The sequence below is a fragment of the Prionailurus bengalensis genome, chromosome A1 (genome assembly GCF_016509475.1).
Source record: "Prionailurus bengalensis isolate Pbe53 chromosome A1, Fcat_Pben_1.1_paternal_pri, whole genome shotgun sequence".
NCBI lineage: Eukaryota > Metazoa > Chordata > Mammalia > Carnivora > Felidae > Prionailurus > Prionailurus bengalensis.
In genome coordinates this window covers 207,715,333-207,787,421 of record NC_057343.1, presented here as the reverse complement: position 1 = coordinate 207,787,421, position 72,089 = coordinate 207,715,333, and the positions used below count along the sequence as shown (strand labels likewise).

Below are 72,089 nucleotides of genomic sequence, written 5' to 3'. Positions count from 1 at the left end.
GCAGGCAGCACAGAGCCTGCTTGGGATTCTCTCTCTGTCCCTCTCTCTCTGTCCCTCCCCCACTCATGCTAGCTGTCTCTCTCAAAATAAATAAATTTTAAAAATAAAAAAAAGAAATTCCCTAAAAAAAAAAAAAAAGATTCTCTCCCTCCCCCTCTGCCCCTCCCTTGCTGGCACTTTCTTTCTCTCTCTCTCTCTCTCTCTCAAAACAAAAACAAAAAACCACAATGAGAATATCACCTCACACCAGTCAGAATGGCTATCATCAAAAAGACAAGGGGGTACATCATCAAAAAGACAAGGGGGTACGTGGGTGGCTCAGTGTGTTGAGTGTCCAACTTTGGCTCAGGTCATGATCTCATGGTTCAGGGTTCAAGCCCCATGTTGGGCTTTGTACTGCCCATGCGGAGCCTACTTTAGATTTTTCTGTCTCCTTCAGTCAGCTCCTTCCCCATGTACATGGGTGCACATGCTCTCTCTCTCTCTCTTGCTCACACTCTCTCTCTCTCTCTCAAAAATAAATATTTAAAAAAAGACAAAAATAACAAGCGTGGTCAAGGATGTGCAGAGAACCCTTGTGCACTACTGGTGGGAATGTAAATAGGTGCAGCTACTGTGGAAAACAGTATGGAGGTTCCTCAAAAAATTAAAAATAGAACTACCACATGATCTAGCAATTACACTTCTGCATATTACTCAAAGAAAATGAAAACAATAACTCAAATGGATATACGGCTTCATTACATTGTAGCATTATTTACAATAGCCAAGATATGGAAGCAGCCTAAGTGTCCACTGATGAATGAATGGATGACGAAAATGTATATACATGCACACACACATACACATGCACACACGAGATAGAGTACTAGTCAGCCACTAAAAGAATGAAATCTTGCCATTTACCACAACATGGACAGGCACTGAGGGCATTATGCTAGTGAAACTAGTCAAAGAGAGAAAGACAAATACTAGACGATCTCACTCACATGTAGAATCTAAAAAAAAAAAAAATTGAACTTATAGATACAGACAACAAATTGGTGGTTGCCAGAGGCTGAGGGTGTGGGTAGACAAAACGGGTGAAAGGCATCAAAAGGTACAAACTTCCAGTTATAAATAAATAAGTCATGGGGATATAATGTACAGCATGGTGACTACAGTAAGAATACAGTATTGCATATCGAGCAATCTTAAAAGTTCTCATTGGAAATAAATATAACTATGATGACAGATACTAATTAGACTTACTGTGGTGGTCATTTCACAACATATACAAATATCAAATCATGTGTACATCTGAAACTAATATACTGTTACATGTCAATTATACTTTGATAAAAAATAAATTACTTTTTTCAGTTAAAAAAAAAAGAATTTCCCATAGAACTGACAGGTGAGCTCATCTGTATGTTTACATTATTTGGCATTCAGAGGTCAATATCTAAAGCTACAGGTAGAATCCCCAGGGCTCTACAGAAATCCTGATGTGTCATAGACAGTGCTCATCGAATGAATATTCCATGAACTCCCCTATATTTCACAGTACATTTGGGATCATGTAACTAATTCTAGCCCAAGGACTCTGAGCGGATGCGTGTCACTTCCAGGCCAAGGCAGGCGAGAGCCAATGCACCTCAACTGTCTCCATTTTCCCACCCACAACCACCCCAGAAAACCACACGTTCCAAATTCCATACCAGCAAAATAGGAAATAAGTAAGAACTAAGCATTTATTTGGTAAGCCCGGGAGATTTCAAGGTTTTATTTGTTGTGGCAACTAAGAGTAGTTACCATAATATATCTTGGAACTCTGATTCTGCAGAAGATTTTGGGACTTCAATGCTATTTGAAACTTGAACATAGACTTAAACCTACCTGTCAAGTTGCGACAGACCATAAGCAATTGAACATGGAGGTAACTGGGGAGATGAAGCATCAGTGTCTCCATAGGAACCACTTATTAAACTTCTTCTATGTTCCTTGATCTGAGCTACATGATGTGGAGTGAAAAGAAAGAAAAAGACATGGTTTAGGCTCTCACAACACTCCCAGTTTTATTACCAGCAAGGTTTTAGACTCCTGCCTCTCCTAAGCAGGGTATTACTAATGTGCTGGAGCTCCTTTGCTTAAGGAATTACATAATTATGTCACATGGAGATTTTATACATACCTAGAATGATGATCACATGAACCAAGTAAATAAGAAATGAGGATTTAATTGATGCCATGGGTTTCAACTGCAATTATAGCAATAAAATTCATAATTTGGTTTATAGTAACTTTCTCTACTGCATCCCTGCCAAAATGCTTAGGGCTTATAAGGGTAATTAAATATAATCAAAGAAAATAGTGCTAATTAAAACCGTAAGCTAGACTATGGTGATGGTTAGATTAAATGGACATCCTAGCTAATGGTACATTCCCTTATCTTATTCCAAAAGACCCAGCAAAAAACCTTTTGTCATCCATCTTGTTTTTACTAATGGAGAAATCGAAGGACATGGAGGCCACCTGGCTGGAAAGCATGGCAGAAAGACCAGACAGAAACCCATGTGGAACACTGACTTTACTTATGGGCCTGTGCTCCCTCACAACCCCCATGCTCTGTCCCTTTGTCCCTCTTCTCTACCATTCTCAGATGTCACTTTCCAGTTTTCAGAAGATACAAAGTTTATTTTTGTTGTTTTGATTCTGTCTTTTTTGCTTTCATAGTATCTACTCGATGCCTTTATGTTCTTAGAAAACCAGGACACTGCCTGGTTCTCATATGACCCTCCTCCACCGGCTTCCTCCAGTGTCCACTTTTGAAAGGAAAAGAGAGAAAGAAAGAGAATGATTTACTTCATGGATTGGCTCCCTCTAAGGCCCAGTAGAATCCTAATTATCAAAGCCTGACATGGCAACCTGTCAAGAGTATGAACTGACTGGTGTATATTAGGTCAACTGTCTCTTCTGGAACCTCCCTTTGCCTAAAATAACCTCTTTTAAATTGTCAACTGCTTCTTCTAGCTACCATAAAAAAGCTTCTCAGGGCTTCTTCTGAATGTCTCAGGACAGAAAAAAAATCTGGTTAAAGAATATTACATTAAAGATACAGAACAAATGAACACAAGGGAAGGGAAGCAAAAATAATATAAAAACAGGGAGGGGGACAAAACATAAGAGACTTAAATATGGAGAACAAACAAAGGGTTACTGGAGGGATTATGGGAGGGGGGATGGGCTAAATGGGTAGGGGCATTAAGGAATCTACTCCTAAAATCATTGTTGCACTATATGCTAACTAACTTGGATGTAAATTTAAAAATTAAATTAATTAAATTAAATTAAATTAAATTAAATTAAATTAAATTAAATTTAAAAAAGAAAGAACTACAGATAAGCTTGGAAATATGTTTAAAAAAAAAACATGTTATATTAAGAAAAAGAAGAAGGGCACCTGGGTGGCTCATTTGGGTAAGTGTCCAACTTCGGCTCTGTTCATGACCTCACAGTTCGTGAGGTCGAGCCCCGAATCGGGCTCTCTGCTGTCAGCGAAGAGCCTGCTTCAGATCCTCTGTCTCTCTCTCTCTCTGCCCCTCCCCAACTTATGCACGCTCTCTCCCTCATTCTCTCTCTCTCAAAAATAAAGCAAAAGAAGAACAAAAATATTGAGCACTTGCTGCACTAGGGGCCAAACACAGTTTTATTTGTATTATGTAAGTTTACTCAACTATTCAACTCACAAAAAGTTATGAAGTATAAATACAGGTATGACAATTACTCAAATATAAAGCTTAGTTAGAAGTCATCAGTATGTGACTAACACTAAAACATGAAAATTTTTAAAAAATGTTTTAATGTTTATTTCTTTTGAGAGACAGAGAGAGACAGAGCATGAGCAGGGGAGGGCCAGAGAGAGAGAGACACACACACAGAATCCGAAACAGGCTCCAGGCTCTGAGCTGTCAGCACAGAGCCCGATGCAGGGCTCGAACTCATGAGCCCTGAGATCATGACCTGAGCCAAAGTCAGACGCTCAACCAACTGAGCCACTGAGGCACCCCTACAATTTTTATAAATTCTTCCACTGAGAAGATTCAGTTCTTTAATCTTCTTTATGAAGTCCAAAAATACCATGAACCTTATGTTGACTAAGAGTGTTCCTCCATTTGCATTAGTCTCAAATACACCAGAAGGAATCAACTTGCACCATAATGAAGGAAGCTTATTTTGCTGGATGTTTTCCTCCATATAATCAGAAAATAACTTCTATTCATCCACTGTTTGAAAGTGAATTACACTGAGATAGACTGAAAAGAACATGGAACTGAGAACTGGAACATCTGCATGTTGAACCTGGCTTTGTGTCTCAGTCAGCTGTGCCACTTGAGAAAGTCACTTCACCTCTCCTATGACCCACTTCCTCATCTATAAACTGAAGAGCACATTTCCATTTTGTCTGTTTTGACTGAAAGAAGCTAATTTAAGATACATGCTGTTTAGGATACATCCATTTAAGAATAGTTTGCATTTCTTCCTACATCTCCATGTTTCCATCATCCACTAACCAATGATCATATGTCAGACCCATATGTCAGACCCTGTGAGGTACTACATGGGTCTATAATGTTTTAGGGATACAATATGTAAAACATTATCTTTGCCTTCTACAAGACCATAATTGGGTAGAGGGGAATAGTCATGTAAACAAGTAACTCTAATTCAGTGTTACTGCTACAACAGAGGTACGGTCCCAGTGCTATAAGAGAGCAAACGAGTTAGGGTGTTCAGGTAACACTTCAGAGAAGATGTGACATTTGATTAGTACCTTGAAAAATGAATATTTCATATTTTTCTATAAAATCTCTCTCTCCATGTAGCACCATTTTAATAGACTTTAGTAGACTTTGGTCTACTTTCATGACACGTTAAAAACCAGTGCTCCAGGGGTACCTGGTTGACTCAGTTAAGTGTTTGACTTTGGCACAAATAATGATCCTCATGGGTCGTGGGTTCGAGCCCTACATCAGGCTCTGCACTGATAGTGCGGAGCCTGCTTCGGATCCTCTGTCTCCCCCTCTCTCTGCCCCTCCCCTGCTCATGTGCTCTCTCTCTTTCAAAAATAAAAATAAACATTAAAAAAGAAGACACAGTGCTCCAGCCAACTTGAACATGGTCCTAAATAAAATTTCCTTCTGACAAGGGGGGATGGGCAACCCCATTGCCAAAATAAAGACCACATTTCATCTCTTTTGGTGTGATAATGGACCCAAAAAATTACAATAAAATATGGAAGTGGCCTGAGGATATAGACGGAGTCAACTGAAGCCTTCCAAAGAGCCCACATTGCCTTTTATCATTACAAAACATTCAACTCCATTTTTAGAGGTCTGTAGATGCCCTGTGACTGTATCATAGCTTTCTCTAGCTTAAATACCCAAACTCATGTATCAAGAATTCCAGCCAAAGAATTAAGCTTCAGTTTCTCTTTGGGGATATCCTCAACCTACAAAGACATATATTATCACACATGACATGCTGGCTCATGCACACATCTCTATTAGGACATCCACAGCTGCACACTCCAACCAGCCTCTATCACACACACAGAGCAGCTCTTTCAAACCAACCCAAGTAACCTGTTTCTTCCTATCAGCAACTGCATCAGGACAGTATTGGTGTGGAAAGATTCACACATAGGTGAGGCAATATACCATAGTGAATGGAGTAAAATCATAAAGACATGTGCACAGTGGGACTCTGTAGGGGGATCTTAAATATAATAAAAATTATCATTTTTATATTAAAAATAAGTCCTCAAGGGGCGCCTTGGGTGGCTCAGTAGGTTAAGCATTCAACTTTGGCTCAGGTCACGATCTCACAGTTTGTGAGTCTGAGCCCCATGTCGGGCTCTGTGCTGACAGCTCAGAGCCTGGAGCTTGCTTCAGAGTCTGTGTCTCCCTCTCTCTCTCCACCTCCTATGCATTCTCTCTCTCTCTCTCTCTCTCTCTCTCTCTCTCTCAGAAACATTAATAAAAAAATTTTTTGGGGGCGCCTGGGTGGCGCAGTCGGTTAAGCGTCCGACTTCAGCCAGGTCACGATCTCGCGGCCCGTGAGTTCGAGCCCCGCGTCAGGCTCTGGGCTGATGGCTCAGAGCCTGGAGCCTGTTTCCGATTCTGTGTCTCCCTCTCTCTCTGCCCCTCCCCCGTTCATGCTCTGTCTCTCTCTGTCCCAAAAATAAATAAATGTTGAAAAAAAAATTAAAAAAAAAATTTTTTTTTAACAAAAATAAAAATAGGTCCTCAAGTCTGACAAGAGTTCATTAAAAAGGGAAATATTGATGCACTATAGTCAAGGCTGTGGGAGATTATAATCTTTTGGGAAGCAATTTATTCGCCTGTATCAAGAACTTGAAAATGTTCATATCTTTGGACCCAGCTTCTAGAACATAATGCTATTTAGAGAAAATTCTTTATGTATGAAGGTGGTCATCACAGGATTATTTACAGTAATTAAAAAACGGTACAATCCAAAAGTTCAACAAGACAATGATTTTTTTAAAGGATTATACATCTATGTATTAGTATAAAATAGATCCATTAAGTAGAACTTAACAAAAAGTTTATAAACCCTTGAAAATCACTTAATTTAAAATATTAAGAAATAAACCAAAATATAAAATCAAGTAAACAGTTGGAGTTTAGATCACAACCCTGCTTTAAAAAGGCACAGACACAAGAAATATATCAAAAGATCCTCAATGATGGTCTTTGAGTGAAATAACTGACTGACATATTATTTTACTTTTCATATTTTCCCTGTTTTCTCTAATAAGCTTCAAGAAATAAATTAAGTGCATTAAATGCAATAACTCAGAATAGCCCTGTTTAGGTATGGTATTACATATTCATAGATCCACAGACAGCCAGACAGACCAATGACCAACATGAACAAACACAAAATCCGAAAGAATGTCAGCAAACTGAAAAGCTAAAGGAGACACAGTAATATAAAACAGGAAAGTTAGATTCCCAGAACTTATGAGTAATAAGAGGATAAATACAGAGAAAAATTGCTATTAGAAATGCATCTGATTTTCCAAATAATCTGCAAGACAAATGAATTCAGAACGTCTCTGGTAATGAAGTTAAATTTGACCAAAAAACTAATTCAATTAATTCATCAAATCTTTACTGAGAACCTGATGTATGCCGGGCACTTGTCCATGTGTCTGGGACACAAAGATAAATATGACATGGTCCCTGCATTCAAGACGCTTAGCAGAACATAGTTCAATGCTATAGCTTTTATTATATTTGGACTTAATTAATGCAGGTAGCTTCCCAAAAACTGACAAAAGATAAGAAATTTTTGAATACTTTATTTCCACTGGTGGGAAAGAAGGAAGATTAAATTCCAAAGAACTGACTGATGAAAGACATTAAAATTTGGAGTTAGAAAATCAAGTTAAAAGTCCAATAATTCATGTTGTGATTCCACAGCTGCTAACACCAAAATAGGCTGGAGGAAGAAGTCAGCTTACCAGAAGTGAGTCAGTTGGCCAAAACCATTTGTTGAGTGCCACAGCAGCCTCAAGCAGTGTAAAGATACTGTGAAACAGTGTCCAAAAAATAGAACATTCTATCTCTTCCACAAGAAGCTTCTATGCTGACCTGGGAAACAAAACACAAAAGAAATAGTCAAAGAAAACTTTTATAAATTTCATTTGTCAATATATCCAAAAGGGAAAAATAGTGCATAGAAGTAAAGAGGGCACCACAGGAACAGGGACCATAATCTAGGGTGAAAATTGTAGTACAAAGTATTTGAAGTTGTTTTTTGGGTTTTGGGGGTTTTTTTAGTTCAAGTTAGTTAACATACAATGTAGTCTTGGCTTCAGGAGTAGAACCCAGTGACTTGGCTCTTACATATGACGCCCAGTGCTCACCCCAAAGGTGCCCTCCTTAATGCCCATTACCCATTTAACCTACCCTCTACCCAACACCTCTTGAGTGACCCTCAGTTTATTCTCTGTATTTAAGAGTCTCTTATGGTTTGCCTCCCTCTCTGTTTTTATCTTATTTTTCCTTCCCTTCCCCTACGTTCATTTGTCGAGTTTCCCAAATACCACATATGAGTGAAATCATATGGTATCTGTCTTTCTCTGACTGACTTGTTTCCCTTAGTATAATACCCTCTAGTTTCATCCACATTGTTGCAAATGGCAAGATTTCTTATTTTTCATCTCTGAGTAGTATTCCAGTGTGTGTGTGTGTGTGTGTGTGTGTGTGTGTGTGTGTGTGTGTGTATCTTTCCATAATTTGACTATTGTTGATAGTCAAACATTGGGGTACATGTCCCCTTTGAATCAGCATTTTTGTATCCTTTGGATAAATTCCTAGCAGTGCAATTGCTCACTGAAGTTGTATTCTGAAGGTCATGGGGACACTGACAGAGAAAAGGCGCACTCAACGGAAGGGGAACAAAAGAGTGTTATGCAGAATAAGGCCTGGAGGTCAAGTTTGGCTTGGGCTATCAATGATTTCCGTCTTTAATTGCACCGGCAAACTTTTTAAACACACCCACACCCAGAGTTCTAACTTCACTGATCCATGTAGTGCCCAGGCATGAGTATTTTTAAGAGAATTCCCCACGTGGTTCTGGTGTTCAGCCAATGTTGAGAATCCCTGAGTAAAAGGACCATGTAACTCAGTAAGGAAAGATGATGTACTTGAAATGGGAAACAGATATTTGCAACTTAGTTAAAAGACAGCTTTAAATTCTGGAATTAATTTGGTGTGTTAGACTGTGAACTTCTTAGAAGCAGAAATCATGTTTTTGTTCATTTTAAAATAAACATAATATCAAATTTGTATTTTTGAATGAAACGTTGAATAAATGAATGAATAATTACCTTAGGCAATTCAGTCAATAGAGATGATGATAATGGTTAAGGGAGATTGCTTCAATATTATAACAGAAGAAAGAAGAGATAGACAACAGCTAACATCCACTGAGTGTTCCCTATGTATCAGGCTGGTTCATACTTAGAACCAGCCTATTAAGTGGACATTGTTATCCCAAATTAGGGAATGGAGGCCTACGGTGATTCAGTGTTGATGAACAGCAAAGCTGGAATCTGGTTTTACAAAAATGACATAGTAGTTCTTCCTGGTGGATGCCTACATGTATATGAGCAGTATACAAACAGTATACAGTATACAAACCAACACAAGCTCAAATTTCTGAACAGAGCTTCAGCTTTTGACTTATTCTAATGATGCAGAAATGGCATGTGATTTAATTAAGGTATTTACCTAACTACAAGATTAGACCTCTTAACAGTAATCAGACAGGTGGGTCAACATCTGGTGTTTCTGGAAAATAATTTCTATTGCTCTGTCTCTTCTCACATAGGACTTTATTAGAAATATAATAAGAAAGAAACCATGCCCCAGTGCAGTCTGTTTTGAAATAGGAAATATAATTGCTTTATAATTTAGGGGAAATTGTTCACCATCTATTGTTTCTCTGTTCAATTTAAGGAAAATTTTTCCTTTCATCCTTTCAAAGCTTGTCTGAAAAGAAATGTTTCCACTCTACCTGATGCCATGTATTATGTAGAACAGCAGGATTATATGTCAGTAGAAATAAGAAATTAGTAAACTGAGGAGGGTTTCTCACACTCATGTGTTAAAGATTGTGATTGACATTAAAACACTGCTTTGGATGACTTTACACTGGGAACTACAAGAGAACCAGCCACTCAAAACAGTAAATTTGTTAAAAAAAAAAAAAAAAGTAAAATTGAGGACATTTTAGGTAGTATCTCTCTGCTTAAGGGTAAGTAGAAGCCCTCAATTGCTAAAAGAAAAACTTAGCTTTCTTAAGAAGGAAAATGGGAAACCATCATATTAGCATACAGTAATATCAATATAAACTTAAGCACATTAACCGCTCTGTGATTTCTTGGGGAAACCAGAAACTAGATCTTTTGAGAAGCTCTGTGTTTGGGTATAACCAAAGTCAATTTACCCGAACAACAATTTGCAATATATCGCCAACTGGAAACACAGTTGAATTTTTCTTCTGTCCCTAAAACATTTTAACTTTGTAAACTCAAAAATCATAACCTTTACACATTTCTCATTCTATCTCCTTTTTACATTAATGATCTTCTCCCTTGAAAACCTTGAATTCCCTATTAGCATTTTAGGCTCAAGCTCAGCAACTATACTCTCTGAAATATTCATTCATTTATTAATGAAGTTTGCTCATATTTTTAAATATCAAGCTTTTAATGTCCCTCTCTGTGGTTTGTTCCTCCTCCCTCAGATCCATGTATGACTCTTTCATAAACAGCATCATTTATTTTTAATTGGCATCAAAACTTCAAGGTTCTAATTGGAGGTTTCATTTGGCTTCATTTTGGCTCTTGTGACAGTGTCTGAATTGCTCTGGAAGTAAGAAAATAGCATTATCTAGAAACTTCCATGAGCTATCTTTAGGACTAACCTACTACCCTCTCGCAAGAAAGCTTACTCTCTGGATCTCCTGAATTACCTGGAAGGACCCTTTTGGAAGGTGGAAGGGCCTTTCTAATTCATCAGATGTAAGATTGGAGCTTCTCCATAGGCCAGCTTATGAGGGCTGCTCTGAAAAAGATAAAGACCTTCCTTGGGCAGGGATGTCTAGAGGAGACACAGAGGTCTTCCCTGTTGGGGACACAGGCTGTCACATCACACAGTAGCTGTAAATTCCACTTCTTCCCATTTTCACTCTCTACACTTCTCATCACTATATACTCTGTGTCATATTCTGCATTTCAAAGTGAAAGAAAAAGGGAAGTGAAGGATGATAAAATAGTTCAAAGATTACATAATCAAAGGCGGAACTCAAACCATAAAACAAGTTGCTACAGTAAAACCACCAAACCCCCCATCGGACAAAAACACTACCAAGAGAGGAGAAGTCTTCTAAGTTCGGTTCATTGAAAGGAAAGTATTTTTGGAACGGAGGCCAGGCCAGAAGGCATCTCACATGAGGGTATCAATGGCCATACACCTATTACTACCCAGAAGAGGCAGAGCAGAGCTCCTGCCATCAGCATTCCATAGCATACAAAAGCTCTTTGCCCAGCAGACAAGGCAGATCTTCCTGTCTGTTGTACACACATGGTGTTCTTCCTTTCCCATTTTCCTTCCTTAAATTACTGCTTTGCAGAGACTGGGGCTTTAGTCATCTTCTTTTCCCAGCAATACAATGCTCTGCAATAAATTCTTGTTGAATTAAAAAATTCCAAATTGAGGCTGTGCTATTAATACAGGTCTTTTAATTACAAGTGCACCAATGGGAAGATCTATTTCTATACATACAGACCAGTTCTCCATGACTACTATGAAGGATTTCCTGTGTCAAATTGATCATCAGGATGCCATGTCTTAAGCATAACGTTTTGTATATAGCATTCAAATACCAGTTGTCAATATTTTGAATATTAGTCTTTAAGCTTGTATTTTATGGGGTATCTGGGTGGCTCAGTCGATTGAGCGGTCGACTTCGGCTCAGGTCATAATCTCACAGTTCATGGGTTCAAGGCCTGCATCAGGCTGCTGACAGCTCAGAGCCTGGAGCCTGCTTTAGATTCTGTGTCTCCCTCTTTCTCTCCCCCACCCCTGCTTATTCTCTGTCTCTCAAAAAGGAATAAACGTTCAAAAAAAAGTTTAAACTTGTTATATTCTATGCGGTGACATTTAACTGTCACAGCCTTTCTTTCCTTTTTATCCTAATACAAGAAAAAACAAAACAAAATAAAAAACAAGGGACAAGAGGGAATTTAGGCCTCTTCTACACACACACACACACACACACAAAATTAAATTAGATACATAGAAATATTAACATGTTTCATATTTGAAAACCCTGGTTATATTTTCTCTTTTTAATTTTTTTAGTGTTTATTTTTTTGAGAGACAGAAAGATAGAGCGTGAGCAGGGGAGGGGCAGAGAGAGAGGGAGACACAGAATCCAAAGCAGGTTCCAGGCTCCGAGCTGTTAGCACAGAGCCCGATGCAGGGCTTGACCCCACGAACCGCGAGATCATGACCTGAGCTGAAGTCAAATGTTTAACTGACTGAGCCAACCGGGTGCCCCAAAACCGTGGTTATATTTTCTATTCTACCACTGAATGACAGAAAAAGGTTTTCCTTACAGTTTAACCAAACCAGATTGAGAAAAAAATGAACATATCTCCTACAGCATCTTCAGTCAATCATCTTCATGGCCACTGAATTTTCTCTAAAGTCATTTCCCCACTCTCAAAACAGAAAGCAAGGGAGTTAGAATTTCTCAGGTCAGAAATATCATACCTTAAGTTCTCTGTTCATCTAGGTTAAGTACAAGAAGGGGAAAATATTTCCACATACAGGCTTCTGTCCCCACTTCCCTTTGCATGTGAAAAAAAAAAACTATCTGAAAACAGTAGTGATAATAACAACAATCTGGAATTCTGACTTTGTTCACAGCTTTACACACACTATCTCCACCCAACTTCCATCGCAGCCTTATGAGATCAGTATGGTTGTTATCTGCACTTTACAGATAAAGAAACTAAGGCTTAGAGAAGAAAAGCAACTTGCTAAAATTTCTTTGGGTAACTTTTTTCTTTCTTACAGGAAAAGGGAAAAGGGGAACTTGTCCAAGGTCTAATACCGTAAGAATACCCATAAGGGACTAGAACTCTTTAAAATTTTAAAGAAAATGAGGCTGACAATATAAATTTACATGGAAGCATGGGTGATATCAGATTCCTTTCTCATATCCCAGTTCAAAAGTACTGGCTTGTTTTCTCAAATCCAAACAGAAAGAAATTTCCCATGTGATGGTAAAGGGAGCCCAAGTTTCACTGACTAGCTGTGTGGCCTTAGGCAAGATCCTCAGCCTTCTTAGGATGGACTGAGAAATGGAAATGAGAAAAACTTGCCTCTTGTGGTAGCTGTATGGGTTAAATGAGGTGACCTATGAAAAGCCCCTGGTATGTAGTAATCACTCAAGAAAGAAACTTACACTAAGTTCTCACTGGAAGACATAAAGACCCAGGGTTCAGGAACTGGAGTTCAGAAGTTGGTAGACTTGGAGTAAGTGTCTCCACATTCAGAAAATACTGGCCTCTGTCAGCATCAGAAGGGGATCATATGTGGAAGCCACTATCTCCTACCGCTACCCTGCCCTCAGGAACACTGGCCTCCACCTGGCTCTTAGGACAGGTCACCTGATTCCAAGGAGGTCTTCCTTTCACTCCATTCACAGCCACAAGGACATCTGTGAAATACAGTTTATTATACAAAGCAAGTTGTATCTGTTGGTGGGAATGCAAACTGGTGCAGCTGATCTGGAAAATGGTGTGGAGGTTCCTCAAAAAATTAAAAATAGAATTACCCTATGACCCAGCAAAAAAACTACTAGTAATTTATCCAAAGGATACAGGAGTGCTGATTCAAAGGGGCATGTGCACCGCAATGTTTACAGCAGCGCTATCAACAATAGTCAAATTACGGAAAGAGCCCAAATGTCCATCAATTGATGAATGGATTAAGAAGATGCAGTATACACACACACACACACACACACACACACACACACACACACACAATGGAATACTACTCAGAGATGAAAAAGAATGAAATCTTGTCATCTTGGCTTTAGGAGTGGAACCAGTGATTCATCTCTTACATATAACACACAGTGCTCATCTCAACAAGTGCCCTACTTAATGCTCATCACCCATTCCCCCCATCAACCCTCAGTTTGTTCTCTGTATTTAAGAGTCTCTTATGGTTTGCCTCCCTCATAGCATACACTGTATGTTATCTAACTTGAGAATAAATAAAAAATAAAATATAAAAAAACAAAGCAAGGTGCATGAAAACTTCAGTGTCAGAATAGTCTATGTCCCAAGGCTAGGGTCTAGACCTTCTCCCTTAAAACCTCCTCACCCCAACCACTGCTAAGCTTGAGTTTATAACCACAAAGCAATAAGCAGACATGCTAACCCATCTCCCCTTATCTAACTTTATAAAGTAGGCACATGGGGAATGGTTCAGTTTATGTCAATACAAATCCCTTTATTACTGAGGAAAGCCTACAGAATCACTTATGCACATTTTCTAAGCCTATAAAAAAATTAATCTGCACCTCAACAAGGTTCCCTCACATTACCAGGTATTATATATATCTCAGTATCTAACGATTCCTATCTTTAGGGCTTGGTTCTAACATTTCCTCTAAATAATATAGTTTAGTTCTGTACTAGAGTTCTTTCTCAGTGATGAAATCCAATGTCTTTGGAACACATGATTTAATGTTTATTTATTTTTAAGAGAGAGAGACAGACAGAGGATGAGCGGGGAAGGGGCACAGAGAAAGGAAGACACAGAATCTGAAGCAGGCTCCAGGCTCTGAGCTGTCAGCACAGAGCCCAACACGGGGCTTGAATCTACGAACAGTGACATCATGACCTGAGCCAAAGTTGGACACTTAACCGACTGAGCCACCCAGGTGCCAAGGGACACATGATTTAAAATAATTACTATAAATATTTCCAATTCTTTGATTCACACTGCATAGAGATATTACAAGAACCCAAACATGAACTTTTTGGATACATCAGCATAAACAAGATCAACAACCAGGAACACCATGAAATCTCTCATTCAGTTTGTATAGTTTCTAACATCAACTCCACAAGGAAGGTAGTTAGGAATGCCATTTGTGATACAACCATACATAAGGGGAAATGGAAAAGACTAAAGGAGGAAAATATCTAACATTTTTAAATGATTATTTTTGTGTGGTGCAAATATAAGTAATTGCTCCCTCTTTCTGTTTTTGTTATCTTCTATATCTTAAATATTGTCTTAAAGAAAAATCCATATTTCATAAAATCTAAGATACCATCAACTTTTTGTTTGCTGAATTAACTGCCCAAAAGTAGTTATTGTAAAATATCATCAATTATAAGATACACCCCACTTTTAGAGATGTAAGAAGATATAAATAGGTGCATCTAGGAAACACGAAATACGGTATAAAGTAAACATACTTTTTAAAAGTGGTCTTCTTTATCTTAGATTTGTGTATTTCAATACAGAAAATATACAAATAAAAGCTGAATGTCTATCATTCTTAAACTACATCATGCAATTTAGCAACCAATTAATCACTGTCTTAAAATATACTCCAATGGCAGTAATTTCTCTGACATTGGCCATAGCAACATTTTTCTAGATATGTCTCCTGGGGCAAGGGAAATAAAAGCAACAATAAACTTTTGGGACTATATAAAAATAAAAAGCTTCTGCACAGTGAAGGAAACAACAAAACTAAAAGGCAACCTACTGAATGGAAGAAGATACTTGCAAATGACTTGTCTGATAAAGGGTTAGTATCCAAAATATATAAAGAACTGATACAACTTGGGGCGCCTGGGTGGCGCAGTCGGTTAAGCATCTGGCTTCAGCCAGGTCACGATCTCGCGGTCCGTGAGTTCGAGCCCCGCGTCGGGCTCTGGGCTGATGGCCCGGAGCCTGAAGCCTGTTTCCGACTCTGTGTCTCCCTCTCTCTGCCCCTCGCCCGTTCATGCTCTGTCTCTCTCTGTCCCAAAAATAAATAAACGTTGAAAAAAAAAATTAAAAAAAAAAAGAACTGATACAACTCAACACCAAAAAAATAAATAATCCAATTAAATAGGGCAGAAGATATGAGCAGACACTTCTCCAAAGAAGACATACAGATGGCCAAGAGACACATGAGAAGATGCTCAACATCACTCATTATCAGAGAAATGCAAACAAAAACTACAATGAGGTATCACCTCATACCCATCAGAATGGCTAAAATAAAAAAACACAAGAAACAAGTGTTAGCAAGGATATGGAGGAAAAGGAACCCTCGTGCACTATTGGTGGGAATGCAAACTGGTGCAGCCACTCTGGAAAGTAATACAGAGGTTCTTCAAAAAATTAATTTTGTCCGTCAACTGATGAATGGATAAAGAAATTGTGGTTTATATACACAATGGAATATTACGTGGCAATGAGAAAAAATGAAATATGGCCTTTTGTAGCAACGTGGATGGAACTGGAGAGTGTGATGCTAAGTGAAATAAGCCATACAGAGAAAGACAGATACCATATGGTTTCACTCTTATGTGGATCCTGAGAAACTTAACGGGAACCCATAGGGGAGGGGAAGGAAAAAAAAAAAGGAGGTTAGAGTGGGAGAGAGCCAAAGCATAAGAGACTTAAAAACTGAGAACAAACTGAGGGTTGATGGGGGTGGGAGGGAGGGAAAAGTGGGTGATGGGTATTGAGGAGGGCACCTTTTGGGATGAGCACTGGGTGTTGTATGGAAACCAATTTGTCAATAAATTTCATAAAAAAATAAAATAAAATAAAATAAAATAAAATAAAATAAAATAAGTTATAAAGATGAAAAGTACAGCATAGGGAATATAGTCAATAATATTGTAATAACTTTGCATGATAACAGACATACTACACTTATGGTGAGCATTGCACAATGCATAGAATTGTTGAATCACTATTATAACATTTATGTCAACTACAATTTAAAAAATGACTTTAGATGTTAACTAGACTCACTGGGATGATCATTTTGGAATATGTACATATACCAAATGTTGTACACCTGAAACTAATGTAATGTTGTATATTGATTATACCGCAAATTTTTTTTTTAATTTTTAACGTTTATTTATTATTGAGAGACAGAGAGACACACAGCATGAGCAGGGGAGGGGCAGAAAGAGGAGGAGACCTAGAATCTGAAGCAGGCTCCGGGCTCCGAGCTGTCAGCACAGAGTCTGACGTGGGGCTCGAACTCACAAACTGTGAGATCATGACCTGAGCTGAAGTCAGACGCTTAACTGACTGAGCCACTCAGATGCCCCTATACTGCAATTTTTAAAAAGACTGTTATTTCTTGTACTGACCACCAAAACAAAACAATAAAAAAGAAAACTGTGCTGTATGTTGAATGGGGGTGATTTCTCCTTTGCCATCAGTAATTGAGATGTCAATAAAGTAAGGAATTTCATACAAAAAAAAATTAATTTTGTATGAGCCAGTAATTGCACTACTGGGTATTTACCCAAAGAATACCAATTTGAAAGGATATATGCACCCCTATGTTTATTACAGCATTATTTGCAATAGCCGAACTGTGGAAGCAGCCCATGGGTCCATCAATAGATGGATGGATAAAGAAGATGTGGTGTGTGTGTGTGGGAGGATGAGTGAAATAGGAAAAGGGGATTAATAGTACACTTATCATGGTGAGCACTGAGCAATGTATAAAAATGTCGAATCACTCTATTGCACACCTGAAACTAATATAATGCTGTACATTAACTATACTAGAATTAAAATTAAAAACTTAATAAAGAGAAAAAATATGGTCCAATAGTTTGTAAGTTAGTTTTCTCTCCCCAAGTAGACTATACAAGTCTGTCTCCCTCAGGAACTTTACCTTTTTTATTCCTCTCATACTGTTTGCATCATTACTTTTTACATTTTGTGTAATGACCCATTTGAGAGTTATGATATCACTCTAGAGTGATAGGTGCAATACATAATAAAGGTAAGAACCATTACATAATACTTTTGGGTTTTTTCAATTATATTTATAATGTGTATACTGGTTGTGATATCTAATGTATTTCTTATACTATGCCATAATCAAAAATGTTTGAAAAATATTACTATAATAGCATAAGAAGCATTCAATAATATTGATTAATTGATTTTTGCAGACTGAAGCCGATTTTAAACATTTTTGAGTGGTCCAAAATTTTGGTTTATTTCCTTAAAAGTTATTATCAGGTTGACATACTTTTATCTTCTTTAAAGGAATATTAGAATACCCTTTCAATCTCTCTGTTTATCTTTATGATTACAATATCACAACCTAACATATTTCTGTTTCTAAAGGTAAGAGTCTCAATTCCAACTTGCAAATGAGAAAATCAGAGTTCAGTCATCTGGACTGGATCTAGACTTTTGAGTCCTAAAGAGGCAATTTGATCAGCAAGACTGGCCCCAAATCTGCAAACTCAAACCAATGATAGATACAAAGACCTGATCCACCAGCCCTTGAAAGCAGTTCCAGGACTAATTTATTTGAGTTTCTCAAACACAATACTTGAGGGTACCTCACATCTCATGCACATGACTTATCAAAATATATCTTCCAACAAAGTCAGTAGTCTTTCAGGGAAGAGTTCTGGTACATATCATTTCTTCCCTGTTACTTTCTGTTACTTTCTTAGTAATATCCAGTTCCTAGGCAAACTGGCTTCCTCCAGAGCTGCCTGACTAACCTACCTTTTACTCCTCTTAATCTAGCTCTGGCTATAACAGGAAAGTCTCTGCCCTGGGGCCAGCTGATTTGAGTGCCTATCCTGGTCATGTCATATAACAAAGAACCTGCAGTATTTTATTTAGATTCACTGAGCTTCATTTTCTTCATCTATAGACAAAAATGAGTTCCCTGCCTTTATGTGATAATGCTCTATTCTCCATGGTTCCATATCTTTGATGAGTTGTCTTCATATCTGCTCCAAAGAATGGGGTTTATAAAAGATGGGAGTATGGACCTCACAACCATGTCCTCCTTTTAGCCATAAAAATTTTACTATAATCAGTTTTCTTTTCTAAATCTAAGTAAGATTTTATTTGAATAAATAATTCCCTGGACAAAATAAATAAAAATATTCTAGGAAATTTATTCATGTCAAGCATTTGTTGAGTAGGGACTATGCACCAGACGTTGTTCTAGGTGCTAGAGTTTTCCTTGTGAACAAGACAGAGAAGCCCCCTGTGTGGTAGATATTTGAGTGACTATTCATGTTAAAGTAATTTGTAACCTTGAAAGCACTACACAAGACAATATGTTTGCTTATGTAAGTGAATACAATTTTTTAAAAAATAACTCCTTATTTTATTGTTAAAACATTTTGTCAGACCTTGTATTTGTTATGCTCCATAAGAATATAGTTGAAAAAAAATCTCTAAAATCAACTAGAAAAGAGAAACATTTTATAAGGAGAGATGAATTTCTGTAAAATATATCTCACTTAATGATGTTAACGAAGAAATGCTATTAATATGGCATTTCCTTTCAAATAAGGAAGTAGAGGTAATCTGTGAGATTAACATCAGGAGAATAGAGACTAAAATAAATAAGAACATACCAGTATTGTTTTGACTCAGTAATAGCCATCTCTTTCTCGACACTGTAAACTCCTTGACGGTAGGAGATGTATATCTATTTCTCTCACAGCACCTACAATAGGACTTTATTACATATTAGCTTCAGGAACGAAACATGCCAAACACTCAACTCTGGGAAATTACAACATGCTGCCATCACCATTGTTAGGGTGAATACATGACACTCATTTAGCCAGGCCAGCCGCAGTTCAAGCCTGCTGCTGTAAGGTAACAGTGTCGGGTTTAGCAAGATAATCATATGCTTGCTCTAATCATAAGCCTCAATCACATGCATCCTGTTTTTCAGTTGCTTTTAAGGTAAAGAACTCTATCTAGAACATTCTGGCTCAGGTTCTGATTTTCTTCTACTCTATGAGCAAGCAGAGTAAGTGCAGATCTTGAGAACTGTATTTCTGTTCCTCTTTCATTACAGTATGGAGAAGTACAGTCCCTCAGGGGAAAGGTCTATCTTTGGGAAACTGAGCTAAACCACAAGCATACCTTGCTCTATGAAGACAAGGCCTGGCTGAAAGAACCTTTCACCTCAATCCTGGAGATCCAACATTGCTATTAGGCGGATATGCCCTGCTGCCTGCTACACCCGGGGATTTAGGAGGATAACTGGATCACATCTGGTAATCACTTTGAGGTCCATATAAACGGATGCCAGATAAATTCCTGGCATTGTTAGAAGAACGTTACAAAGGCCAGACTGTAGAAATTTTCACTAGTCATAACTTCAGGGAAATTATCTTAACCAAACTTCAGCTTTCATCAAACATGCATAGGAAGAAGAAGAAGAAGAAGAAAAGAAGAAGAAGAAGAAGAAGAAGAAGAAGAAGAAGAAGAAGAAGAAGAAGAATGCAGCAGCATTTATTTGACTCTTACCTACCTGCTCTCACACAAAAACCCTGTGAAAGTAGATGGGGAGGTAACACCGTGGGGAATACAGCAGCCAACGTTTATGTCAGGGAAATGCCTACATTGAGTAGCCAAGCTTTGAACGAAGAGAATAGCCTTGAAAAGAAATAAAGTAAAAGCAGTCTGCATCATTTGTATTAATATAAATAAAGCTCAGATCGGGGCACCGAGCCATTGCCTTCTGATTTCTAATCCCTCTCTGTCCTGGGCCTGACAGTGATAAAGGCAGTTCTGTGGCAGCCACAGCATCATACTGGACACTCTGAGAAGGTCCTAGAAAGGGAGCACCATCGCCCTTCTTTCCAAGGTGAGGTTAATTCCTGCCCAGTCCTAGAAGTTCAAATTAGAGAAAAGAGTTCTGGGTCTGATGCAAGGGGAAGTCTGAAGGTAGGTACTCACTCAGGTATTCTTGAGGACAAGAAAATTAGAAATGTATGTTGACTTGACTGGTTTATGTCACCCTGGACATGTATAAGACAGGACACATATCCCAAATTTAATTCTGGTAACGGATTAACTTACCTCCCCTTCTTCCTCTTTCCCTGTTACTTCTTGGTTACCCCCACTTTCGTACCCAAAAGTGACAAATCATTTAACCTCCCTGTATTTTAGTTTCCTCATCAGCAAAATTGGTGGGGCAGTTGGGAGCGGGTATGGATTACATTTAGGCAATGACAATCCCAGAGTATTAGAGAAACCCCCATATTCCTTCAAGAGGCAAAGGCATAGCTATCATCTCCCTTCCCCAGTCATGCTGGCCAAGTGTGGGGACCGAAGTGAAAGGAACCTGAGGCACCAATAGCAAAGGAAAACCAATTCTGTTGCTATAACAAAGGATGGTTAGAGCATAATCAGATACTCATTTCAGTTCCTTCCTACTTCTTTTCCCTCTGTCTTTAACTTAGTCAAAATGACTGGCATTCTCATTATCCCCATCTGTCCTGCCCATAGAAAGGGCACACAGCTAGACTTTGGAAACCTGGCATCCAGCACGCTCCAAACAACAACCAGTAGTGTGGCCCTGGCACAGGAACTTAACTCCCTAGACTGATTTTCTTCACCTGTGCAATCAAGGGCATGGGCTCCATGAAATTTAAGATCTCCTCCTACTCAAATATCTGCAATTTCCTAAAACTCCTCACTCCTTTTTCTTTGCACCCCCTCCCTTCTGACTTCTTACAGTTGTGCTTGTGCTCCTGAGCTCCTATATATTTAATCAACTGGCAGAGGCAGGAGAGACCAGAGATTAAAAAGTACAGAGCTCTGGCAGCAGAGAAACCAGAATTCAAGGTCCAATCCTACGACACACCAGCTGTGCAACTTTGGGTAAGTTATTGTGCCTTATCTGTAAAATGAGATTAATAATAGTATCTACCTCATGCGCTTGTTGTGAGGATTAAATGAGATACAGCATGCAAAGTGCTTGACATGTAGACTTACTGTGGTGATCATTTCACAGTATGTATAAATATCGAATCATTATTCGATAATCATTATGTTGTACACCCGACACTATTATGCTATATGTCAATTACTTATATGTATATATATGCTTGACACATTTTCATTCAATGATTCAAGCACTGACCGTGTGACAGGCACAGTCCTAGAACCTGGGAATGCCGCACCATAGAGAGGTTATATAGCGGGGGAACAAGCTCTTGAACCAATCACTGCAAAAGTACAAGAGTGGTCTGTTATGAAGGAACCATCTGGAGATAGGATACTGAGGATTGTAACAGGGAAGTTAATTTTGGTGGTGGCACGGCAAAAAAATCTTCCATGAGGAAACTCGGTCTGAGTAAAATGGGGTCAAGGAAAGAGTAGGAACAAGATCCCAAGCAAGGTTAAGGAAGGGCTTATGAGAAAACCCTAGAGCTGGAAAGAGCGGCCATGGCGGGAGATCCTGAGTGCAGGAGGGGTCCCATCATGCAGGTAGACGAGGTGCAAAAGGTTAGCTGTTGACATGATTATTCTCCCCACAAATGTCACATATCCAAAATGGAATCTATCTTTCTGCAAAAGTGACTCTTCCCCTCCTGTTTTCCCCATTTCTTGTCATGGTATTATTTTGCTGACCCTCATATTTTGATGTCCTCTTTGGCACTTTTCTCCCTTAGCCCTTTCCATACGTTTATCCCACAAAGCTTAAGTACCTATTGTGCTCAAGATACATAATCTAGTGCTTCAACTTTTGAGACCTTCTTCTACCTTGCACTCTTGCTGTATGTATTCTGTGTATTCTGGATGAAGACCTGAGGGTGACTCCTCTCCTGACCTCCAACAGCATATTCAAAATTCAGTGATGGATATTTTTCTCACTACTTAGAGGTCTATTAGTGCCAGGGATCATTAACCCCAAGGCGGCCAGAAGCTTGAGATAAAGTATGTAGGAGAGACCCTCTTGTTGAGTAACTCTGTATTACTTATGCAAGTGATTCTGGTCTTTTGGTGGGAAGATTGCAATAGGCAATGAATGACCTATAGGTGAGTGTTAAGAGTTAATATCCCCATCCCCATCCCAATCATAAGACATAAAAACCTAAGTAGCCTTTGTATTGCATTAAATGTATGTTTGGAATTAGACAGTCATGGACTTAGACCATTTCCTTAAAGTTTACTTGGGCCTCAAAATGTAGTTAGGTCCTTGAATGTATTCCATGACCCCCCTAACAATAAAGGCTCACAATCTCCTGGTTAGAACCTTATACAAAAGCATCTGAAGCCTTTCCAAACTACTTCTCATGTCTAACATAAGATTTAGGACAAAGTAAGCACTCATATCTATCATGTCATCAGCAGCTACAGTGGTAAGATTTTGCCCTATTGACAACTCTCTGGCTATTGAACTTATAGTTGTATTTTAATGCATATATTTTCTTCCTACTTTAAGCTCCTGCTTTTCTTAAAGTGAAAACTAAAGCTATTTCTGCACATTCATTGTTGTTATGGCATCTTTATACCTGCAAATAAATCTTCCTTTGCGCACTTGGTTGGTTTCTCTCTCTCTCTCTCTTTCTGCCCCTCCTTCCCACCTAATTGTTGGAAACTTAACATGAAAATGAATCAGCAACAGCGAATGCTGCACTTAAGGAAATGTATGATCTGCTTTATAATTTATGCACCGACTCCCGAAGGAACGTATTTAACTCCTAATTTATGAAGAAAGTATGAGTAACAGCAGCTCTCAATTTGATTCAACTTGCTCATTTTATCCAAATCGAATATCTAGATTTAGTTCTCACTCAGCACGCATTTCACCACCAGCTGAATCCCTAAAAGTGGAGCTACTGTAGAATATCTGGGTTTAGCTAAAACCCCTTTCTAGTTTCAAGACAAACCACAGCAGAGGCCTTTGATATTCACAGAGAACATTAGCGCTCTACCTGACGGTAAACAGCGTGAGGCAAAGGAATTCCTTCTCAGGGAACTGAGGGGGTGAGAAGGAAAGAGAGAGGAAGGCAATCACAGAAGCATTTTTTAATCTGACGAATTAGTACAACTAGTTTCAGAATTTTCTGGGGATCATTTCATGCATGTCTTTCCTGACAGCACACCTAACGTCAACTTCTCTCTGGTTTAGCAGATTTGGCACTTACCCTTTACATAGACCTTCCGTTTTCCCCCAACGCAAAGTGCTAGCCCCTCCCCTGCACCTTTGGCACAGGGTGACTTGACCATCCAGGGGGTGTGTGCATATGGGAAAGACACCAGATTAGGAGATAGTAAGCCCGGATCTTATTCCTTTCTTGCTAATAAACTGGGTGACCTTAGCTATGTTGTTTAACCTTCCTGAGTCTCGGTTTCTTCATTTATAAGATGAGAGGGTTAGCTTGATATTGTCTAACTATGTCACTTCTTAGAGCTTTCTCTAATTTAACCTAAATATTCGTTTAATTCCGTAGTACTTATCATTTGACATAATATATATTTTACTCATTTTTTTTCTTACATCCCTCCATTAGAATGCAAGTTGTGTGGGCAAAGACTTCTTCCCATTTTGTTCACTGCTGTATACTTCCAGCACTTAGAGAAGTTCAAAGCATCATGGCCACTAAACAAATATTTGTTGAATGAACTGATATATTGAAGTATCATGCATACTATTCTTCCCTAAAGATGCTCTGCAAGTCAAATTTCCTCCATCAGACTCTGCTGACCACTCCAAACCCAAAACTCTCCCTTCTGTGAACTTCTAATACAATTACAGTTAGTTTCATACAGGTTAGCATTTCAGAATTATCTGAATATTTCAGATATATCAGCACTAACTTGTTTGGGTAAGAGTTTACATTTCTCAAGGCCAAGGCTATCACTTAGACCTCGTCTGTCACACATTTATTAGGTATTTGGCTGATTAAATTTAGGAAACATTTTTGCTTTGTGTTAGGCAACAAACTCAGGTTTCAGTCATCTGCACCTCTTATCTGTTAATCTCTACATCTGTTCTCTGGCCAGGGCTTGCAAAGATGATGAAACCGCCCAAGAAACCACCCACACCCAAGTCTCTGCAAGCAGCAAAGGAAAAAAGTACTTAAACATTTCTTTTGCCCATTACTGTCAGTGAAAGCATCCAGTATCTCCTGGTAATACAGAGAGTACAGTGGGTGCCAAGGGAGTTTTTTGGGAGAATCAAAATAAAAATAACTGGAAGGATCTTTTAAATAGGAGAAAAAAGTAGAGAACGTGACTTCACATGGAATTCTAGAAATAAAGAAGTATCCTAGACGTTGCCTCTTCTCTTACCCTGCGTTTATGTGAGAAAAGTGAGGATTACAAAGTGAAGTGACTTGCCTAAATGCACACCGATTATTAGTGAAATATAATGAACTACTGCTGATCAAACTCTTGTCTAGTAAATTGAATTTTCTCATTAAAGTTGTACAAGACATCCATTTGATTTGTAGCTGTGTTCAAAAAAGCTTTCTAAAATATATCTGCAAGGATATAAAAAATATTGGGGCATATTACTTCTAAGTATAGCCTATTTAAGTAATTTAATCTGTCTTTGATATTTTAGGGAAATATTACTGAGCGTCAATTATGTCAGAAGCATATTAAAGATGTAAAAATTATAGGAGATAGAACTGAATTGTTGATGACAATTGACTTGGGGATATTTGGTTTTTATAATAAACTGTCTTCTTTAGATTTGCTTGTTTCTCCTAAAAGTCCAATGCTTAAACAATTCATTAAATTAGAAGTCCAAATTAGTGCATTTCCAGTCATCATTTTATAATCACAAAACAGAGGGGCTTTTTTTCAAATGTAGGATTAACTGTATTATTGAAAACACTTAGATTTTGCCCTTATGAAGACATGTAATGAGTTAATGAAGTAGATCTTTATTGACTGTACTTCTACTTGCACTGCAGAATCATCACAGACCACTGAATTTAGATGGGAAATTAAAGAACACCTTGTTCTATTCCCTCACACATGAGGGAACTAAGATTCAAAGTAGTTAGGTGACAAGCCGGAAGCCATATGGCCAGGTAGCGTTAGAACCTCTCATAACATCGCGATGGTTAATTTTAGGAGTGTAACCAAAGGTATCCTAGTTGTTGGAGGAGGCAACCTCCAACAGGCTAGCAGTAGCTCTCAGTTGCTACAAACCAAGCACCACACACACAGCTTCCTTGTGATTCCATCCTGACTTATTTGCTAGCGCTAAATTCCCAACTGTTGGGCATTAACCTGATGGCCCTACAAAGGCTGTCAAGTGAGTGCTCTTGGTCTACTGTGTCCTTCATCATTCTGTTAAGTAACTCACCACATTGAAGCCACATCTGTGGAGTTCTGAGAAAAGCTCATTCTGTGTTCTATTCAAATTTCTGAAGTGACTCCTTTGTAGGGAACTATGATCAATACTGTCTGTACTTCACTTTAATCAGCTCGTTTTGGGGGCATGCACTCACTGCATAGCACTCACTGTACAAGATCCAAGGGAGCCACCGTTTCTGAAGAAGGATTGTGCCATTAGTGCTCAGCCGGTAAACAGTCTCAAATTTGGTGTGGGAAGCATGTCTTAATTTCACAGGTTAAAATCTACTTTGCTTGTGGAACGCATTTACCAGTGAAATGATTTTGTTTTGTTTGCTTAACTGAGTAACATCACAAGTATAGGACACCAATAAAGTAGCTGGCTTGGCAGTCAGGGGTCTACACCTATTTCAGTGAACTGATAAAGACACCTTAAAAAGCAGACCCTTGGAGCACTTATGATGCATCAGACACTCTTCTAAGAGCTTTTCACTGATTAACTCATTAAATCTTGAAGAAAACCCCTGACAGGCAAGTATTAATACCATGCCATTTTATAGATGGGAAACTCAGGCACAGATAAAGTAGGTAACTTGCCCCTCATCACACAGCTAGTAAGTGTCAAGGCCAGGATTATGAACTCAGCAGTTCCTATTTTTACCATTATGCCATACCTACCACAGGTAATTTGAAAAAAGAAATGAAAACCTTTCAATCTCCATTTTCTAAGCATTTCAAGTTAAAAGTATATGGGGATCTGAGATAATTATTTGGACAACTGACCCAACAGCTAAAGACTCAACCATGCATTTATCTGACTTTTGTTTTAATCATAATTTAGTTCACATTTTCAGTTTTACAAAATAATCATATGTATAAGAAATTTTGTATACTACTTGACCTTGATACGTTAAATATTTCACTAGCTACCTACTATGTGCCAGGCTCTGGAGCAATAATCATAAATTAGTCATGGCCTTTCCCAAGATGCTCACTGTCTTACTGGTGAAGACAATATTTGAACATAGGGGGGAAAAAAAGGCAACAACACAGGCAATGCATGGTACATGTCAAATTGGGAGGCTGACATTAAGTGTAAAAAAGAAATTCTTCTAGAAATAATTTGGGCATTGAGCATTCTAAACACTAAGGAATATAAAAACCTCTTGGAATAACTCAAATTTATAAAATTGTGGAAAGTTTTGTATTTTCTATTATAATTGTGGTGCTATTACTTTTCAAATCTTGGTATAATCAAATAAACATTTTATTAAATATATACTCTGATTTAAATAGTTGGATTATGCTTTTAAAAAGATTTTGAATTGGATACCAGGTATATATTTCCTTTGTAACTGAACAACATATTCTATAAAAGCTTCGGTGTGTTTAATGTTTATACCTTCTTGCCATGTCTGCTTTTCTTTAAAATATAATAAAGATGGGGCGCCTGGATGGCTCCGTCTGTTGAGCGTCTGACTCAATTTCAGCTCAGGTCATTGTACCAGGGTCATGGGATTGAGCACCATGTCGGGCTCTGTACTGAGTGTGGAGCCTGCTTGGGATTCTCTTTCTCTCTTTTTCTCTCTCTCCCCCTCCCCTGCCCCTCTCTGCTACTCGCACACTTTCTCTCTTGAAAATAAAAACTTTTAAAAATTAAAAAAAAAAAAAAAATATATATATATATATATATATATATTTCCAAATAAATCACGCAAACACCAAAAATGCCAGGATTCTTAACAAGTTACCTTCCTTCCTCTGTAAATGTACAATTTCTTGATTATTCTTCATGCATTAAATGTGTCACATAACTTTGCTTACATCTCAAGATGATATTCAGTTTTAATTTTATTTTGCACAGTGGGTTCATGATTAACGTGTTATTCTTCAGTGAACTATGGTTACTTTGAGTCTGAATGTTTATAGTCATTTTCATTCCCAACTCATTTTCACTGAAGTCTGTAAGAATAAAAAGCTCTAAGAAAATGTATCCAGTGATACAGACTGAATTGTATACCACCACCCACCCCTCCGCCAAATTCATGCTAAAGCCTAAACCTCAGTCTGACTGTATTTGGAGAGAAGATCTGCGAAGAGATAATTAAGCTAAAATGAGGCAATTTAGGTCTGCCCTAATCCATTCTGATTGGTGTCCTTATAAGAGGAAATCAGGACACACCCAGAAGAGCACCCACAGAGGAAAGACCGGGGGAGGACACAGTGAGAAGGTGGCCATCTGCAAGCCAGGCAGAGAGCTCTCACCAGTAAATGAACCTGCCAGCACCTTGATCTTAGACTTGTAGCCTCCAGAACTGGGAGGAAATAATTTCTGTTTAAGCCCCCGAGACTGTGGTATTTTGGATGGCAGCCTAGCAAACTCCTACACCCACGGAGGAGCGTACTCTCCTTTCCCAAGTCAGTTCCTTAGAGTCAACTTCATGTGCTCTGCTTTGTCCATATCACCTCGGGCTCTGCCTTCCCTCCATGTCATGCTTCCTCTCCATTTCTTTACTCAGTCATGCCTAATTTTAAAATACAAGCTATAGTTCTGGTAAGAGGATCACTTCTGAACCACATGCAGAAATGCCGACAGCTTTTTTGTTTTCAACAAGAACGGTATACTAGGTCAGAGTCTCTCTCCAAAACTAAAAGCGTTTGGGAAGCTACTAGTTTTGTACGAATCATTTTTATTACAAATGTAATTTATATTAATTATGTTTTTAAAAATCAAACAATATGAGCGTATACAAAGTTGAAAATGGAAGCAACTCCTATTTGCTGACCAAATCCTTCTCCAAAGAAATACCCACTGTTGACAACATGGTGTGTAAAACTCCTGCTTTAAATAGGGCGACCTTTTTAACATCACATTTGCAATACTCTACAGATTTCTCCACAGACTCTTCTGCAAGATGTCTCACTCCCGGCCCAGAAAGATACCTCCTCCTTCGTTTCTAGAGACAGAGACCCAGCCATGGCTTCATAACCTGGGTATCTGCCAGCCAGAGAAGAATGTCAACCTTTACAGAAAGGCTTCTATCAAGTCCTAATAAAAGAATCCTAGAATTGTTTAAACATTAGATGAGTAACTGTTAAGATTTATTTGTTCCTGACACAATATGTCAGCCCTTGTCGTTGAAAATTAAACGATAATATACTTCCCCCTCTGCTCCACAAAGCAATAACCTGTTTCCCTGGTGGTTGATCACAGGCCAAAGGGTGGGTAATTTATCACAAAAGAGAAATTGGAAGACTGCCAAGAGTAACAACAGGGCAGTGATATCCTTGCTCCCTCCTGCATGGCACCAGTTTAATTAAGGCAAACCTAATAAACTTTACCCCTGATTCCTAACCATTTAAGATCAAGTTCAGTCTTCTTAAAGCCAAGATGGCCAGCCAGATCCCAGAAAATATGTAGGAAGTAAAAGATACCATGTCAATCACCTTTTTCATTTTCAAGCGCTATATAATCTAGGAATCAAAAGACTGCTATGTTATAATCTAGTTGGTTTCTTCAACAATCTCTGGCAATATTTTATAGAATTATGTAAATTAACATAGGCCATACTACCAGGAACTAAATGAAATCAAGACAGGTCTCAGGAAAAAGAGGCAAAGTCATTAGGAAAATTAAGTTCTGTATGTTTTTAAAAATAAGTAATTTATAGGTTATTTTTCATGAGAACTGTGTGTATGTGTGTGTGTGTGTGTGTGTGTGTGTTTGAAGCATCCAGCGTCCATTCATTCTCACAAATGATAGTTCAGAAATGACACTGAGGAAATAGAAAGTAATATTAATAAACACATGAGGAGTTAGCGCAAATTTCATAGCTGCTAAACTGTGCTTGCAGGTTCAAACTTTATGAACCTTCACTTTTTATGTGGCTTTACACATAAAATGAAACAAGAGAATTCAAAGTCAGTGCTTAGATAATACAAACATATGTGTAATGGCATAAATGAAGAAGAGATTAATCACATGGCTTGTATGGGGCATATATGCATATGTCTGTTAATTTAGACTGAAATAATCACTTTGGGTCATGGTATCCCAAATAGAAAACATCCTACAAGTGTCCTATTTCAGGCCCCCACCAAAGACTTGAGCGAGCAGAAGTCCTCCAGCCTCACTCTGGCTATCTCTTCAGGGAGAGGAAGCTTACTGAGGAAACCTCTGTACAAGCAGCTCTGACTGCTAGCAATTTCTTTCTAGTAGAGATGCACTCCTTTCCCCTATAGCTTTCACTTAGGCAAGCATTCAGTATTTGGTTTGCACCTTAGCCCTAGAAAATCTCATTCCCCATTCACTAGACAGCCTTTGAACGTTTGTGGAAGACGTTATCCCAGGGCTTTTTTTAAACTATGTATTGAAAGTGATTTTCCCCTAAAAACAAGCCAAATCACATCACTCCCTATTGGAAATGACTCTTCACCTATGAGGCGATGTCCCAATTCCTTTGCATGGCAAGCATATGCCATGGCTCAAACCCAGGGAGTCAGTTTCTTCCTTATACTGAATCCAAAAAGGGTGTTCCTTATCTGCAGGCAACTATGTTCCAAAAGGTGATTCAAGAACCTAGGCACTGTCCGTCTTATGGCTTTACCATCTTCTATAAGTGACTTCTAAAGTTGCCACAAATGTTTACAGTGAGATGGAGACTAGCTTGTGGGAGACTTTTAAGGGTGCAAAGAAGTCTAGAACGACGCAAATCACTTCCACACACATTGCAACCGTGAGAACTCTATCACATGGCCTCAGCTAACTGCAAGAAAGACTGGGAAATATGCGTGCTCAGGAAGAGGAGGAAATAGCCTTGGGATCAGCAAGCCACTCTGGTGAGACCTTAACTTCTCTTTTCTGCTTCATATCCCACCTCTCCCTCAAGCAACTACATTCAAATCCAACCCAACCTCTTATTATTTCAAAGCATATCAGATCCTCATTTTGCCTTATGCATCTTCGCTACATGTAAGTTCGTTTGTTTTATGAACTCCTATTCATACTTCAAGTCCCCAGTTCAAATATCACTCCCACTCTTCTCCACCTCATTTCTCTGAATACTAGTGTTATTTTCTGCCTCCTGTGTTCCCATAAAACTTTACACATGTATGCACTGTAAATTTCAATATGTCTATATGTGTATAAATAAAAACTTCACTGTATCAATCTCTTCTATTTGTGTGATCTTCATTATTGTTACAACTCTTGTATTCTCCTTTTTACATCTCCACAGGCCTTCCATTTCTCTTACCTGGCCCATCGCAAAAGCTTGCATACTGATCTCCCTTTCTCACCATCTTACCACCCTCTGCACAGCTCCCCAAGTAATTTATCAAAAATGTAAATCAGGCTGAGAACCTACTGAGAACCTTCTAACTCCCTTAGAGCAGCTAACCTTAAAACTCAACTTGAGTTCCTCCTCCAGAGGGTCCAGAATATGTCTTCAGTAAGTCTAGAGTGGGGTTCAGGAAAGTCCCCAAATGATTTGGATGTGAGACATTGGTAGACCACATTTTGAGAAATATTGAGTTACAGAATAAAATCCAAATGTCTTGGCAAGCTGTATGTTCTCTCAATAGCAAGCTATACATAGCCCCTGTATACGTGTTACAGTTTCAGTCCAGTGGTACTTCTGTACATGTTCTTCCCTATATTTAGATTGTTCTTGTCTGTGTGGTCTTCCTAATGGATTTCTACTCAGTCTTGAAAATGCTGCTGTCTGTCTTAGAGCCTTCCCAGTCCCTCCCTGCCCACAGGAGAATTAATCTCTTCTTCCATATAATTTCTGTGTCTTGTAAATACTTATACTTTTTACATATAACACATTGATATAGATATCAACAGCTCGGACTGAAAAGGACAGAGATAATACAAAGTGAAAAGAGGACTTTATACCAAACTTCTACAAGCAGGAAGTAAGCTACACATTGACTACTGAGCTGCAAACACATACCTCTCATGGAAAAAAAAAAAAAAATGGCTGAGAGCTTGAAAATAAGAGCAAAGAACCAAGGAGCATTATTTCCAAGACTTGATTCCTAATTAAGAACTGTTAACCTGTGCCCAGCGAGAAATCAGAACTGCAGGGACCAAGCACTACTGTGCACATTCGGTTCACCCTCTTTCTGACAGAACTGTTTACAGTGGTTCTGCTAGGCCCATCCCACCATTGTAGGCTGGCTGGGGTGGAGTAGATAACTTGTCTCTTCAGTTCACTGGTCTTAAGATCAAGAGGAATGGTATTAAAGGAGCTATACGTAAGGGACTACGCCCATGAACTTGTCTCTCCATACTTGGACCTGATTTTGAAGCTAACATCCCACATTCCAAGCTCATAATTTAAATGAATACAATTGGGGGGGGGATGGTAGGAGGGGTTTGGATATTTTTCATGTGGAGGCAATATAAGTAATTTATGGCTAGAGGAAGAACTGTGGTGGTTTCCAAATATGCCCACAAATTCTCTGATACCCCTCCCTTCAAATGATGGAGTGGGACACCTGGGTGGCTCAGTCCGTTGAGCACCTGACTCTTGATTTTGCCTTAGGTGATTATCTCACAGTTCCTAGGTTCAAGCCGTACATCAGGCTCTGCACTGACAGCTTGGAGCCTGCTTGGGATTCTCTCTCCTTCCTTCTCTCTTGGCTCCTCCCCTGTTTGCACTCTCTCCCTCTGTCTCTTTCTCTATCATTCAAAATAAATAAACATTAAAAAAAAAAATGGAGCCAACTTCCTCTCCCTTTAAATGTGACCTGTATTTGGTGACTTCCTTTTAACAAAGAGAATATAGCAAAAGTGACAATACGTGACAGCCAAAGTTCTCTTTGCCTTTTGGATCATCCCTTTAGGAGAAGCCAACTGTCATATGTGAGAACACTCCAACAGCCCTATAGAGTCACCATGAGGCATGTAACAGAGGCCTTCTGCCAACAGCCCTAATAACCCACAGAAAATAGAAAAATTAGTTAATTTTTTTAAAAAATTCCTGGCTTACTGAAACTATGACATGAGAACTCTTTGTTGTTTTGAGTAAATATTTTAAGTAAATGTCTAAACTTGTGCCTTCATTTGCTACACAGCAGTAGGTAACTCACATACTGGGTAATTACAGATCTTGTATTTATTCAGGACCAGGTGGTATGCTAGGGACTGGGGATATGATGATGAACAATGTAGCCTAAAACTCTTCTCTCAAAACACACGAGTGAGGAAAACAGATACCAATAAACACATGCATTTATAAATTGTGATAAGTACCAAGAGAAAAGAAATACACAGGGAGGAGAAACACTGCAGAGACATAATGTAGACTTGGAGGGTCTCTCTAAGGATGTGGCATTTAAACACGGATGGAAAAGAGGGCCAAGAGTTAGCCAGGTAGCAAGAGACTTACAGATAGAGGGAACAGCCTGCATGAAGGCTCTGAGTTAAGAAAGGGCTTGCACGGGTTAAAGAACATCTTAAGTGTAATGGGCAAGAGAGAGACAGGATTGAGCTGAGGTCGGAAAAGGGAGTCCAGAGACAGATGGTGCAGGAATTTGTGGACCATGATGAGGACTTTGCACCCAAGGAAAGCCTCTGGAGGAGGTGGAAGAATGACATGATCCAATTTATTTTATTAAAAAGACCGTTCTGATAGTAATGTGGAGAACTAATTAGAAGGGGTCAAGAATACGAGGGGAAACAGGAGCCCATGGCTCTAGACCAGCAGGGAGAAGCAAGTACATCATCAGCCCAGGGTGGTGGTGCGGGTGGAGAGAACTAGGTGGGGTCAAGCAATATCGAAGGATCAGGGTCAATATGACTTTAATCCATCAAGTCCAGCAGGACAAGCAAAACCTCTAATTCAGATAATTGAAAGCAAAACCAAACTCCACAAAAATTTTTCTACGAGTTATTGCCAAATATCTCACTACTTGGTAAGCAGTCTGCTTTTTCTTTTCTTTTTTTTTTTTTTTTCAACGTTTATTTGTTTTTGGGACAGAGAGAGACAGAGCATGAATGGGGGAGGGGCAGAGAGAGAGGAAGACACAGAATCGGAAACAGGCTCCAGGCTCTGAGCCATCAGCCCAGAGCCCGACGCGGGGCTCGAACTCACGGACCTCGAGATCGTGACCTGGCTGAAGTCGGACGCTTAACCGACTGCGCCACCCAGGCACCCCGAGTCTGCTTTTTCTAAACGACTCTCCAGAAACATATGAACTTTAGTGTCCTTCAATGTCTAAAGAGAAGAAACAAAGGGATAGTTTTCTAAACTTCTCTTTTGGCTAAAAATTTGAATTATCAACCATTTATAAAATGATCCACTTCCAAACCTGCAACACCAAACGGGTGGACTTAGGTTAAATAGAACACCTTCGGGAGTGAGCGAGTCAGTTGTTTGTTTGTTTCCATTTTATTGCTACTTGTACAGTCAGGTAAAACCTTAAGTTACAGTGTTTCACCTGGCTACTACATAATACAGATAATATACCCATAAGATTGCCAAGATAAATAAGCTAAGGGTGATCCTTTGAAAGCTAGATCCATTCTACCAGGTCAGTTCCAAAGATTTTGCAATCAAGGGGTGTGTTCTGAGCTGGATGTTTCCTGTTCTGGTTACACAAACTGTACCACCCCTATGTTAAACACCATGTGTCTAGGTCTACAGTAGGAAAGTCTAGAAAGGACTGACGGATGAAAAATATTTTCTTACATGTTTTAAAAACTGATCACGAAATGTGGAAGGGTTGTCTTAGGTAACTGCTTCAATTACCAACATTTGCAGAATGTCTTTCTTCAGAAGAGACATTTATCCCCTAGAGCAACATTACTCAAGTGTGGTCCAGGGGCCCTTTGCAAGCATCAGCATCACCCACATGCTCATGAAAATGCAAATGCTGATTCAGTGAGTCTTAGCTGGGTCCCTTGAATCTGAGTCTTAAATAAGCATGGAGATAACCCCTATTTATATACACTATAATTAAAGTACCTGCATTATAGGATACACTATCATGGCTTACATAAAAACTCTTGAGTAGTTGCAAAGTTATCTGGTTTGATAGTCAAATGACATCAAACCATTTCAAAAGAGATCAGAATTATATTATTTATAATATATTAATTATACTCAATTATAAATCCTATTTTACTATATGAGGAGAATATAATTCAAAACTTGCTGCTGGCTGTCAAAACTAAATTGGTCAAAGCAAAGTCAATTTTCTTTCTTCAAAGGTTTTAGCACACAAAATGGTCTTTACACTGGAAGGTGAACACAACTATAGCTGGGTGAGATGTGTTTCTTCATCTTGGTGTTTGTTACAAAGTTGTGTTCTCTTTGTAAAAATTCATCAAGCTAAACACTTGTAGTATATCAACATTTCTGTATACAGAGTACTGCTCAAAAAATTTTAATTGATCTTTTAAAAAATCCAACCTAATTAGGAGTTCTATAAAAACGTGATATGTCTTGCCTTTTGCATTACTAACCCTCAGTTTTGATGACTGTTGAACTGAAATTGTCATTCTTGTATGCATTATTTTGGGGGAATATAAATACATGCAAACCTTCTGAAAAGCAATTTGATAATCAATATTTGACCAAAGCTTTTAAAACAATCGTACACCCGTTGGCCTAGTAATTCCACTCCTCAGGATCTATCCCATGGAAAGCATCATCAATATGGGAAAGCTCTAGTCTCAACATCCAAAATATAAACCAGTATAAATAATCACAATAGGGGAACTACTAAGTAAATCATAATACATCTATATGGCAATATTTATTCACTGGTAGTAAAAATAAAAAGGAAATGATGGCTAAAAATTCCTGATACAAGTGAGCAAAGGCACTAAGAGCTCCCAACTGCCTCCTCATATTCTATTGAAGTTTGGTGTATACACAGATATTCCTATTATTATCATTATTTAAACTATACCTATATTTTATATACTAGTATGTGTGTCTATGTTACATTTTATAATATACAATTTTATATACTCTAGGACAAATAATGTTTGCTAAAATTTATTAACATGAAAAATGCTCATGTCATAATGATGAGTTAAAAAAAGGATATAAAATTGATTATAAATTATAGTAGATAGATTATGTGAAAGAAAGTTGGAATCGTCACTACAAGACAGAAATCATCTCAACTACTATTTGATGTTGTGCTGAAGAATCCCAGTAAAGAGTTCCTCTAGAAAAACAAATCAGGAAAAACATATTTAAGCTGATATTCTTTTCATGTGATATAATTATGTGCCTAGAACTTTCAAGAAAATCAACTGACAGTGTACCAATATGAGTGACAGTTCAGGAATCTTACCAAAAAATTGTCCTAGACGCTGGCTGTAATAATAATAGCTAACAGTTTTTGAGGGCTATTTATCAGGCACCGTACTGAGTGCTTTTTAATGTATTTACTATTTAATTCTGAGGGAGATTAGTAGTATTATCCTTATTTTAAAGATTAAAAACACCCAAAGGAAGAGACAAGTAAGAAACTTGTGTAAAGTCAGTTAGTAAGTGACAGAGCCTGATAGAGTTTGTATACATTAACCATTATATTACAGTTACTTAACCGTAAGCCATTAGAAATGTAATAGATCGCAGGATCGTATTCATAAATCAAGAATCATTAAAAACACAAAAATCAAAACAAAAAACTAAAAAGCCCTAGGGATAAATCTATCTAAAGAAAGTCATTATTTTTGAAAATTTAAGACAAGACCAGACTGGAAGTCTAAATACTACATTATATGGCTGACAATTCTCCAAAATAACAAAAAACTGCAGAGAGGGGAGGTGGGGTGGGTGTAAAACCAAAGAGAGTAAACCTTGCCCTCCAGATAGTCTCATCCACAGGCCAGAGAATTCCCTGGAGCTAGAACTGCAGGGTGCCCCATTCACACGAAGAGCTCAAATCCAAGAACCTGGCTCAACTATTTTGAGAAAAGGGCGCAAAAAGATCCCAAATAATGGCATGTCAACGAACGAAGCGTTCTGCTTCACCGACACCCAGGAACCAAAGCAAACCTGACAGCCCAAGTAAACCTTCAGTAAGGTGCAGTCAGTGCAACATTTGGCCACGGTTTTCCCGGTAGAGATAGCTACAGGATTACAATTCTCCAGCTATGCAACAATAAAGGAGCTTTGCCTGAGTGCCTGAGGGGAGTTAGCAGATCAGATGGTCACTGTAATCTTCCATTCACATCAATGTTGCTGAGCTTAAATCAGCCTCAGATGTTCTCCAATCCAGCAATCCCTATTTACAGATAAGGAAACTGGGGTCTAGAACAGGCTTCTCTTCCAGGTCATAAAATTATTTTAAAACCAGAACCAGAGAGCTACTGTCCCTCTTCCCTATATGTCCTGATGATGAGTTTGAATATACACATGCAAATTACTGCAACCTATTAATATTTCCCAATCCTCAATTACTCACCTTCTACCTTCACGATTTTGCCATATCTATATGTCTACTATCATTCACTTTATACTTTCTTTAAATCTACTCATTTCTCACATACATTAACTTAGATGCAGTCCAAGCAACAATAGTCGTAAAATCATGAATGAGATACGCATTTTTCCTAATACATAAAAATAAATACATATCTATTGCAATTACAATGTTGGTCTCTGAACCACTCCCCCAAATAATAAAATATCCTTTCCCATATTAGGAAAGATTCCCTGCATGTGTTGCAAGGAATTCTAACCTATATCATGTTAATAGGTGTTACTGATGAAAGGATGCATGATCATATAAACCTGGGAGATGTTAACTAAAACAAAGTAAGACAGTTTTGAGTTTTTTAAATTGTCAGACATCTCAGGGCCCTTTATAGCAATATGCAATGAGACTTTCTAACAGGAATACAGTACAACATCTCCAAAACGTATTTGACCATGAAAGCCTTTCTTCCAGGCAGGATCAGTATTGAAAACATTTTCTAAGCTGTACTAATTTTCAAAAAGCTAATTTTTCTTTTTGAGTCTATAAATTATACAAATGGATATTATAAATAGTAATTTACACTGTATTTCTATTAGCATATTCAGAATATTTTTATAGTGGTAAAAAAGAATAGAATTTTTATCTTCTTTAGGCATTCTTATCTTTGAGTATTTGTGGTATCATGGAGAAAATATTTTTAAATATTTTAATATTAATAAGATTATTAATATTTAATATCTTTAAATAGTGTTATTTGAGTATAGTGGACAATGTTACATTAGTTTCAGGTGTACAACATAGTGATTCAACTTCTCTATACGTTATGCTATGCTCACCCCAAGTTTAGTTACCATCTGTCACCATATAATGCTATCACAATATCACAATATCACTGACTATATTCCCCCTGCTGTGCCTTTTATTCCTGTGACTTACCCTTTCTATAACAGGAAGCCTGTATCTCCTGCTGCCCTGCGCCCATTTTGCCCATCCCCCACCGCCCTTCCCTATGGCAACCATCAATTTGTTCTCTGTACTTACAGGTCTGATTCTGCTTTTTGTTTGTTTTAAACTAATGCTTTAAAGCCGAAGTATATGAATATTTCTTTCTACTGCATTTTCAAATAAAATTAAGAACCAAACTCAAAGCAAAGAAAACGCTATAATACCCTTTTTCAGTATAATGAAAGTGATTATTACATTAATACAGAAGAACCCTGATATGTTAAGAAAAAAGCGTTCCTTCATCTGACCATGCACCAATTCACAGGCCATTTTGAGTATTCTATCCTTAATAAATACTTATTTTTTCCCAACAACCAAAGGTTCAATATAGTCTTCCTCCACACCTTATAGGGGTTATCAACTTACAGAGTTAATTTTTATTCTATAGAATGTGTTTTGTTCTCTTGTTCAAAAATATTTATTAACTAGAAAGCCGTATTCTTCTGAGGTTCCCCACCAAACACCGGATGTCAGGGAAACATTCAGGAAGATGATTCAGCTCTTATAAGTGACCATACTTAAGACTGATACACTGCAACATAATCAGCTTGAATAAGCTCAATTCTCTGGAATTTAAGGTAGGTAGAAACTGAGACTAAAAATGGAGTTTTCTCCTCTCTCTGGTTCTAAAATTAATTGTGCACCGTCCTACACTTATAATGAAGAAATAAATAGCATTTCACCCATTTGGTAAAGGAGGTAAACAAGAGTTCAACTTGTATAAATACGATTAGAACTATGTACTCTACTTGATACAAGTGAGAATTGTTAAAATACACCAAGAGTAAAAGATAAAATAGATATAACTAATAAATGTTTGATCCTTTAGGGAAACATTCCCCCCAAAGGGCTCTAGTATTTTAGCAAACCTCTATGCATAGGTTTTAAATGATTTAATTTTTCAAATATTCATTTTTGTGTACATTTAAACATCACAATACCACTGAATAATGTAAAGTTAGGTTTTAATGATCGCGATTCATCTTTTTTTCAATCATTTACTCCTTACTTGGGTCCCAAAATTCTATTTGAGTTATTGGAAGATTTAGCTAGTTGGAGCTGAAAACATTCAGATATAAATGCTGGTTTGACCCAAGAACAAGCTGTTCCTGACTCTTCAATTTGTCTCCTGCTGCTCCCTGACTTGCAAATGTGGGTATTTTGCATAAAGTCATTTATTATACTATGAGACACATTCCAGACATTCTTAAAGCATCTAATAGGTGAATATGCTGCTTTGCAAGACCCTCTATCCTGAGATTTATTTTTCTAGTTACGTATTTAATGATGATGATCTCTCTCCTGCTGTACCCACTTCACATTCTCTTCATACGAAGTTTGCCCTCCAAAGCAAAAAGTCTTGATAAAAGATTTTCATAGCCCTTCCATAACCTCCTAGGCAAAAAGGACCACAAACACATATCATCACAAATTTACAAAAGCACCATCTATTAGGGTCTCTTCAAACCAACTCTGTACACGTCATAGGTCAGATCAAGCATGACAAAGGAGTTTCATTTCTTGTGCCATTGCTAGTAAATCAGTGGTGGACCCTTGAAGGAAAGAGTGATGTTATTAGCAATGTTTGCAATGAGTATAGAAAAATAAAAAGGGGTAGATGATGTATTTCTCCTTCCACCACCATCCCTGAGTTTATGTTTACTTTCTTGATTATGCCCATTCCCAACACCATTTCCCCTAAAAGAGACATGCCAAATGAATGCAGATTTTTCTAACTGACTTGACACCCTGACAGAACTGCAGGTGCAATAATGCCAACTCCCTTGAAGAATTACCATAAACTTATCAAAGACAAATATAAAGGGTTTAGTATAAGCCAAGCTATAAACTATAGCACACAGTTTATACTCGATTGATGCTTTTTCATGTTCTTGACAGCACTCTCCACCTATAGGCTCAACCTAAGCAGGAAAGTTGATTTTCACTGTGTGTCTGTGAACAAAATAAGCCAGAGCTTCATAAGGAAGTATTCGATCATTTAAATGTCATAGAAACTGTTAAGATCCCCTTGGTAGTTGCAGAAGTTGTTACCTACTCCACATAAAATTGAAAGTTAAAATAAGTGGCTATAAACTCAAATCAGAAACACTGTGCATTTTCTACTTCTTATTTTGCACCTGCTTCCTAGGGGCACAGGGATAGGTGGTGGGTGTCTAGACTGAACATATCATTATTATTCAGAGAAGTTTTGCCTGTATCCTTTATTAAAATGTAGTGGCCTTTTGTTTCCTTTTGCTTTTTTAAGGGATAGGCTGCAGTGTTTAGGAGTGGTCCCCTGCTCAGTGCTGGGGAAGGAGACTCTGTAATTCTGTGGTCAGTAACTTGCATGCTCTGTCACAGCACTTATGAGCTCTGTGACCCTGAAAAAATTACTCAACTTCTCTCTGCCTCAATATCCTAATTTGTAACAAACGGCAAAAAAAAAAAAAATTCACCCAAAGCATGATGCACATTGCCTGGTACATGGTAACTACTTAATAAATGTTAGTTATTGATATCGCTGATACAGAAATGGAAAGGGTGAGGAGAAAAAGAAAGAGGGGAGATGTGCGTGGCTTTGCTTCGTAAGTAATTTTACAAGGTGTCTGGAATCCTGTTTGTCTAGACCCAAGGGTCTGTGGACTTAAAGCTCAACAGGTCTGCCATTCTGGAGAAGAGTGGTGGGGACCCATTGTTGCAGAGCAGGGACAGGGTGTGGAAAGGGAAGTTCTCAATAATGAGGCTTAATTTGAATGATAGGAAAGCTTTTATCATTATTATGGATGGAAGGGGGAAATGAGATATTAGCATTTGCCCAAAGTTTAAAATGCCACTACAATTAACACATTAGCTCAGGGATTACAGAGTTGATGCTGGCTCTGCAAGGGAAATGATTCCCTCAGATTTCTAAAAATAAACAAGAGCCCCACAAAGCTCCACACGGCAATGCAGGGGTTACTTGGGCAGAACTGATAAATTCCTGAAACAAGAATTTCGGATAAACACAGCTTTTATAAAGCTACAGATCTCAGGCCCCTTTCTCCAAAAGTGGTGTTTGTGGGAAATCTCTAAAACAGTAGATGCAAGCCTCTAACTCTCTTGTACAGAGCCCATCTTAGAAAAACACAGGGGAAAAAGTCAATGCAAAAACACATTTTTGTCAAAGTCCTAGGAGAGTACACTAATCCTTAAAAAAAATAGCAAAGGGACATTTTTGAAAAATACAAATTACGGTTTAAAATATACTTTTAAATCATTCTTAGGACTTGCCTTTGGCAAAAGCAAAACCATTTGATTTGGGGTTAAAAGCTGAATCATCTGCCATCTAAGCCAAAAGGAGAGACCCCTGGACTTCCTTCGACAACCTAGGATTTATGGACACTTCATAAAATGGGCATTTCTACCACCACGCCTATAAGAACCCAAAGCAGTCTGTAAACAGGATCTCCAAAATTATGGGAGTCCAGGGAAAATCGTATGTAGCATATGTCTTCCTCCTCAAGAGGAAAATATATTTTATTTTTATTCTTTTCGGAGGATTTTTTTAAAGTGTTCAATTTGGGAAGCAAAAGATGAGCTGCACGCCAGGAAAAGGAAGACAAAACTAAATAATACTTTTTCTTGTTATGGTTTGCTTGGCTGTAAAAAAAAAAGCAAAAAAACAAAAAAAAAATTTTAATCAACAGGTAGAATACTCAGGTAATAAGTAACTGCTATCAAAGTTTAAATTAGGGGTGCCTGGCTGGCTCTGTCTGTAGAACATGCAACTCTTGATCTCATGGTTCTGAGTTCGAGTCCCACATTGGGTATAGAGATTACTTAAAAATAAAATCTTTATTATTTTTTTTAAGTTTATTTACTTATTTTGAGAGAGACAGAGACAGCACAAGTAGGGGACGGGCAGAGAGAAAAGGAGAGAGAATCCCAAGCAGGCTCCGCACTGCCAGCACAGTGCCTGACATGGGGCTCAAACCCACAAAACCATGAGATCATGCATGCCCTGAGCCAAAATGGAGTCGGATGCTCAACTGACTCACCCACTCAGGCACCCCAAAAATAAAATCTTCAAATAAAAAAAAGTTAGGGGCACTTGAGTGGTTCAGTCAGTTGAGCATCTGACTCTTGATTTTGGCTCTGGTCATGATCCCAGGGTCATGGGATCAAGCCCCTGGTTGGGCTCTTCAGTGAGCAGGAAGCCTGCTTGGGATTCTCAGTCTCCCTCTCTCTCTGTCCCTCCCCCACTCAGACTTTCTTTCTCTCTCAAAAATAAATAAATAAGTAAACTTAAAAGAAAAAAATTGATTCTCTCTCCCTCTGCCTCCTCCCTTGCTCTCTCTAAAATAAAAAAAAAAAAAGTTAAAAACTAAAGTTTAACTTAAACATATACAGTTTAGAGTGAGTCGCATTTTAGACAATGCACTGCCAATATATCTTTTAAAAACACCGCAGCACTGGTGTAATATGATCAGAGATGCAGACAACTCATTAACACAGCAAGACAATTTTGAAAAGTGTATTCTGCTTTTTCAGCTACTAAAATTTCACAATTTTTTTTTTTTTACTTCTTAACAGTTGACACCTTATACTAATTCAAGATTCAGAGAAGAAAAAAAATCCATATTTGATACTCAGCCCTCCTATTAGACATCCTCAAAATGTACTTGCTTTTCCTTTACTAGATTAGATGAATAAATGTTTCCACCAAAATGCTTTAGGTATATTTTATAGCTCTTTTTAACACATAATCTATTATCTTATAGGAAAATACTCTAAATAACTCGGTATCAGAAAATCATACTTAAAATTGCTGTTTACATGAAAAATCAAATCTCATTTCTTGTTAGATCCAGCACTGTAGCTATTTAAAAAATAAAAATAAAAAGATTAAGTTTTCCTATAAAATTAGCTGTCCATCTGGTTCATTTACTCTGAAGGAACTGACCTACCTCAGACTTCCATTTATCTTTAGACCTTCATAAACTATAGCAGAGGTTCAACTTGTAACTTTAGTGTGCTTTGGGATCAATACCCATTACGCTGGAGGTTAAGGAGCATGTCAGGGAAGAGATGAATTTTTGAATTGGATTTCAACAAATGGCAATCTACTTCATCTCTCCCTCTGCTCCCCAACGAAGAGCTTCGAACTTCTGTTGCAGGGGTTCACTAAGCATCACACGTAGCTGAATGACCGATTCTCTCAAGTCGTAAGTTCCTCCTTTCAGTTGGCCTAGACTTTGTCTAACGCCACAGAGAGACAGGTGGGTGTGAGAAGAACCTGACATATAATCCGAATGTCTGTCTTCCTAGAAAAGAGACTCCTAAACTAGGAAGGCCTCCCTCTCTACCACACCTTCAAAGTGGACAACAATAAGTAAATAATCCTCTTTCTTTGCCCTCTTTTTTCTATCCACAATGGAAGAGTGGTGGAAATATCGGGGGGGGGGGGGAGTGGGGGGAGAGGGGAAAAATTAAAAGGGCAGAAAGCTATCACTTTGAGGAATAAAACTGCTGGACAAGGAAATAACCTGAAGTTTCAGTTGCTGGCAACCAGCCTCCACAGCAGTCAATTTATCATCATATGAAGATGTTGGGGACTTAATCACAGTACTGACATGTGTACAAACTTTAGGCACTAGACTCAACATAAAATTCACCCTCAGAAAATGATAATAATTGGGAGACCACACATTTGAAATGCACCACTAAAAAGGGAGGGCAATCATTTGATGGCCAAAGCCACAATTGTGGACCTCGCCTCATGCCCACGGTCAGGTTAACGCCACATTTTATGATCCACTGAACCACTGGGTGAATGCGTGGAAAGCAAATGCATCCAAGAGCACTGGGTTATTTACACCAGCTAGATACCTTTTTCACTGTTTTTAGCATCTGCATGCCCTGTCATGAAAGACGGAGAGCAAACACAACTTACTCAGGGTTACTACATGAATGTTAGTGCTTTAGGAATGCTCTAAGGTCTGGCCAGGTTAGGCTCTGCAAAGGGTCCAGACCAGATCTGTTTCATCTTGCTGTCTTCCTCCCAAGAATTATCCTCTTTCTTACCCATCCCTTCGATCCAAGGAAGATTCCACTTAGTCAAGGGGAATGTGGTTGATAACCTCCAAGCAGCCTTTGCTTTTGAACAGGTTCCCACCTTCAGGTGTTTACTCAAAAAAAGTTGTCAAATAACTAGCTAAAGCAGAGCAATCAACCTGATCAGTCAGGCAGTTCTTGGACTAGGTCAAACCTTCAAAGAGGATTTAACAACAGTTCTAAAGAACTGAACCCAGGTCTTCCAGTGCAGAGAAGTAGGGATTGAGGTGAAAACTGCAAGGGAGGATACAAAACAACGTTTAGAATAAAAATCTTTTCACTGAAATATACAAATAATGACAAGAACTGTCCATATGCCCATGGCAATTCTTCATTTCCTTTTGCAATGTAGATTCCTAGCAGAGTGTGAGGGAAATTGAACTACACCATCCCGGTTTTTCAAACTGAGAAAGTAAAATAATTGTTTCCCTAACCTTCAGATTCTACTTCTAAAAGCTAAACTTAAGTTTTTTTGTTTTAATGTTGATTTTTATTTTTGAGAGAGAAAGAAAGTGTGAGTGGGGAGGGGCAGATAGAGAGGTAAACAGAGTGTCTGAAGCGGGCTCTGTGCTGACAGCAGACAGCCTGATGTGGGACTTGAACCCATGAACCATGAGATCATGACCTGAGCTGACTGAGCCACCCAGGCACCCCTAAACTTAAGCTTTTAGAAACATACACCAAGAGAGGGTACAGGTAAACCTTATTAAAATTTTTTAATCGTATGTCCTGGTTTCGCACTTACGTCAATCTTCCTAAAGCTACTGTGATGATAAATATTTAAAGGACCAGTAAGAAAAGATAGCTCTAGGGGTGCCTGGGTGGCTCAGTTGGTTAAGCGTCCAGCTTCGACTTGGGTCATGATCCCATGGTTCATGGGTTCGAGGCCTGCGTCGGGCTTTGTGCTGACAGCTCAGAGCCTGGAACCTGCTTCAGATTCCGCCTGTCTCTCTCTCTCTCTCTCTCTCTCTCTCTCTCTCTCTCTCTCCCCACCGAATCTCAAAAATAAGTAAACATTAAAAAAAACTGGGGAGGCGGCTGGGTGGCTCAGTCAGTTAAGCATCTGACTTCAACTCAGGTCATGACCTCATGGTCTGTGAGTTGGAGCCCTGTGAGCCCTATGTCAGGCTCTGTGCTGCCAGCTCACAGCCTGGAGCCTGCTTCAGATTCGGTGTCTCCCTCTCTCTGCCCCTCCCCAGCTCGCGTTCTGTCTCTCTCTCTCTCTCTCAAAAATAAAAATAAACATTAAAAAAATTTTTTTTAAAAGCTCCATTGATAACAAGCCCAGTTCATCAATGACGTGCGAAATCCTGTAACACTCACTAATTACTTCAGCAGTGTGCCTCAACTGTTACATTTAATATACTCTTCATCCTTAAAAATTTAACAGGTACCCAGCCTAACTGTTTTCCATGTGAGGAACTTCAAATGGAAAGAAAACTGGAAAAACTATTTTTACTAACATAAAATGAGTCTAAGTGGAACTTCCCACCTCCCCTTGGTGTGTTTACTGATAACCACCTGACAGGGTGACAGTGATGCAATTCAGTTAGGGAAGGATGGGGGTAGAATGTGCTGTTTCCTTTTTCTAGTGCCAACTTGTTTTCAATGCTAACACAACCCTAGAGGTTACTACTCAAAGAAAGCATAGACAACAGACGTGGTTATTATGGTGATAAAGGGAAAACTGAGAACCTGACCAATTGCCATCAGTTATTTTTACAGACTCCTTCTGAATCCTTGATATTCATGAGGAAATAGCATAAACAAGAGAATGTTATACTAATATATCCATATGGAATCTTTAATTATCTTTATCAGTAATTAGTTAAGTCTGGGATGCTTTGTTTCTCCTATTACTCATTTGTTGCTGTGCCATTTCACAATAACAGGAGAACCGGATCAATTCTTAGGAGGTTTATTCATGAAATCGCATTTTAAGGAATGAATGAATACCTGCTCCTCATATAAAAGAATCGAGTTATTTGCTTAATCTACGATGGGATGCAATATGTTAAAATGCATGTATCCCGCACTTGGAAACAGGTTTTTCTAGGAATTTAAAAGGCCCATACAATCCTACTTCATGGTTAAAAAAAAAAAATGGTGAAGCAGTTAAAACACCATGGAGTTTTGCAATCGTTTCTTTTTAGTTTTCAGTCCCGATTTTAGGAACCAGAGCACAAAGAAGTTAAATAATGCGTTTACAAAAAAACTACTTCCACCACAAAGTAAGTCCAACTGTAATTTAAAGAAAAAAGGTAGAGCGACTAGGCGGATCCAAGAGTAAATCACGGAGGTAATGACTGGAGAACTCCTTGACTCCAATAACTTTCAAATCCCCGTCGCACCCTCCATCAGCCCGCCGACCAAAGGATTCGTGGTCAAAGTGTCCAAAGTGAATATAACAGGGCCGAGCCACGAAGCTCAGACTACCGTTCTTCCTGGGAGGAGTAGTTCCCCGGAGGAGGAGAAAGATCTCCGCGGTTACACACCCCTCCCACCCTAACACTCCCACGAGGTACCTGCGGGTCACCTCCTTCCACAGCCGCAAGGCTCCGCCACCAGCGCCGGGAGAGGCTGCGGTCTCTGTCTCTGTCTCTGTCTCTCTCTCTCTCTCTCTTTTTTTTTTTTTTTTTTTTTAGCCTGGGGATGCCCAACGGGGCGCAGCCCACAGCCTGGGCACTGCCAACCAACTACCTTCATGGATGGATTGTAATTCCTTTCAAAGGGCAGATTCTTCGTCGTTCCCCCGCCCGCACCCGCCGGCCCAACCACCCGCCCCGTCCGATGCGCGCTCCTGACTTCGAGCCCGGGGCCGCGCGCGCGCACAACGCGAGCCTCGCCACCCTACGTCCCGCGGGGCCACGCGCGCGCGCACACACACACCTCGGCCGCTCCAAGGTGCAGTTCTAGAGCAGTTGACCTGCCTGCCTAACGCCCAGGTGTTGCGATCCACGTGTGGAAGGTGCGAGAAACAGCCCACTCGGAGCAGGAGGCAACTAGGGAGAGGGGATGCTGGTTTCAGAGTTAGCCCCCTCTGAGTGGCTAAGAGGGTTCCCGGGAGAACACCAGGGCTTCCGAGGCTCCGCGCCGACGGCGGCACTCGGCACACAAGCCTGAGGCGCGCGGCCATGTCCTTGCGACCCCAGCCCGGCCGGGGCCGGGAACGCAGGAAGGAGAGGGTCCAGGCGGGGCGCGAGGGCCCGCGCAGCTCGGAACCCCGCCCCCCCAGGCCGGTGCACCGCCTCTCGGCGCCGAGCACTGAGGACACGCCCCGCCCCCTTCCCGTCCGGCCAATGGGCGCCCGGGCCGCGCACTGTGTGTCCCCGCCTCCGCCGGGGAAACTTGGAGCTGGAGAAAAGTTTGTACAGAGGCTGGAAAGGCGAGAGCGGAGCTCGGAACCCTGTAGCCAAGAGGAAGAAGATGAAAGGTCCCAGGTCAGAGCCTCAGGCCGAGTGGACCTCAAGCCGCCCCCAGGGCGCCGGAAGCAGCCTCAGTGGCAGCCGCCAGCCCCGATAGCCGCCGGTGCTGCCCTGGGCTTCCGAGGAGGGGCGACCTGATTCCGGGAGTGAGGATCCGCGCCACCTGCGCGCGCGGCCCCCACATCTGACTGCTGTCCGCCCGGGGACGGGACCTGCGGGCTCCGAAAAGTTTGGTCCCGTCTTTGAAGGAACGAGGGAAAAAAGAAGCAGAAGAGGAAAGAAAGAAAGAAATCCAAGATCAGACTTCATTGACCCATCCCGCTACCCTTCTGGTTCTCCCAAGTTCTTTGAAAGCTGGCCATTCCGACCCCAGTTCCGGAAAACTGGCAGCCGCGGAGACCCGGCTCTGAGAAGGCAAAGACTTGGCAAGCTCCACACTGAGCTGGGCGAGACTTAGGGCAGGTTGGAGGCTTATCCTGGACATCTGAGTGTTGACCCTGGGGGCTTACGCGGCTGCCACCGCCGCGGCAACCACAGGTGAGATGAGGCTTTGAGGGCACCGGGCGGAGAGCGATGGGCGGGCGCTCCTCGAGCGGAGCCCGGGAGGAGCGAGCGCGCTTTCCAAATTGCCTTCCGTAACTTGTTTTCGGTGAGGATTTTATTGACTCAGAATCTGTCGGGAATAAGAGCGAACCACTCGCTTTTCCCTTGAGATAGGCCTTGTTCATCTTGGCAGTGGAGTGAGTTGGGCTGGAGGGGGCAGGGAGGAGGAGAGAATGGAAGTATCAACTAGCAAATATTAATGACAGCAGAGTGGGGGGCTGCTGGCAGGAGGTATCCTGAGCCTGGCGATTTCGGTAGCCGAAGTTGGTAAATGGCTACCCTCCACGATGCAGGCGGGATCCAGTTGTTGGTCTTGTCTCACCAGCATATTGTTTCTTGGGAGCGGGTCTGACAAGTGGTAATTTCATCTCACCGCGCCTTTGTCTCTCCTACCATCCCCAGGCCCAGCTTCGAAGGGCAAGGCTGTGTACCGCGGACCACCACCATGTCCACCCCTGGGGTCAATGCGTCCGCCTCCTCTACCCCCGACCGTCCCAACAGCCCGGTGACCATCCCGGCGGTGATGTTCATCTTCGGGGTGGTGGGCAACCTGGTGGCCATTGTGGTGCTGTGCAAGTCGCGCAAGGAGCAGAAGGAGACGACCTTTTATACGTTGGTTTGCGGACTGGCCGTCACCGACCTGCTGGGCACGTTGCTGGTAAGCCCGGTGACCATCGCCACATACATGAAGGGCCAGTGGCCCGGAGGCGAAGCGCTCTGCGAGTACAGCACCTTCATCCTGCTCTTCTTCGGCCTGTCGGGCCTCAGCATCATCTGTGCCATGAGTATCGAGCGCTACCTGGCCATCAACCACGCCTACTTCTACAGCCACTACGTGGACAAGCGGCTGGCGGGCCTGACGCTTGTCGCGGTCTATGCGTCCAACGTGCTCTTCTGCGCGCTGCCCAACATGGGCCTGGGCAGCTCGCGGCTGCAGTACCCGGACACCTGGTGTTTCATCGACTGGACCACCAACGTGACGGCGCACGCCGCCTTCTCCTACATGTACGCGGGCTTCAGCTCCTTCCTCATTCTCGCCACGGTGCTCTGCAACGTGCTCGTGTGCGGCGCGCTGCTCCGCATGCACCGCCAGTTCATGCGCCGCACCTCGCTGGGCACCGAGCAGCACCACGCGGCGGGTCCCTTGGCCGTGCCCTGGGCCCCCTGCCGGGGCAACCCGGCCGCCGCCTCCCCCGCCCTGCCGCGCCTCAGCGACTTTCGCCGCCGCCGGAGTTTCCGCCGCATCGCGGGTGCCGAGATCCAGATGGTCATCTTACTCATCGCCACCTCCCTGGTGGTGCTCATCTGCTCCATCCCTCTCGTGGTGAGTGGCCGGGAACGGGGCCCTTCTGGGCCCTTTCCTCGCATGCACCTCCCTCCTCCGTCTAACGCTTCCTCCTTGCCCTCTCCTGCCTCGGCAGTGAACTTGCCCTCCAGCTCCAGCCTGGAATCTTGACCCTCGGCTACTCAGACCAGGCCCAACCTCCTCTTCGGCCGCATCCCTCGTGAGATGTAGTAGGTGATTTTCTCCTACATCCCCGAGTTACTTTCTCCGAAAGCCTGGTTTCCTTTCTCTCCCGGGACAGCCCCTACCCCTTGCTGCCTGACATTGGCCTTGAGCCTTCCGGGAACACCTGCCACTCCTTCAGATGTGGAGGGGAAACCGCTGTAGGGTGACTTAGCCCCGTCCTCCACAGTGAACCGCAGAAGCCCGAAACTTCGGGGGTGGTGATTTCTTTGTTCTCCCCGATTCCTTAGGGGCAGCGCGGGCTTGGTGCTTTGATTTTTGTACGGATTTGTTTTTTGCTTTTGTTTTGGGTTTTGGTTTTGGTTTTTTTGCTTGCTTCTTTTGGTAGATTATGTAGAAGTTTAGAGCTAGAGAGACTGGATATCTTTTGGTCTAATCTAATCACCCTCACTTTACATAGGGCTTGACTTGCTTAAAATAATCGAGCAGAACCACACTGTCAGGCGCGATTCCCTGCTCCTTCCCAGGCTGTGCCCTGGGAGAACATCTCGTTGCGCATGTGGGTCACCATTCCTACCCGGGCATGGCCTAGCGTCAGGTTCCTTCATTCTTTCTTGGAACCAGGAAAGCCAGGTTTCTCAGGGGGGCCAATTAAGTTCAGACTGATGTACATGGATCACTGAATTTGAATTCTCAACAACCCTGAGAGGTACAGTGTCATTCTAAAGAAAGGAAGCTTTAGAGATGGTCATCTAATTATTGCCAAGCCCAAACCCTGCAGCTTGTGATGAACCTCAGACCCACCTGACTCCAAACCCTGTTCATATAATATTACATCACGTCTCACTCCTAGAACATTTCTAATTTTGGCCTTCGTACAGTGTGTGCATTTGAGTTTTGGCACACTTCACTTTCAGGACACCGCCTTCTTAAAATTGCCTTTGGATTAACTTTGTTATAAGCAGAAAGGTGGAAAACGTACCTAGTTCTCTACTTTGCCTGTCATTAAAACGGAGTGCACCAGAAACTGCTGGGTTCACACGCAAATTACTTTATCTAGAGTTTCTACTGAAAGCAACAGGTTCTGAATTCTTTTGTCTCTCAAAACACTGCATTTCTGGAAATTCTAAACTACCAACTCAAAAAGAAATGACTTCTCTGTCTTATGCTGATTGGGAGCAAGAGAAAATAAATGTAATGAGCTAGTATTCCTTTCTCTTATTAATACGGTCCAGGGATATTTAATATAAAAATATTATATCTCTGATAAAAGTGGGTGTAAATGGAAGGAACTTAGATGTGGCTGAGAGCCAGCTTACAGTAGCTTCTTGACAATTTGTATAAACAGAAATAAATATAATTGGCCAGAAGGGCCTTTAAACCATTCCAGGACCCAATATAACTTACCAAGTTAAGTCACACTTGAGCCACATAAATATATTTTACTGTCTGTAATGGCAACTCAATACAGTGAGATTTGGAAGAAACAAATCTGCTCCAGCTGGGACTCCCTTCTTTAGCTTCTGCCTTATGTTTTACAGAACAGTAAATGACAAAGTGAGTGTTTGTTATGTACAGAACATCCACTTTAAGGAGCTGAGGAATTAGAGCTAGAAGTTTAGCAACGTGCACATACTTTTAAAATATGAAGGTAAGGATATGAGCTGCTGATGACTGCACAGTCACAGATGAATTGTTTTCTTGGAGCATCAAGAGATGCATTAAAAACTTCATTCATTTCATGGGCAGAAGTGGTGGACCCGACCCCTATGGTACAGGGCCATTTAGCACAAAATGTTTGAAGTTATTTGAGAAGCTAGAGGCAAGAAATTATAGGAGCTATATTTGTAGTTTGCAAAAGAGCTACATTTTAACTAACAACTACTATCCACTCTGTTATATAAAGTCAGGAACGTGCAGTAGATACTAAGTAATTTTACTCTGAAAATTGGAACTGGCTGAACTAAGAAGTAATCACATAGTGATGTACTCACATGCCTTTGAGTAATAAAGAATAACAGTAATAAAGAGTAACAGTAGCTTCAGTTTTTAGCCTTTAGTTCTGGCTACAACCTCTTAACTTCAGATTCAGTTTAATTGTAAATTAATGATAAGCAATGAGGTCATTATACTACTCACCCACCCACAGTTTGGCTGTTACTGAAAGAGTTAAAAGGGGAATTTACCCATAACTGTCATCTTCCTTGGCTTCCTTTCGCAACTTTCATGTATTTTCATGTTTCTCATATTGAGATTGTAATTTAAGTTTAAAGCTTCTGAACTGTGACATTTGAAGCAAGTCGGACCTATCTTCAGTTCCAAGGAAACTATTGAAGCACCTTTTTTTACTTATATCAAATCAAGTTGGTGGCTAATCCTACTTGAGGAAAATCAAATCCTTCAAAACACTTAAAATGCTTTGGAAAGGCTAATAGAGCAAATATAGTTTACTTGGAATTTCAAAAAGCCTGACATAGTATATGAGGTTAACAGTCACTTGAAAGGCAAATTTTGTCTCTTGGACACTAGGGAAGAAAAAAAAAAACTACAGTGTCTCTTAAAGGGCAGTTGATATTGAGTTTCATAGAAAAAGTAAATTTTAATTTGTTTTCCAAAACATATGTCTCACAAATAGAGCTTGGAATGGAAATTGAGAAAGCTTAGGGAATTAATCGTGGATATAAGAAACTGGGCTAGACTTGAGAAACTCTCAAATGAGTCATAATCAACAAATAGAGAAGGTGTAAGTACATTTGACAAGGAACATTACATGACAAGATTTGGTGGTTCCTGTCATTTTGTCTATTCTATTTAAAACCAGTCTCTGTTTTTTTTTAACCCAGAAAAAGCTGAAGAAATGAAAGAGTCTATGCTTAAAATAAATAAAAGGGACTGAATTCTTCAGAAACATGCAAGCAAGACAGGTTTCTAAGGTCCCATGTTACATGCTATAGCTGTATCAACATCTGGTGCCCAATTTTTGCAGTTACTAACGTTAAGATAACAATTAAAATCAAATCTTTTGCCGCAGGACTAAACAGCTAGACTGTAAGATTTTTGGAAAGGCATTTTCCCCCATGCATAGGCAAGCCGAGGCATATTAATAGCTTACTTGTTTCTTTCATTTTCTTTCTTCTTACTCTGAAGTAACAAGTATTCATCTCTGTTAGGGGTAGAATGGCCAATTTGATTCGTCTTCTGCCTTGGACAGGTAAAACAGATGGTTAGGAAAATAGCTTCCTGTGAGTGTTTATTTGACTGTTTACTAATAAACCAGTTGTCTTGATAAAGCCTTCACCAGCATTTGATCAAGGAAAATTTATTATACCAGAGGAAGCTGTAAATAGTTACACTTTTGTTTACTGTAGGCAAACTGAAGTAGAGTCACAGAACAACTGATGGGATTTCAGATGAGTACAAATCACATTTAAAGGTGTAAGAGTAATGCCATAAATTTGAGTGCCATTACAGCAGAACCTGAAGGATTTGATTAGTTTTTCAAATAAATTTGGCTAAGTTAAAAATGGCAGTTCCTGGGGTGCCTGGGTGACTCAGTTTGTTAAGCCTTGGACTCTTGATTTCTGCCCAGATCATGAACCCAGGGACGTGGGATCAATCCCTGCGTGGGGGCTCCATGCTGAGCATGGACTCTCTCTCTGCCCCTCCTCTGCGTGAGTGTTCTCTCCTCTCTCTCTCTCTCTCTCTCTATCTCTCTCTCAAAAAATTAGCAGTTCCTGAAAGCAGTGTTTTAGTCGTAACCATGGAATTGGTAGAACCTTGAAGACTGCAGAGTAGCACATCAAAAGGATTCCCACGTACAGCATCTCATCTGAGTCTTGAAAGCTCTAGGAAGAACCCAGGGCTGGCCAGTATTTTCATTCTGCTTCTCAGTTTTCTCAACTGCAGTTGAGGAATTTATATCCTTCTGCAACTTGCTGGGGGGAGTCCCAGTCTAACAGACTGTCACCATGCTTGGCTGACCTGTCAAGCCTTGGTTTTATGGAACATCTACTAACAAGATTTTTTTCTCCCCAGAGATGAAGTGATTCCTGTAATCTCCTATTAGAATATTGAAAGTTAGAGTTAAAAAAACAAAAACAAAAACCTTCAGAAATAAATGTTCAATGTAGAGACTGACCTGTAGTGATTAAATAATTTGCCTGTAGTAAATGGTGACCTAGAAAGAGGGAGAACTCTCTTACATCACCACACTCAAGAACTCTTTCCACTATCCTTTACTTAAAGTTTTTTTTTTTGTTTTTTTGTTTTTGTCACTAAAAAGAAGTGGTAAAAATTTCTAGTAACAGCTGTGTCAATTTTGGATTCTTCACAGGGCAGTTAGATAACCGAGCACACACAGATAATTCCTTTTATGTTCTTGGAACAGAACACATAGCGCACACAAATTCAGCTGTAGGACCATGTCGTTTATTGGAAAACATTTGTACTTTGACAGTCAATTACTAAATCGGTCTTATCAAAATTTCAACATTCTTTTTCAATTAGACATTCCCTGCCAACAGGTTTTTCTCACATAGGAAGTAAATGTCTTTTGACACCAAAGCTACCTCTGAGCTGTGGTTTTGGAATTATTCCACAGTAGCCGAAATACCATGTATGGGTTACCAAAAAAGCAAGGGCAGCAGATATTTATGTTACGTGCTAGGCATTGAATGAAGCACTATCATAATTTGTACATTAATTAGAAGGAGCAGAGCCAGGATTTGAAGAGAGGTTTGTTTCATTCCAAAGCTTGTGCATGGACCTCTACAACATACAGCCTCCCTTACAGCTCTCCTGTCATCACACCTTCTTTTGAATTTATCATCTCCAAGTTCTGTTCCAATGCTCCCGAATCCTAATTTGTAGTCATCCTCTCAAGAAGCTTAGAATATTGTAACATATGCCAATATTCTAAGCTCCTTGATTCACTTTTAAAATTGCAAGAGAGTATATATGTTGTTTGCGTTGAATGAACTTTTTAAGCTTTTTCCCCTGACACAGAGATTCTGTTTTATCAGCAGCACACTCTTCCAACACTGAAAACTGCCTGAACATGTGTATTTCTGAAGCATATAAGGACAGGAATTCCAGAAAAGTGCTTTCACCACCCACCCCACATGACATTGGAGTACTGCTGTGGATATTCCCATATTCATTTGGACTTTCCCCTGCTATGGGGAGAGCAAACCAAGTAGCCTTTAAAGTGAGGCAGAGACAGGGGTGCCTGGGTGGCTCAGTCGGTTAAGCGTCCCACTTTGGCTCAGGTCATGATCTCATGGTTTGCGAGCTCGAGCCCCATGTGGGGTTTTGGGCAGACAGCTCAGAGATTGGAGCCTGCTTCAGATTCTGTGTCTCCCCCTCTCTCTGTCCCTCCCATGCTCATGCTCTGTCTCTCAACAATAAATAAATGTTAAAAAAAATTTTTTTAAGTGAGGCAGAGATCACTAAACTTTTTCAAACATTACAGAGTACATGGAGATTTTGTTCATTTTGTCTTTTTCTCTGCCCCAGGGCAGTCTCCAATGCGAACATGCTATGAAGGAAAACTAATGTGTCTTCATTTTTTTTAAATAATTTGAGAATGTTTTTAGCTGAAGTTTTAAATGTTGCTTTTCATTCTCCTCTTTATTGCTATCTTGTGAGCTCCCTTTTGCTGAAATGACATTAAATAACCAGGCTCAGTGGCTTGTATTAATTGTAAGCCTGTCCCCCCTCCATGGAACTCTAAAATAGGGCTTCCTTCATTCCCTTGGATGCTAGTCAAAATCACTTAAAACTGTGGAGGAAGTGAGACATGGAGTGATGTGATCTTTCCTTGCTTCTCATCACCTTTGATTATGAAATCTCATTAATTTTTTTTACAACAGTCTAGCTTTTCTGAAAGGTCACAAAAATTTTAAAATAAAATGCTAAGTCCTAATACATTCCAGTAAATAGATACAAATTTCATTCCTTTTATATCCATTTCAACTGTTCAAAAATGTTCCTCCTTTCAGTACTAACCGTGTTTCCTTTGAGGTGGGAGAGGCAACCAGCAACAAGAGATTTCAATGTTAAAAATCTCAAAAATGCAAAGTCCAGACTTTACCAAGATTCTGTTCTGAAAGAGGGTCTTAGAGATGGCTAAGCAAACCGCTTCTTAGGGAGAACCTGTGGACCAAAAACTTCCAGGTGGACCAACACTGCCACCTAGAGGCTGTAAGTCTCCAGTCCTCACAGACCCTGTCTCAGTTTTGTTTTGTTTTGTTTTTTTCTAAAGACTATGCACAGGGAAGGCCTGATACTAACACATTTTAGTCCAATGTTTCTTTTACTCTTAGGAACATAGTATGTGATGTGAGTAAAATACAGACCTCATACGTTTTACCAGTGATTCCATTGTCAGGAAATAATTCTTAAGCAGAAAGCCAGCCAACCTGGTAGAACAGAAAAAGGGACATGGAAGTCACTAGAAGACCAGAATGAGCCACCAACAAGGTGGCTTGATAAGTTCCTCAAAACCTTCAGGTCTCAGTAACATTTCATCTGAGAAAAGGCCCGTAGACCTGAGGGCATCTCTCAGTGCCCAAATACAGCTATGGCAAGAAGAAACCAAAGTACTTTGTGTCACTAGTTTTTAGAAAATGGAAAATCAATCATGCTTTGTCTTGATAATATCATTTATCCAAGCACAGTTTCTAAAGGTATTTTAAGTCATCATATACTTCTGTTTATTCTAGTTCAGTTTTTTTTTAGCTGTCTGCCAGAGATCAAGGTATTAATTTCATGCTAGTTAGAGCCATTTGACCATTTTATTTTATTCTGTGAGATTTACAGGACAATAACCTGATTCAAAACATTTAGGGCCAGATGTGTTTTAGAATTCAGAATTTCTTGGCTTTTAGAATTTTAGTAATAGGTAATATTACATCTTAATCATATGTAATATTCCCATCAAAATTGGGACAATACCTCCAAAGCAAAACCCAGGAATACTTATACTAAGTAGAATAAACAAACTATAAATAGCCTCACAGTCTAGTTCGGTTCCAGTTTTACTGCCGAAATAAGTTTAGGTCAGGTTTTGTAATCAAAAACAAAACAAAACAGGGGCGCCTGGGTGGCGCAGTCGGTTGAGCGTCCGACTTCAGCCAGGTCACGATCTTGCGGTCCGGGAGTTCGAGCCCCGCGTCAGGCTCTGGGCTGATGGCTCAGAGCCTGGAGCCTGTTTCCGATTCTGTGTCTCCCTCTCTCTCTGCCCCTCCCCCGTTCATGCTCTGTCTCTCTCTGTCCCAAAAATAAATAAACGTTGGGAAAAAAAATTAAAACAAAACAAAACAAAACAAAACAAATGAATAACAACAAAGGAACAGCAACTGAAAACCAATAATTTCTTAACAAGGGACTATAGACCTGTATAGATCACAGTCTGAATTCCAGCTAAGGAAGAAATAGAAATACAGCTACATCTCACTAATCTAGGCTCATCTAGAGATAAGTTTCTCATGAATTGAGTTTTACAGATTAATGCACTTATTTCCTTAAACATTTTAAACTTATTTTATCCAAATTGTTAGAAATCTTTCTAGGGGCGCCTGGGTGGCTCAGTCGGTTAAGCGTCCGACTTCAGCTCAGGTCATGATCTCACAGTCCGTGAGTTCAAGCCCCGCGATGGGCTCTGTGCTGACAGCTCAGAGCCTGGAGCCTGTTTCAGATTCTGTGTCTCCCTCTCTCTCTGCCCCTTCCCCACTCATGCTCTGTCTCTCTCTGTCTCAGAAATAAATAAAAAATAAAAACATTAAAAAAAAAAAAAAGAAATCTTTCTAAACTATCCCTTCTTTCATGGTGATTCATAGACCATGAATATTAATTATTATACTGCATAATAAAGTAGCAGTATCCTCGAGTCTTGTTAAAGTTAGAGATATTTGCCCCTAAATGGCTCCAGCTCTGCTTTTGTGGGTTCTTTCTCCTTTTTATGGTTTTTGTGCATCCTCCTTGGCTGAGACTTGCCTCTTACTTCTCCCTTATGAAAACAATTACTAAAGGCAAGTAATAATTATTAAGTAATTACTAAAGATAGAGATCATGTACCTTTTTTTAAGTTTATTTATTTATTTTGAGAGAGCAGGAGCACAAGCAGGGGAGGGGCAGAGAGAGAGAATCCCAAGCAGGCTCCGTGCTGTCATTGCAGAGCCTGATGCAGAGTTCCAACTCATGAACCATAAGATCTTGACCTGAGCTGACACCAAGAGTTGACGATTAACCGACTGAACCACCCAGGCACCCCAAGACAGAGATCACTTTTAAAGCCCCTTTTTATATGAGGTGAGTTTTTTACATACAAGTTCCTATTGGAGGGGTGTCTGAGTGGCTCAGTCCGTTGAGCGTCCAACTCTTGATTTTGGCTCAGGTCATGGTCTCACTGTCCTGAGACTCAGCCCCAAGTTGGGCTCTGTGCGGGTATGGAGCCTGCTTAAGATTCTCTCTCTTCATCTCCCTCTGCCCCTGCCCTATTCTGTCTCTCAAAAAGAAAAAACAAAAACACACCTCCTAGTGGAATTAGAAGATTTAGACAGTAATAACAGTAATACTCCAAGAATAAATATGAGTGTACATTTAGCAAGTGCTTTCTCCTCTAAGGAATAAAATATAGTCTTCCTTAAGTTTGCATAAATTCATACTCTCTTCATTGAATCATTTGAAATTCCCAGAAATCACTTACAATGACTTTACACAGGGAATGACCTCTATTTGAAATGTTATGTCCTTCCTTCTAAATTTAGCAAATTCCCACTCACCCACCAAAAACTCCCTGCAAGATTCCTCTTCTGCAGGAGGCATCCACTGACGCCCTCCCCTCCAGATCTGGATTAGTTGTGCCCCCATATATACCTTTCCCATTTCATTTAATCACCCTGCAGTCAGAGTTGATCTTCCTTCCTATGTTCTGTGCTGTAGATTACTCTCTGCCTTCAAGAAGTTTGTGGTATTCAGTGGTGCCTGCGTGGCTCAGTCAGTTAAGCCTCCGACTTCAGCTCAGGTCATGATCTTGTGGTTTGTGGGTTCAAGCCCCACATCGTGATCTGTGCTGCCAGCTCAGAGCTTGGAGCCTGCTTCCGATTCTGTCTCTGTCTCTGTCTCTCTCTCAAAAATAAAATAAAAACATTAAAAAAATTCGTGGTATTCTAAATGCAGCTTTTTGTGGCCAGACTTATCACAATGCCTAATAGACAGTAAGTACTTACTATTAAATGATTAAATGCATGAAACAATGAAAGTAATTATAGGAAGAGCAAAATTTTGAACCACCAAAAATAAGACCCCAAAATAGCAAACAGGTTGTTAGGGTCTCCTTCTGTTTACTTCATTTATGCCTGCCCATCCCATGGTGGGCTGGCAGATGTGCCCTTTGCCTCAAAGAGCAGTAGAATGAATTGTCTTCCCCACTGGTCTGTGCAGAGTGCGCTTTTAGCACTTGGCTCTTTACTGGCTCTAATGCTCTATAGACACAAAGGAGGGATTGATTCTGACTAGAGTTTCAGGATGGATTCACCAAGTGGCAGTCATTGAGCCAAACTACAGTTTGCAAGCAGTAGAGGGCCACTGAATGCTTAGGGATTAAGCAGCACAAACAGATCTACTTTCTAGAAGCAATCCTCTCGTGGCAGTTTGGAGGCTGGATTGGAGAGGACAGAAACTACAGGTGGGAAAGCTACTTTGGTGGCTGATGCAATAATCCAGGTGAGGAATGCAGTGAAAGGGCAAAGATTGGAAGAGGTTTTTGAAGGAAGAGTCGTTAACACTAGATGATTCTTATAACTGGGGCACAGACTCTATAGAAAAAATAGAAACTATTCACTGGTCATTCTGGATGACAGGAGATTCAGACATTGGTTTAAAAGTTCTCAGTATATTCTTACTGGACTCTATAATTAAAGGGATCTCTGGGCTTTTCTGTGATGACTGGTTAGTTGACTTAAAAAATGAATTTCATTTAAATATATAAAAAAAAGCAACTGGAATAAGGGAAATCAGTGGCTATCTGGAGGGAAAAAGATACCTCATTAGAATCACAAAAACTTAAAAGCACTCACAAAAATGAAGTTAATAAAATGTTTCCCAAAGAAACTTTATGCTTCTGTCGCCTGTACATACATTGCATTTTTGTATACCATCTTTGATCTAAGGAAGATATTCATAGGATAGTTACAAAATTTTAAAGTTACACTAACTCAAAACAAACGTAATTGCACAATCGCTGGTTTTCCTGAGGCTTATCATGTAAGTTGCTCTTTCTTGGCGGTTATTAACAGAAAATAAGGCAGCTAGCTAATGTTACTAGGTTAGACATTGCGGGTAAATATTTCCCTAGTTGATTAATGGTGAAATCTAAACGTGGACGTCTCATTTATGCAGGTACGGGTGTTCATCAACCAGTTATATCAGCCACGTTTGGTGCCAGAAATCAGCAAAAACCCAGATTTGCAGGCCATCCGAATTGCTGCTGTGAACCCCATCCTGGACCCCTGGATATATATCCTTCTGCGGAAGACCGTGCTCAGCAAAGCAATCGAGAAGATTAAATGCCTCTTCTGCCGCATCGGCGGGTCCCGCAGAGACCGTTCCGGACAGCACTGCTCAGACAGCAGAAGGACATCTTCCGCCATGTCTGCTCACTCGCGCTCCTTCCTCTCGCGAGAGCTGAAGGAGATCAGCAGCACATCTCAGACCCTCCTTTACATGCCCGACCTCAGTGAAAACGGTCTCGGAGGCAGGAATCTGCTTCCGGGTGTACCCGGCATGGGCCTGGCCCAAATAGACACCACCTCACTGAGGACTTTGCGAATATCGGAGACTTCGGACTCCTCCCAGGGGCAGGATTCAGAGAGTGTTTTACTGGTGGACGAGGTCAGTGGGAGTAGCAGGTCTGGCCCTGCCCCAAAGGGGAACTCTCTGCAAGTCACATTTCCCAATGAAACGCTGAACTTATCAGAAAAATGTATATAGTAGCTACAGAAAGAAACACAGCACTAGTTCTGGAAGAACATAAAAATCCTGTACAATAGACACATAAATGAAGTGTTTAGCTGTGCTCAGAAGGGCTGTTCGGGCCCTTCAACTCACATTAAAGAACATTTGGGCTTTTTAGCACTTTTCAAGCAATCAAGGTGATTCCTACAGGACCCGATGTCTGAAGCACATTGGTTGTCACTTTACTAGGACACAGGATTTCTATCACCACTTGATGGCTGGCAAGATCTACCCTCAGTTTTTCTACTTGATAGGAGGATGGCATAGGTTTTGCTATTTTCATAACACCCAGAGCTTTATACCCGGCGTACAGCAGAAGGCCAGGTACAGAAGGGCTCTATTCCAATAAACTATGAGGACTGTCTTATGACTTAAGTGTTTCACTAAAGCATGAAATGTGAATTTTATTGTTGTAAATATGGTTTAAGGTATTTAAAGTATTTTCTTCTCTGTGAGAAGGTTTATTGTTAATACAAGGTATAATGAAATTATGGTAATTCCTCTCTTCCCAGTATAACCAGCTCAAGTTGCAGAAGTTATGTATTTTTTTTCATAAACAAGTTCAGGCCAAGGTGTTGAAAATCACAGTGAGACTCAGAGCTATACAAATTTTTAAAAGAAAGAGTTTAGGATTATAAAAGGAATCAAGCAAAATGCTATTTTAAGACATGAATATTAGCCCAAAATGTTAGTTCTTTCCAAGCTATGTATAATAATACATGGTGAAAATTTTTAGTGATGCTACATGTATTCAGAAAATGGTGATTTCAGGAGAGGCTAACCTGCTGGTAAATATTTTCTATTTTTGTCCCCTCTGATACTTTTTAAAATATAAAATTTTTAAAGTCTCACTAACCCATAATTGAAGTGTATAATATAAAAGAAGTCCAAGCAACTTGTTTCCCTCTTAAAGTGTTCATAGTTTTACTTTCCTAAGGAATGATCTAGAATATCCTTTAAAATTTAAGAGGAAGGCAGATTGTACCATGAAGGCCTTTATTTTGAGATGTGGAAGGATCACAAATTTTGTGAGTTCAACAACATAAGGGGTATAGAAGTTGGACACATGAGGGTGCCCTTCTAGTGGTTTTGTGAATTACCCAGTGATGCTGTACACATTTGAAGGACCTTTCCCAAGGAAATACTAAGCATGTTTTGTTGCTTAAAAGTGTTTTTGTGAATCGCTTGGTTATAACCAAATTCTGAGCCTGATAGTGATGTGGTTTTGAGAAGCGGTTGTACTAACTGAAATTATTTTGGAGATTATAATAAATAAATACACTCAGTCTGAGTTCCATATCATCAGTTTTGGAAATTGTTTGTTTTGGGTCATCGTCTATATCCTTTTAAATTGGAATAAATTGTTTTATTTGAAGTAATGTCAAATTTAGAAAAAAAGTTGCAACAGTGCAAAGCCTTGGATCCACTTACTGGAGAATGATCCTTAGAAACTAAGATCTGGGTGTAAGGTGTACTCAAAGTCACATTTGTCTATGGAGAGTTTGTGGTGGAAAGTGTGGCAGAGACAGTCTTAATGCCTAACTTGCTGTGTGTGAAGAACCCACATATTACAAAAAAATTAACATAAGCTTATGGCCCTTCCTACTTGTAAATTCTCTGAATCAGGGCTTCTCAAACTTTATCATTCATCAGAACATCTGGAGAGCTCATGAGAATGGTTTCTGATTTAGTAGGTCTGGGGTGTGTGTACATTTCTGAAAGAAAACTCCCCGGTGATTCTCGTGGTGCCCTTGGAGTAGAAGTAATACCCAGGAGTGTGGTTGTGATTTGCTATTTGCAAGTTAAAAAAATATTTTTGGTTGAAGTCAGAAAAATAGGACTGTCATCTTCACAGACCTGAAGGCACAGTGATTCTCAGCTGAGGTCAGAATAGCTTAGAAAAGGAGGATCTGGCTCAAGCCTGAGATGTTCTATTTCACCATGCTAACCACAACTAAGAAAATGATTTCAGAAATATTTTACCTGTGAAAGAGGCTTTCATTTTTCTCCCATGTATGTGGACAATGAGACAACCCCCAGATTTGTATACAAATGAAATATATTTATTACTATATATATATATGTTTATATATCACCTGTGTTTAGGGAGGAAAAACAAAAGCCTCATTCACAAGTTAGCATTACTAATAATATTTAGAGCATAATCTCACTCATTCTTCACTTCAGGTTCACAACCCAGAATACTGATTCTAGCTTATTCTTTTTTAATTCAAATACGATTCACAGATTATGAAGCTTGCCCCATATTTTATTATGTTCACAGAATGCAACCATCACTGCTGATTCCAGAACATATATATCATCCCAAAAAGAAACCCATCTACAGTTACTCCCCATTCGCCTCTTTCCTTAGCACCTGGCTGTATTTCCACGGATTCTCCGATTCTGGACATAAATGGAATCATACAATATATGGCCTTTACTATCAGGCTTTGTTCACTTGGCGTAATATTTTCAAGGTCCATCCATGTTGTAGCATGAATCAGTACTTCATTTCCTTTTTCTGGCTGAATAATATTTCTGTATTACTGATAGCAGCATCTGTATACAAGGTTTTATGTGAACATATGTTTTCAATTCTCTATATACCTGGGAATAACATTGCTGGGTCATATGTTAACTGTATGTTTAATTTTTTGAGCAACTGCCAAACTGTTTCCCAAGTAGCTGTACCATTTTACATTCCCACCACCAATGTACAAGGGTTTGGATTTCTCCATATCCTCTTTCATACTCATTATTGTCTTTTTCAGTTATAGCCATCCTAATGAATATGAAGCAGTACCTCACAGTTTTGATTTGCATATTCCTAATGATTAATGATGTTGAGAATCTTTGCATATACTTATGGGCCATTTGTAGATCTTCTCCAGAGAAATGTCTATTCAAATCCTTTGTGCATTTTTAAATTGGGTTATATGTCCGCATTAGTTTGTTAGGGTTGCCATAACAAAACACCACACAGACTGCATGGCTTTAAACAGACATTTTTCTCACAGTTCTGGGGGCTAGGGGTCCAAGATCAAGGTGCTGGCAGGCTTGGCTTATCCTTGCCTTGCAGAGGGCCATCTTATTGCTATACTGTCACATGGCCTCTCTGTACACATGCTTCCCTGATGTCTCTTCTTATAAGGACACTACTCATATTGGATTAGGGTCCACCCTTATGACCTTGTTTAACCTGAATTATCTCTTTAAAGGCCCTACCTCCAAATACAGTTACATAGTCAGGTTGGGGGGAGGGTGGCAAGGAGGGTAGGACTTCATCAATGAATTCAAGGAGATACAATTCAGTCCATGACAGTGTCTTTTGTTTGTTGAGCCTGGCTTATTAAAAGAACAACCAAAGGGGTGCCAGGTGGCTCAGTTGGATAAGCGTCCGACTTCGGCTCAGGTCATGATCTTGCAGTTTGTGTGTTCGAGCCCCGCGTCAGACTCTTGTGCTGACAGCTCACAGTCTGGATCCTGCTTGGGATTCTCTCTCTCTCTCTCTCTCTCTCTCTCTCTGCCCCTCTCCTGCTTGTACTCTCTCTCTCTCTCTCAAAAATAAACATTAAAAAAAAAAGAAAATTAAAGAAAAAAAAAGAGAACCAAGGAAGAAAAACCAGCATTATTCATCATTTGTTCTACATCTATTTATAAAACTTACCAGCCATGTTATATGAAGACGGTTTCTTGTGGGAAACCTGTTCCTGATCATTAAGAGCTTCAAACTTTCTGTGCAAGAAAGTTCTGATAGTCTAACTGGCTGGTATTATTAAATTCTACCTGGCCCCAATGGGTCATAGCTGACAAATAATTTTAACTCCACCTCATAATCTTTAAGACAATCTAGCCAACCAGGTCACGTGTATTGGGAAAGACTGTGAGATTCATACAGCTATTAAAATGGCACTTTGATGAGAAGACATGGAATACATAAGGACAAAAGTCCTTTCCCAAAGTACGCTCACCCTCTCCGTGAGTTTCTTTCTTATTGGGGTCATACACACAAAGGTCCATGGGAAAACCAAGACATAGTACTATTTACTGTTAGCTATGCCTTTGGCCTTAAACCTTAAGACAGAAATAGCTGCATTATTTCTGTAATAATACAGAATTTCTGTAATAATGTGATAGTAAACTCCAACCATCCCCTACTTTCCCAAAGTTTGCATTACATCACTCCCCTTTTACAAAAGGTCTACGTTTCACCAACCAAAAAACTCTGAAGAAGATTTTTGCTTTTACCAAAAAAGGTGAAAAGCAAAAATAGCATTCAATGTTGGCTTTGGATCGAGCCATTCCAGAAGCAGCACAGCCCTGAGCAGCAACAGAGGCCCCGCCACGCTCCTGCCCCAGAACTACACTCAGCATCTCAGCATCAAGCTGCCAGAGCTTGAACTGTGTCTGTGAGTATCTGTGCTTTATCTGGATTTATTTTGTGCATTTTTTTTTTTTTTGGCAAAATGTGTCCTAAGGTATCAAAAAAGTCTAAGAGAGGTTTTTAAAGTTTGAGAAAGCTCAAATTTTTTTCCTTATAAATGAATGGTAATTGCTACTTCACTTTATACCGTTTCAACCAATGAAAGGTCCAACAGGAAAGCTCTACTTTTGGCTAGCAGTGAACCTGTACCGGTAATAGTTTCAGAAGAAAACAAACCATGAAATGTGCTTTCTTCCACTGCTCTCCCCACCACATGCCCTTCCTACCACCACCAGATCCGAGTCTTGAGATGCTGCAAGTATGATCCCAAGATTGCTCTCCAGATACACAAGAACTGGAACCAGAGAAAAAGAGACTCCTAGCCAAGAATATGTCACCCTATTGTTTAGCATGGAGCTGTCCTGGGCCACACCTGGGGCTTTAGCTGCGGGCTGGAAGCACTTTGGGAAAAAAGAAAAGAGAAAGATAGTTGGGCCTCTTATCCTCACATCAATATCAGTGTCCCTACCGTTCATTCATTACCCTATCTTCACCTGTCCAGATCATCCACTGCGTTCCACACCATAGAACAGAAGAGTACACCAAACATTCAAGTCCTAAAAACTTTTAACCATGGCAAGCCCACCTGCTAAAATCTGAACAATTAGGTCAATATTTCTTTTTGGAAAGGGATGAAACAAGATTCAGTGCAAAGGAGAAGCAAAGAGAACTCCAAGAACAATAATGAAAGAGCTCAAGACAACAGCTCTGTAGCAGGCTAACAGGATGTGCAACCAGACTGAGGCAGGAAAGGGGGCTGTAGAATGTCTCTAAGGTTTAAAAAATTTTTTTGACAGATTATTTCACATTTGGCAATATTGAGAGTAGTATTAGATTTCTATTAGACGTCAAGGGAAAAATTAGTAATACATACACGGAAAACTAAAGAATAGCAATAAAAAAGCAATTATTGACTTCATGAGAAACAAAGAGAAGTACAAAAAAGGTAAAATAATAATATACTAGGTGAGATTAACTATGTGTAATAATTACACAGTCCTATTAAATAATAAATATAGACTGAAGCCAAAATTATAGTCAATTTTATTGGGAATGGAGTCAGAAGTAGTAAATAAATATACTGGGGAAATGCAGGAGAGCTAAACCATATTCATCTATAGTAAGAAATCAAGTTCATGTCATAGATGTCTAAAAATGAACAAGCGGTGATATCACAACTAAAGAGGCTGCTTTTAGGCAACATGCTTGAGCAATGGAAACCTGAGCAAGGCAAAAGGGCCCACAGGGACCACCGACCTGACAGAGGCTCATTAAGCCCCTAATTGATAAAAGGGCTACTTACAACCAGGCATAGTTCTTAAGATTACCAAAAAAGGGAAAATTCCATATGTCCCCCATACTTCCTCATTCCACCATGTAACTATGGCCCCTCACCACCACCACCATGTGGCAGTCTCTCTTTTACTGTGCCGCCCACTACTCCCTTGTAGTGTATTCAACAAACTTCTCTTTTGTTCTGCCACAGGTGAATTATTCCCCCCACCCCCATGCCAAAAGCCTCCACCCAATCAGGATGCTCCACAACAATGATATACAGCGATCATATTTGTAAAAACTTTATAGTCTGAAAACACCAAGTATGCTTTTGAAATTCTCATACTGTTGGTGGGATATAAAATTGATATAACCATCTTGAAAAAATAAATTTGGCATTACCTTCTGAAGTTTAGATGTACACACTACCAACATAATACTGTAGGAATTGAAATATATCAAATATGTCTCACTGCATGACTTCATAATGATACCAAAACAAGATGAAATATCTCACTAGTCACCTTTGAAGGATGCTAAGGGAACCAACCTCTTATTTGAGAAGTGCTAAATAAATGGAAAGAACAAAGCCTCCACTAAAAAAACCTGCCTTTATTACATAAATTGTTTTCCTGGCCACAAAATAAGGGTAAGTGTTTTTTTTTAAGAGTTTTTTTTGTTTTGTTTTGTTTTGTTTTAGCACAAAAAGACTAACAATATTTTGTAGATGCTAATAAAATAATAGATCTAGGCAATGATAGTCAATGGCTACTGATACTACAAAAAGAGACAGCCAGAAATATTTTATTTCTGGTCTAAGCACTGAAAGCCACCTATGCTGTATTCTTGCTAAAGAGTTCAATGAACCTGATCAATTTATAAGAAAAGTAAATATAAAAGAACATTAATGACATTAGGTGGGATGCAATAAACAAAACATAAAATCTGAGAAATTCTAAAGGACATTCAGTTCCTTGAAAAGTAAATTGCAAGGAAAAATAGGAAGGGAACCTATATTATAAAAGATTAAGAGGAGCATCTGGGTGGCTCAGTCGGTTAAGTGTCCAAGTCTTGATTTCGGCTCAGGTCATGATCTCACAGTTCATGGGATTGAGCCCCTCACTGAGCTCTGCACTACTTGGGACAGCCTACTTGGGATTCTCTCTCTCCTCACTCGTTGTCTCTGCCCCTCCCCTGCAAGTACTTCCTCTGTCTCAAAATAAATAAACATTAAAAAGAAAAAAAGATTAAGAGACATATCAACAGATGCAATGAATGGACTTTTCTTGGATCCTAATTTAATCAGACCATGCTATCACTCAATGTGACATAATTGACAAGACTACAGTGTGCTATTTTAAAACCGCACTTATAATTTAAAACCCTCCCTCAAAGAAAACACTAAGCGTAGGTGACTTCACTTGTTAGTTCTATTAAACACTATTGAAAGAAATTCCAAATCTACAGAAACATTTTAAGACAAGAGTAGGTGGAAATACTAAACTTCTTAAAAATTGAGGTAAGCATTATCCTGATTCAAGAACTACAAAAAACTACAGACCAATATTCTTCATGAAGATAGATATAAAAATCCTTAATATTACCAAATTGAATGAAGAAAGATCTAAAATGGATAATCCAGCATGAATAAGTAAGGTTTATCCCAGAAATGCTGTTGATTTGCCATTTGAAAAATAAATACAGTTCATCATATTAACAGGCTAAAAAGAAAAATTATAAGATCTTCTGATACATACAGAAAACACATTTAACAAAATTTATTTACCCAGGATCTTCATCAATTGAATAAAGCGCGCACACACACACACACACACACACACACACACATAAAACAAAACTACAGGTGCCATTATACTTGATGGTGAAAGACCAAAAGATTATAACAAGGCAAGAATGTCCTTTCTCACAGCTTCCATTTAATACTATACTGGAGGTTCTAGCCATTGCAATAAGACAGATGGGAATAAAAGGCATATAGTTTGAAAAGGAAGAAGAAAAACTGTCCTTATTCACAAAAACATGATAACATAGGTACAATATTGTAAAAAATGTACAAAAAAGCTAATTCAACTAATAAATGAACTATCAAGGTGGTAGGACACAAGGTCAACATACAAAAAATTGATTATATGTCTATATAATAGCATCAAATTAGAATATAAAATTTTAAAAACACTCCTTGTAATAGCATCAAAAATATGGCATACTTATGGATAAACGAGGTCAAGACCTATTCATAGAAAACCATAAAACACCACTAAGAGAAATTAAAGATCTAAAAGACAGTTATGCCACAATCATGAATTCAAAGATAGGATATTGTTAAGATGGTAATTCTTCCCAAATTGACTTGTAGATCCAATGTGATTCCAAACAAAATCCTAGCAGACTTATAGATAGACAAGTTGATTTTAAAATGTATTATGAAGACAAAAAGAAAATAAAACTTTAAAAAATTAAAAAATATATATATGCAAATGGAAAGAAACTAGAACAGCTAAACAATTATGGGGGGTGAGGAAGGACAAAATTGGAAAAATCACAATGGTTTTTAAGACTACAATTTTTAAGCCATAGTAATCAAGACAGTGTGGAATTGGTATAAGAATACACATATGAATCAGTGTAACAGAATACGGAACTCAGACCCACAAAGACATGATGAATGGATTTTCAAGATGCCAAGGTATTTCAAAGGGAAAGAACAGTTTTTCAACAGTGTTTGAGTAAAGGGACATCAAAAAATGAACCTCAACCTTAATTATAAAAGCTAAAACTATAAAACTTCTAGCAGAAAACACAGAACATCTTCCTGATCTTGGAGTAAGTACAGATTTCTCAGCACACAAAAAGCAAAACCATAAATATAAATATAAATATAAATATAAATATAAATATAAATATAAATATTCGTGTGCGTATATATAAATTGGACTTCATCAAAAATTTAAAATTCTGCCCTTTGAAAAATATCATTAAGAAAACAAAAGGGCAGAGCACCTTGTGCCTCAGACGGGTTAAGTGTCCAACTGTTGATCTCAGCTCAAGTCATGATCTCACAGTTCATGAGATTGAGCCTTGCATGGAGCCCAGCTAACAGCTGAACCATCAGTGCAGAGCCTGCTTGGGATTCTCTCTCTCCCTCTCTGCCCCTCTCCCACTCACGTTCTCTCTCAAAATAAACAAACTTAAAAAAAAAAACGAAGAAAGAAAACCAAAGGCAAACCACAGATAGGGACAAATTATTCACAATACAAATATCTCATAAAGAGTTTTTATCCAGAATATAGAAGAAATCCTTACAACTCAATAATTAGATAACCCAAATGAAAAACTGGCAAAATACTTGAACAGGCCCTTCCCAGAAGATACACAAATGTCAAATAAGCATATGAAGAAACATTTAACATTACCAGAGAAATGCATATTAAAACTACAATGAGGAGAGCCTGGGTGGCTCAGCTGGTTGAGCATCCGACTGTTCATTTCAGCTCAGGTCATGACGCCAGGGTTGTGGGACTGAACCCTGTGTTGGGCTCTGCACTGAGTGTGGAGCTTGCTTAAGATTCTCTTTCCTTCTGCCCATGTCTGCCACTCATGCTCTCTCTCTAAAACAAAAAAATGTTTAAAAATGAGATATACTATATATACATCCACTAGTTAAAAAACAATGACAATATCAAGCTTTGACAAGGATATAGAGCAACTGAAACCTTTAAATACACTGCTTGTCAGAATGCAAAATGGCACAGATACTATGGGAAAGTTTCAGTTTCCTGTAAAGTTACACATAACTTACCATAAGACGCAACAATCCTACCTCCAGGTATTTAACCAAGAGAAATGAAAACACATATCCACACACAGACCTGCAACATATGTACACAGCAGCTTTATTCATAAGAGACCACAACTTAGATGTTTATCAACAACCTAGATGTCCATCAACATATATGAATAGCTACAAATTGTGGTGTATCCATACAACAGAATAATTCTCAGCAATAAAAATAAAACATATTGCCAATATACAAAATAGCATAGATGAATCCCAACATGGGTGGATTTCAAAAGTATGCTGAACAAAGTGTCAGACACAGAGTAAATATTGTATGATTTATTTGAAATTCTACAAAAATCAAATCTAATTTATAGTCACAGGAAGTATAGTAGTTGAACAGTACTGGTTGTTGGAGTGGAGAAGAACTGACTGCAAATGAGCATTAGAGAACTTTTTGGGTGATGTAAATATTCTATCTCTTGATGGTATTGGGGATTCTGTGGTTGTTCACATTTGTTAAAACTCCACACTGTAGGGGCACCTGAGTGGCTCAGGTGGTTCAGTGGCTAACTCTTGATTTCAGTTCAGGTCATGAACTCATGGTTTGTGGGATCGAGCCCCACATCAGCTTCCACACCAGCAACATGGAGCCTGCTTGGGATTTTCTCTCTCTCAAAAAATAAACATTAAAAAAAACCCCAAAAAACTCTAACTGTAGACTTATAACATAGGGTGCATTTTATTATATGTATATTACACTTTTAAGAAAGTTGACAGGGTAGGCAGAGAATTTGATTTATTTTACATTCTTTCATTCTAATTAAAGTGAGTCAATGGGGCACCTGGGTGGCTCAGTCAGTTAAGTGTCCGACTTCGGCTCAGTTCACGATCTCACTGTTCGTGAGTTCAAGCCCAGTGCCAGGCTCTGTGCTGACAGCTCAGAATGCTTCAAATTCTGTGTGTGTGTCTCTCTCTCTGCCCTTCCCTGCTTGCACTCTCTGTCAAAAATAAACATTAAAAATTTTTTTGATTTTTAAAAAATATTTTATTTTTGAGAGAGACAAAGAGTGTGAGTGGGGGAGGGGCAGAGAGAGAGGGAGAGTCAGAATCTGAAGCAGGCTCCAGGCTCTGAGCTGTCGGCACAGAGCCTGACACGGGGCTCGAACCATGAACTGTAAGATCATGACCCGAGCTAAAGTCAGACACTTAGACCCACTGAGTCACCCAGGTGCCAACCCCCCACTTTTTTTTTTAAATCAAGTCAATATTGTGGTCTATGACAATTCCAAGTGAGTAGATCTTTTAAATATTCTGAAAATGTTTACATATTACCTTGTAATTAACATTACCTTAAAATTAACATTCCAATAACATAGAATTACCATGATAAAAAAAAATAAAATTAGAAAAAAATTCCCAATTTGGTTTTTAATTTATCTCATGCTTTGAAATGTAATTTTCATAGGGTGCCTGAGTGGCTCAGTTGGTTAAGTGTCCAACTCTTGGT

At 39.5% G+C, this 72,089-nt stretch overlaps 1 protein-coding gene across 1 annotated transcript; it reads left to right on the top strand.

Annotated features, from left to right (window-relative positions):
- Window positions 1–48,358: 48,358 nt before the first annotated feature.
- On the top strand, window positions 48,359–62,321 carry PTGER4 (prostaglandin E receptor 4). The gene is made up of 3 exons (XM_043599428.1): window positions 48,359–48,469; window positions 48,938–49,859; window positions 60,405–62,321. Exons 2-3 carry the CDS (start codon window positions 48,981–48,983, stop codon window positions 60,993–60,995), a joined length of 1,470 nt encoding a protein of 489 aa, XP_043455363.1. The 5' UTR covers window positions 48,359–48,469; window positions 48,938–48,980; the 3' UTR covers window positions 60,996–62,321.
- The last annotated feature ends 9,768 nt before the right edge of the window (window positions 62,322–72,089 follow it).

What these genes read in the sequence shown, in the direction of transcription:
- PTGER4 (XM_043599428.1), top strand. Translation starts at nt 48,981, where the DNA reads ATGTCCACCCCTGGGGTCAATGCGTCCGCCTCCTCTACCCCCGACCGT. An exon ending in TCTGCTCCATCCCTCTCGTG is followed by an intron (nt 49,860 to 60,404) that starts GTGAGTGGCCGG and finishes TCATTTATGCAG; the next exon opens with GTACGGGTGTTCATCAACCA.